At 36.0% G+C, this 72089-nt stretch overlaps 2 protein-coding genes across 4 annotated transcripts; both read left to right on the top strand.

The window, feature by feature from the left end:
- The first annotated feature begins 38187 nt into the window (after positions 1-38187).
- On the top strand, positions 38188-39474 carry LOC114290768 (uncharacterized). Its single transcript, XM_082916086.1, has 3 exons — positions 38188-38870; positions 38976-39072; positions 39124-39474. The coding sequence occupies exons 1-3, from the start codon at positions 38188-38190 to the stop codon at positions 39472-39474; spliced, it is 1131 nt and encodes a 376-aa protein (XP_082772212.1).
- A 904-nt stretch (positions 39475-40378) lies between these two features.
- Positions 40379-71240, top strand: LOC114302261 (uncharacterized). 3 transcript variants are annotated; one of them, XM_082887645.1, is made up of 8 exons: positions 41987-45216; positions 45371-45689; positions 46914-47053; positions 48827-48926; positions 65713-65923; positions 66588-66879; positions 70003-70450; positions 70538-71240. In XM_082887645.1, the coding sequence occupies exons 3-8, from the start codon at positions 46962-46964 to the stop codon at positions 71105-71107; spliced, it is 1713 nt and encodes a 570-aa protein (XP_082743771.1). In that variant the 5' UTR covers positions 41987-45216; positions 45371-45689; positions 46914-46961; the 3' UTR covers positions 71108-71240. The 3 variants fall into 3 exon arrangements, with proteins under 3 accessions (XP_028103054.2, XP_082743771.1, XP_082743767.1); XM_028247253.2 differs by lacking the exons at positions 41987-45216; positions 45371-45689 and adding an exon at positions 40379-40525; XM_082887641.1 differs by lacking the exon at positions 45371-45689 and having other exon boundaries at positions 41987-45370.
- The last annotated feature ends 849 nt before the right edge of the window (positions 71241-72089 follow it).

Raw genomic sequence — 72089 nt, 5'->3', positions numbered from 1 at the left:
GCTTCCATACCGGTGAGATGCTATACTTCTTTTACTGAGTTGGGCCACTCTAAATCCTGAATTGCTTTGATCTGAGAGGGGTCTTCCTCTATACCACAGTTGGTCACCAGGAAGCCTAGGAACTTGCTTGATCCTATGCCGAACGCACAGTTGGAAGCATTAAGGCGCAACTTGTTCTTTTTTAGGATCTGGAACATTTCACCTAGGTCCCTGAGATGGTCCTTTTCATCCTTGCTCTTGACCACCATGTCATCTATGTAAGCCTCCATTGTTCTGCCTAACAATGGCTCAAACATCTTGGTGACCATCCGCTGGAATGTTGCCCCTGTGTTTTTTAGGCCAAAGGGCATGACCTTGTAGTAATACAGTCCTCTTGGCGTTGTAAAGGATGTGACCTCCTGGTCTGGTTCATACATAACGATCTGATGATAACCTCTGTATGCATCAAGAAAGCTAAGTCGGTTGTGTCCTGCCGTTAGGTCTACCAGTTGGTCTATCCGTGGTAGGGGAAAGCTGTCTTTTGGGCACGCCTTGTTGACTGTTTTGTAGTCCACGCAGACACGTCATTTTCCATTCTTCTTTGGCACCACTACTGTATTGGATATCCACTTGGGATAGTGCACTTCTTTGATAGCTCTTGCCTCTAGAAGGTTTCCTATTTCTTCTGCCACTATCTCGGCGTGGTGGAGTGCTGATCTACGAGTGCGCTGTATGATTGGTCTTGCAGTTGGTGGACATTCAATTGGTGACAGATGAAGTTTGGGTCGATGCCAGGCATGTCATACGGTGTCCAGGCAAACACTTAGATGTTAGAGGTCAAGAATTCCATGACCTCTATTCTCTCGGTGCTGGACATAGATGAGCCAAGCAAAAAGAAGTTTTTCGGGTCCTTTTCATCTATTCTTACCTGTAACAAGTCTTCCACTGCCTTCTGTTCAGCGGCTTTGCCAACATTTGCAAACAATTCATTGCTTTCAGGTTTTTCCACCATCTGAACAAACCCTTTGGCAGCTCGACTGCCATTTACTGTGACGAAGCACTGCTTGGACATAATTTGGTCTCCAAAGACCTCTTCAATTACTCCGGTTTCGTTGGGAAACCGCATTACTTGATGGTAGGTTGACGTTACCAATCGCATGGCATGCAGCCATGTCCTCCCCAAGATTATGTTGTAAGTGGAAGGGACTTTCAATACCCAGAATTCCACTTGCTTCGTCATGCTTCCTGCTCTGACTGGGAGGATAATATTGCCAACGGGCCACTCTGGCATTGAGTTGAATCCGATCAGGGGAGATACGGCAGCTGCCAAGTCTTTGTCCTCCAGTTTTAGTTGTTTGAAGGTTTCGTAATACATTATCTCACATGAGCTCCCTTAGTCAATCAAAATTCGCTTGACGTCGTAATCCTTGATGCGGAGAGTGATGACCAGGGCATCATTGTGAGGGCAATATATCCTTGCCAAGTCTCTATCTGAAAACGACATGACGTTCGTGGCCTCTGTTCTCCCTTTTTTAATGGTGGGCTGCGCACTTAATACCTCCCTTAAGTGCTCAGCCTTCTTTATCATTCCCCTGAGCACACATACTCGCTCAAGTTCGAATATCCCATGTATTACGTTTATCACGCCTTGAGGTAAGGCGTCGATCGGCGTTCCGTCTGGGTGATCGTGGTTTTGGGGGGCTGGCTACGTCCCTCCTTCTATGTACTGGTCCAGGTGCCCAGCTACCACTAACTCTTCCAGATGCTGTCTCAACGGCGTGCAATTCTCAGTGCGGTGCCCTTTTTCCTTATGGAAGGTGCACCGGGATCTTTCGTCATAGTCCTTCTGTGCCTCCCCTAGTTTAGCTGGCCATTGGATGAAAGGTTCATCGCATATCTCGCTGAGAATCCGATAGATCGGTTTTTTGAACACCGTGGTAATGGCAGTGCGGACTCTCAACCACCTTTTATCGTGGTCCTCTCCGTTGTCCCGTCTGCCTCGCCTGTTTTTGCTTGGACGTTCTACCGTGTTGACTTTTGCCAAAGTCTTTTTATCTGGTATTGCGATTGTACCAGACTTCGTTTTAGCACGGGGCACCATCCTCCTCCACCCGAATGTGCTGGTGTACCCTCTCCATTAAGGCTTCTATTGTAAGGGGTGGCGTCATGGTGATTGAGTCTCTCAACCTGTTTCCGACTGGAAGACCTCTTTTGTACTGCGCGATGGTGAGATTTGTGGGGCAATCTCCTATCTGGTTGAAGGTCTCCCAATAATGACTGTTGTAGGATCTCAACGTCTCCTTGTCGCCCATGTCAATGGAGAGTAGCTGATCGATCTCTACTGGCATCTTGGTGTTCGTTCTGAACCTGCTAATTGCGGCCAGGAGGCTATGCTGCCTTCTAGTAGCCTTTCGAACCAGGTTAAACCTAGGTCGCCAAGGCTGGATGGGAATAGGATGCACATCAAAGCCTCATTCCGCCGGTATACTGCCATGACTTGGCGAAAGTGGCTTAGGTGCATGTAAGGGTCTGTCTTCCCCTCGTACTTCGTAAACTTAAGCTGGATGAAGCCTGAAGGTAATGGTCCGTTCTCAATCGCCGGAACAAACGGCGAGCTATGTAGCCTTGCGAATTCTTTATCTGTTGGTTCGTAGGCAAGGTGCGGTATTGGCATTCCTACCTTGATGCTTTCATGCGTCCGAGGAGCCAAACGTTGAAGGGCTAAAACTCTGTGCGGGTTGTGTGCCCTGGCATCCTCCTTTCGTCGTGCCCTTTCTTCAAGCACAGTCCGTAAGTCGGACGATCTAGGCAACTCCGTTTGCCTGGATGATGTTTGGTGCGTACGTGAGGGCCGATACGTGCTTCCCTCAGTGTAAGACCTCAATGTTCTCGTTCTCTCAGACCTAGAGTAACGAGTCCTGGAAGTCTTTGATTGAGTGTCACCTGTTCTGAGGCTCCTACTCTCTGCTTGCGACGGCGTGGTATGCCTACCACAATCTTTTGAACGGCGAGGGGGCGTGTTGCTTTTGTGCCCCTCTCCTGTCGCCACCCCCTTCCCTTTTATTTGGCGCTTCATCAATTCCATGTCCGCCGCCATCTTCCTGATTAACTCGTCCTGCTCCTTTACCCAATCCTCCAAAACTTGAGGGTCGATCCTCTGCCTCTGCCTATCGGGACTTGATGAGCGACGGGGGCTGTTACCCCGCCTCCCCCTTGCATCCCTCCGGGGATTCTGTCGCTGGGGCTCTCGATCTGCCATGGAAGGGATGGAAGGCAAACCTTCGGGCCTCCTACCTCCCTCTAGGGTTTTCCCGTCAATGGCGGACTGTAGCAAATCTTCATTGTGCGCCATTGCGTCTAATCTAGCGAGGAAAACTTTGATCAAGAGGTTTTGTTCTTTCTGTGATTCCCGTAGACGGCGCCAATTGTACGAGCAAGAAATAATTTTATTGTATAATCCTATTGATCAAGTCCGCGCTCCTCCAAACGTCGTCGCTTTACTCCCTGAAAACACAAACGTGAGCTAGCCGGTGGGTGTGTGCCAGATACCTCTCCGATGCCTAAGTCAGCAAAATAGACAAATAGACAAAATCTCTGCGTATTCGAGAATCAAAGTTGTGTTACCTCTCCAAAGGTGATGTTGTGAGCTTTTATAGGTTCCGCATGGCACAATCCTTGTAGGACTCTTATTCCTCCATGTAGAGTCCTCCTAGGAATCACACTCCTGAAGGATAATGCTTATCCTTCAACACCCCCGTCACTGCTTAAACCAAGTGAGATGGTTTTACCTCAGTTGGATGTCAATACGACCGAGCTAACATGACCACGCTAAAGCCGCAGACTAGACCGAGCTCCAACTAGCTCAGTTCTTCCTTTCATTGCGTGTGCCTCGGTTTGACATATTCCAACTGGGCTGTTCATTTAATACCGAGCTAACCAAGCTTGGTGCTCCAATGCACAACGCCAAGCTAGCTAGGTTCTCGTGCAGTTGTACCTCGATTGCCTGTTGAAACCATGCTATCCATAGCGTGCCTAGACCGAGCTATTCAACAACAAGGTTTTGAGAAAAGGCCCACAATACCTCAGCTCAGTTTGGTTTGACCGAGCTAACTGTCGCCGCTCTGACCATGCCGACCGAGCTAACTACAAAAAGCTCTTTTGGACCGGGCTAACTTCAAGGCCTTTTTACTCAGTCCTTACTGTGGCCCACAGAATGACCCATTACCCAGCTCGGCCCAATTTACATATAAATTACCCTCTCACATGATAAGAATTTATACAATCAAATGAGGTTTTTGAATTGTTTTGACTCTTGAGCAAAATCTTTACGAGTATATGATTTTGTCTTAACATTAATTGTGACTTTTATGGTCATAATTATTCTGAGTTTTCTCTGGGATTTCTATTTCATAAATTTGATTTAGAATTTTATATTTTGATTTACATCAGAATTGCGAGAGTGTATTAATATTTTCATGTGGTAATATCCTCACAAGAGAAAATTAATTTTCACATTTTCTCTAGAATACTTAAAATGTAAGAGTGCTTGGAGGGTTTTACTAATGTAACGGTTCTGATAGTAGGTTCACAGAGAATCTCAATTCTTTGTCTAGGACAAAGTTAGAGTAGAAATAAAAATGACTTCGTTAACTTCTAAGGAACACCTCTATGTCTATAAATTGAGTTCAGAAATGAGAGAGACATAGAGTACCGGTAAGTCTTGACTTATTTAAAGACTTAATATCGTAAGACATTTGTTATCAGTTGTGAGTATTATTTGAGAACAATATAGTGGATCCACTAACTACTCAATGATATATAAAGAAGAAGGTTAAACGAAAAATAGCGGTTGCTAACTAGAATGTTTGACCAGAGAGCAAATGAGGGAAAGTTCATCGAGGGAAATGTGATAAAAACCTATTAATTTGGGTTGCCAACCTAGTTGATTGGAGATCCCAAGATCTAGGTTCAAAGGGACAACCGAATTATGGATGACTCATCAGAAATCACTAAGGGAGTCTATCTCCTATCCATTCCGATGATGAGAGTGATATTTGTAACATGTGTTGTATGTAGGTGACCTAGGGTAAGTGATGCTTTTACTTATGTCTTGAAAAAACTAGAGGAGTATCTTTAAAGAGGGATTTTTTCAAAATAAGAATCACCTATATGAATGTGAAGGGGCTACTTCAACCTTCTATGAAAATTGATAAGGCTGAATTCTCTAAAGCACTCATGAAAATCAGGAATTGCCCAAGGCCAAAATGGACACAACCATGAGATCTAAGTTGTGTCTTGAGATATTCTGTGTAAATTCTATTGTCTTGGCTTACACAGACAGCTGAACAGTTCAAGGCATTGTTTCCACTGATTAGCTAGTAAGTCCAATAGTCTTTCACTAAGGAAGGTTCAAAGCCAAATGCTACCTATCCCATGCAGGATATTGCCAATTGAATTCTCTTTGAGACTTTTCCTCATTTCATTCATGTGGGAGATTGTTAGAAAAATGGTTTGGAAACCCATTAATAGATAAATGGGAAATTGATTCCAAAGTGCACTATTTGAGAATGGTTTTAAGACAAAATTTATTTAATTTAAAATTTGATTTTATTTAAATAAATTCAATAATTTTTTGGATCAAAATTGAATGGGATTCAATTGAAAATTCGAATTCTTTTGAAAGAACAATCATGTCATTTTTTGTTGCACTTTTTCATGAAAAATAGATGACTCTTTTGAAAAGTCATCATGACCATTCGAAGAGCCACCAATTCACCTCTATGCCCCCATTGCATTCATTGTACATCGAATTCATCTTGTATTTCTTTTTTTTCTGCACTCTGTCTTTTCTGTAAGAGAATTTTGCACAGTACGACCTGCAATGGTAGTGCTACTTCTGCAAGGTTCGATCATTGTATCTTGGGAGATGAATGTCCAATAAAAACTCGTGAGCACCGTAGCGAGAGACGAATTTGTCTTAAGGAAATTGTGTCCAACACAAGTCTCGATCAAACTATTTTTCGTTTTTAGATTTTTACAATCTGTTTTTAAGTTTTTTACTTTTCTGTAAGTATTTTTGATTCTTTGTATATGGTTTGGTTTGGTTTTACCTAAACAATTTACGTTATATTCAACTTATATATTTTTTATTATATATAATTTGGTAATATATTTGGTGCAATTATTACGTATTAATTGTACACATAATAATTATTCCAACAACATCAACCCTCAATCCAATACCAACAATATGAATATCTAAGCATGAGTAAATAATACATATCAATTCTTAATAGAAATTTAATATGCGGTATGTTCAATTCTATTCATTCTCATATAATCTTATTCCTATGTCAATGAAGTACAATACATGAGTTCAACCCACAAAAGTAACAAGTTATGCATTCTCAACAAATAATTGGCACTACAGATGGCCTAAGGCTTTACACAAAAAAGATAGATCAATGGTCTCACATGTTCACAATCTATAGCCACTTCATGACTTCGGATCACCACCAATACTAAAAGTGTTTATTAACAACGGGGTGAGCAAAAATTATAATGGGAGTATGAAACTAGCATGCTAAATATGTAATTCTAAGTCATTTGGTCATGATGTGATACATAGCATTATATATATATACTAGGGATAATCTGTGCCTGAAGGCACTGCCAACAATTGTTTTGGTATCACGTGCTACAAAACTCAAAGGTAATAAATCAATTCAAAATGGTAAAATCACTCTGATTTAAAACTTCACATATGAGAAACTGAAATTGTTTCTACATATTGAATTAGCGAAAGCATTTATAAATTTCAAAATTAAAGTCCAAAAAATAAATTATATATTTGAATGTAGCATAAGCAAAGAATCTAGAAATATTTGCTAAACTTAAAGTCCAAATAGCAAATTTTAGATTTTTATCCACGTCAAAATGACACATCTATACACTATAGCGAGTTAGAATGGGATAACCTTCAATAAAAGAATGCTATTGAATTAGTATCATAACTGGTAACCCTTTCGCTTTATCAGGTTTCAATGCTTTCAAATAAAGGTCAATGAACATTTTGGTACAAAAGAATCATCCTAGCTAAACACCCCCCCCCCCAAAAAAAAAAAAAATTACATGAGAGAGCCAACCAATGACACACCGATAGAAGCAATGTAACCCAAAGTTTCTAATATGGATCAATGACCTGCAACAAAATCACTCGCTTAAATTCGTTTCAAAAAGCCAATAGAAAAATCAAAAGAAACTGTAACATGAAAAATCACATCAAAATACATATGAGAAATAGGAAAATCAATAGCTATGAATTAAGAAGAATTGAACATAACTATTATGGCCAATTGAATTATGTCATTCAATGGCGAAGTAAGAATAGACATATGTATGCATTACTAAAGTAAACAAATGAATAGAAAAGAAAATAATAGTATAGATAGACCAATTGAGAATGTCGATAAATCAAACAAACCTGCAAATAGAATTAAACTCAAATTTTGTAAGGGGAGTAAATAATTTTCTTTATTAAGACTAAGAGAGTCTCGTTATAAGGAAGAATTATTTTTGAAGGCTGTAAAACCAAACAAAATTAAATTTTAAAGCAATTAAAGCTTACCTCGTGAGAAGTATCCATTTTTGGATAATCATGCTCCTTTGAGTTTCCATCCCTGTGATAATACATAACTCATTTTCTAGTTGAAGCATTATGTATAACAATTGGTAGGCAACAAAAAAAGAATCAAACTTGAAATCAATGTTAATGGGCAAATCTAACTAAAATTAAACCCAAGGTACATTAAATAAAATTAACTGTACTATTTTTTTAAACCAAGATTATAACCAAATACTTATAAAAGATACTTACCACAACTGAAAACCGAAAGAGAGAGAATGAAACCAAATTAAACATAATTAAGTAGAGAAATGAAACAGTTAAAAAGAGAATGAGAAAAACATAATTAATACTCCAAATGATATAAACAAAATAGTTACATAGGGGAACTAAATTAAACAAAATAAAGATAAGTTTCCGAAAATCAGTACATGAAAATTGATTTTAGAAACCCATTCAGAAACCCTTTTTAATAATCGTGCTAGTTCATTTATCATTTTAATATTTTTGGAATCAAAACCATTCAGAAATGCATTTAAATCTAACCCATTTTAAAAAATCATTACATGAAGATGGGTTTCTAAAATCTAAACCATTTCAAAAAATCATTACATGAAATTCACGGCTTTTCCTCACCTCAATCCCAACACCACCTTTGCCGCAAACCAATCAATTGACATGCCTACTAAAAAAAAGAAAAAGAAAAAGGGATTAGTTGGTTTGTATGCTTTCTAGGTCATTGATAACATGTTGTATACTCCAAATCAATCACCAAGAATTTGCCCACAACATTAAGAGGGCACTTCACCAACATTGGATTGAAAGTGAAACTACCTTCTTCTTCACTTATGAGGTACCATTATGCATAATCATCCAATTAAAAGTATAAAGTAGGTTTAAACTACTTCAAGCATAAAGTAAGTTTATGCCATCACTCATTACTCCAGGATAACTAACTAATAACATAGATGGTCTACTGAATTAATTTAGTTCCAAGCCCAAGGGTGTGTTTGGTTTGCTTTTGAGAGAGTGATTTTCAAAAAAAAATTTGGGGAGAGAGTTTAGAAATTTTTTTGGTTTGTTTGGTTGTATATTTGAAAGTAGTTCTGGAGTTTGGGAGTTTGGAATAATTTGATATTTTGTTGGAATTGAGTAGATGTGTGTGAGAGAAAAAGTGATTGAGAATGAGAGAGAAGAGAGAAAAAGTGATTGATTGATGTGTAAAAGAGAGAGTGATTTTGAAATTTTTTTGAGAAAAACCACAAACCAAGCAAAATTTTGGAATTTTTTTTCAAAAACAACTCTCCCAAAAGCAAACCAAACAAGCCCCAAATACTTGAAGAAAAAAAGAAACAGCCAATTGGCTTAAAACTGGCTTTTGTTACTCTAGACCTCTTTACTGTTTTTCTTTTACAAATTCTTTTTAGACCTCATTGAGCCAATCTCAGCATTGTTTATAGAGTCTTACAAAATAACTGGCAAATCTGAAAGTACAATTTTTTTTTTTTAATCACAACTTATAATCCTCACTCTGAAAGTAAAATAAAAATTGAGAGGAGAAGAAGAAGAGGAAAAAAAGAAAAAAAAAGTGAAAAATCTAAAATTCCCGGAGATGTATTAATTTTATGCAGTAAACAACAATTCCAATCAAACAATCAAGACAAATCGACACAACGATTTTAACGTGGAAAAACCACAATTGGAGCGTCTCCAATTGTGATAAAAAAAATCACGAGCCAAAGCCACAAAACAATCTACTAAAAAGATACAAAGGAATTACACAAGTATACTCTTAATTACCTAGCGAATCCATGCCCGAATCGAACTGACCCCTATGTGCCTTTTCCAGCCCTGTCTTTACCTTGGAATTATCTTGCGCAATGTTGAATCCACGACGATGAGCTACTCTGAAATCCACCAAAGCTTCAGGCCCAAATTCTACGGAATCCACCGAAGAACAACTCTCTCTTTTTTGAATAAAACAAACTAAGAAACCCTTTGATATAATCTACTCAATTCATAATTAAACTTTCATAGATATCAAAGGAAACAAGCAAAGAAGCTCCAACTTGAGAAGAAGATCTGGAAGCTGTACCCTAAAACCAGACTAAACCGTAACTTTTATAGCAAACAGATCCGCGATCTCCGCTCGAGCGCAAGAATAGCCTCTTGAGCGAAAAAACAACTTCGACTGCAAAGTGCAAAGATGATAGGATTAAGATCACAAACTCCTCTGCATAGGCACAATTCGGGTTGGATTCGCATCTAAATACTCATAGCCTCACTTAAATAAAAGATTGAATAAAATTACAACTGAAAGGAGTTTTGTCAAATGGGATTGCCAATAACAAAAACCTAACAGAACGGAAAGAATAGGCTCACCTCTTGTACAAAATAACAAATGGTTTTCACCCAACGAAACTAAAATATATTGAGTTAAGAGTCAAAGGGGTAAAGGGAAGAAGAAAAAAAAAATTGACTCTAACCCATCCAATCAAAATTTTAATTTATTATAATCATATTTGTTTGTCACATCTATTTTAAAATGAACATACAATTGTGCCTACAGTGTATAAATTTTAAAATGAAAATTTTAACTGAATATAAGCACTGGTAGAGTTATAGGGTGTGGAAAAAGTAATAGGCAAAGTTATTCTATTGAATTAACTTGATCTAAATTTCTCTTCCACCCCCAAAATCACCTATATCAAGAAGAAAAATTCCAATAAAAAGAAACTCAATATATAAACTTCTAGTTCCCCAAACAAAGATATAAAATTGTGAAGAAAAAAAAAGGCTCACTTGTTTAATGGACCATTGTGCCATTGCTCTCCATTTCTTGAAACATTCACTAATAGACCCAAACAACACTTTCATTTATTGTATAACCTGAATTTTTCAAGTTTAATCAAAACAAAGTAAAACAACTTGTTTTTGAAAAATCAAACATAAAGGTATTCTAAAAAATGCTAATTTTTAAAATTATAGTAGAAATTATCACAATGATTATCATCAAAATTGTATGAAATTCAAAAATTAAAATAAAAGACCCAAATTATCACCATAAAAAAATCAAGTACTCGCTCTTCTTGGTTCTACACCTAGCTAATAATCCAGAAGATAGCCAACATGTAAATGAAGCCTAGCTAATAAAAATTAAAGATTCTTAATTTCACAACATGTAAAATGAAGCCAAGTAGAACAATAGATAAGCAACAAATTATTGACAAATCAAAAAGAAAATCCCCGCACCCCCTTGTGGAGCACGGGTTCAGGTTACTTCCTTCCAACTATTATGCTTCTTATTTGCTTTTTTACTCCAGTCCAGGCTATTCATGATCTTCATTCTGTGTTTGCTCACCTTTCAGACAAAAGAAGGCACAGACATCTCTAGAATCTAGTCTGAAGACCAGAGAGAAAAAAAAGAAAGTATAGATCGAGAAAGTAACATTAGCTACACCAGACCAGACACACCTTTTTTTGTTATCCTATTTTTTGACTGACCATGTCACGCCCCACTTTTTATTACTCGAAGTCATTACCAAATTCATTAGCTTAATTCAATTACAAGGATAACATGCGGAAATAAACTCATATATCCAATCTGTAGAAGTGATTAACGATACTCTCATTCGTATGCAAAGTAAATATTACATGAACATACTTAATAAATTGCCCTTGGGCTTACATCACTTAAGGTACAAGAAGAAAGGTGTAACCCTTTTACAACAATGGCATTCTGCCAACATAACTAAGGCCCCGTGGCTAGTAAACAAGTAGATCCTAATCTTGCAGCTCAACCTGCTTAATACCTGAAAAAGATTCAACAACGTGGGATGAACATATAGTCCAGTAGGGAACTCAACATGATCCTCAACAATAACAACTTACAGATAGCTATGATCATGAACACTCATTCTCATTCTCATACTAGAATAGTAATGTAACAGTTTATACAAAATATATATGTATGAACTTTTCTCGAAAACAACCGTTTCATTCAACGCTACAAGTGGTTTGTCTTTCCTTTTTCCTTTCATTAACCCCCATTCCCAATCTTTCATAATATTAACAAATACATAGGAAGTAATCACACTAAGCCCGCTACTCTCTTCCATTTCCTATACATACTCAAATGTACCCTTTTTAAACATGTTTATCTTTGTAAAAATATAAATTTACAATCCACCAACATGTATACAATCAACCAATGGAGTAACTCGGTCCTCCGAACTGTAACCAATCAAAATCCATGATATTATCAGTTACAACGAAACAACAACAACAATCCCATTTCACTCTACTAGCTCTGTGCGTAGTAAGCCAACAATACACCCCACTCAACAACATTAACAATAAGCCAGTTTACCCGGCGCTAGCTGGAGGGGTATGGTACCTTCGATTATTAGCGCAGCAAGCCAGTTTACCAGGTGCTAGCTGGAGGGGTATGGTACCTTCGATTATTAGCGCTGTCAGTTCTCCAGGCGCTAGCTGGAAGGGTATGATACCTTTGATTCTAAGCGCAGGGCATAACACCAACAATCACAGCATATCAAGGCATAACCAACATGTATAATGCATATACATAAACTATCAAGACACCAGCAATGTGTTAAAGCATATGAACACAGGACTATCTCCTTCCGAGCAAATATACATATATATAATGTATCTAGCACTTCATCACATACGATGTTCAATTAATCAATGGCAACATGCATACCCGACAATTCTACACAATCGTGTCATCCTTCACCGATGACCAAGGGCAAGACCTCTAGATGCATATAGTTAGTACATCTATTAAAAGACTCAAATATCATGAATCATAAACTCAACAACAATATTAACATTGATAGTTAAAGATACAACTTCTACATGTGTGTTCAACACTCAAGACACAACAATCCAATTCTCGAACTTATTTCGAAAACACTTCCCTCATTTTCACTTACTGATTCCATTCCTTTTTGTTATCACAAAACCAACTCCACTAATCTTGTTTCCATAAAATCAACTCCAAAGCCATGGATAATCCCTCAGGCATTAACACCCTTACCACACTCATTTTAACAAAAGAGATTTACACACACTAGTCAACAAACCCCCATTATAATTTACCCAACCAAAATATAATTTAGGGCTTTTCTTCTATTAACTACAACATGCTAATCTATATTCTAATTAGCCAAGACAACAATCAATGAAGCCAAAGCCATTCTCCACACAACCAACCCTAGGTTTATTTCATGATTTTCAAACAAATCCAACATGATACAATTTTCATGCAATACAAAAATTACCACATGTCTATCTATAGACGGAGTATTGAAAAAGAACAAGGAGAATCCCTACCTCAAATGGAGAACTAACATGGAGAAGATGACCCGAAATCAAAGTGCTCCAAATCCCAAATTTCTTGGATCAAAACGAAGCCCTCGACGATCAACACACTTCTTACAAAGGCCCAAGGTGAGGAAAACACTCTAGCTAGATCAATCCTAAGAGAGAAGTTAGGTTTTAGAGTGAGGTGCTCTCCAATGGTGGTTTTGAAAAAGTAAGAGAGAGAAAGGAAATCAAAAAGTGAACAAAAAGGTCGGATCTCGGCTTTATATAAAAGTCGCCCCGCTCGAGCGTCGAACTCCCCGCTCGAGCGTCACTCACAGATCCTCGCTCAAGCGTCACTCACAGATCCCCGCTCAAGCGTCCAATCCCCCGCTCGAGCGGCGGATGCACGCTCCCAGAACTTAAACAGACATGATGCCCGCTCGAGCGTCAGACACATACCCCCGCTCGAGCGTCCAATCCCTCGCTCAAGCGTATACCACTGCAGACGAAAAACTGGATGGGTGATTTCCCCGTTCGAGCGCCGAAACCCCTGCTCGAGCGAAGAGGCCAAAAACTGGGCAAAGATTCTAAGTTCTAAAACATCACCAACTTATACCCAACAAGTCCAACACAACCCAAAACTCTAAGATAAAGAGAAAGGGATAGAAAAGAGGATAAGACAACAACAAATCTACGGAACCAAGTCCGGATTACAGTTAAGCAACAACAGGGAATACCGGGATCGCTATAGACCAGATCGATCTCCCCTCAACCAACTAAGACATTTTTGAGCAGTTCCTTTCACCCCCTATCACTTAAAGGCAGAGCTAACCCTAAATTCTATTGCTCTCTAAAAGGCTTGCCTATTCTATTAGTCAAGCTTGGATCAATTGAAGGCAGACCAATTACCTAATCAAACATTGTAGCAAACAAAGCCAACAACTTTTTATGAGCTAATCAAACACTCCTTCAAGCCAAGGCATATGTACCCGAAACAAAAGGAAGAATAGAAAATATAAGTAAGCAAGCTCCATTATCCATTATCCAAAATCAACCCCCTAAAAATTACCCATTGTTTGTTATTAAAAATAAGATCCAATTCCCACTGTTTGATTCACCAATTTGAATATACATGTTTTATAGAGGGGCCAATTTGAGAGAGAATAGAAAAATAAATGCTCTCTATAACTATCAATTAGTAACCAAACAAATGTGACATTTCAATTCACAGATGTGAGTGCTTGTGATAATTGGGTGCGCTACTCGTTTCGTTTTCCCTCATTTAACCTTGGGTTTGTCTTGTTGGGGTGCCGGTTTGACCGGGAGACTGGTTAACGGGTTGGGTTTGTTGTGTTTGGAAGCTTATTCCCAAGTCCTTACTTTTATTTGATTTCCGTGTCAAGTTTTTCGTGTTTCGGGAGGTGCGAGGTTGGATCCGGAGTGTCCAGTGTTGAGTTGGAAATTTTTTAGGCTAAAGGGCAGAGCCGCACATGCGGGGTCTTGGGTTGCACGTGTGGGAGAGGGGTCGCACGTACGGAAGGTGAGGCCATACGTACGGGAAACATGGGAGAACCTGGGCTGCCTATTGCAAAAAAGACAAGTGTGGTTGGTGGTGCGGGGTTACGGCGCCGCACGTGCGGGGGTGGGTGCCGCACGTGCGGGAGTGGGTGCCGCACGTGCGAGACTCGGCTAAGTTCAAAAATTCTGTCTTTTCTCTCTTTTTGGGCTGTGTGTATATCACTTTTTACAGATCTCTCTCTCTAAAAATCATTTCCTTTTCATTCTCTCTACATTTCCTACACCAAACCTCTTAAAACTCTTGATCTCTTTAGATCCATTGCATTTTTAACCCAAACTCCTTCATCAAAGCTGGAGAGCTAATCGAGGGCTTCGTTGTGTGCGGTGAAGATCGTGTTTCAACACCGTCAATTTTAAGGGTTTCATATCATTTTATTCTTCAAGCTTGAGGAAGGGACTTTCCTAGAGTTATATATATATATATTTTTACAAGAATTATTGTTGATTTTCGAATTTCTCTTGTTAATATTGAATGTTGATGGTTGGCTCAACAATGTGGGTGGTTTAGGAGGGGATTTGCTCCTTGTTTCTTATGAAACAATTCTCTTGAGGGTTTTGAAATACTTTGAGTAAGGAGAAATGTTTTTGAAGAAATTCTTTCAAAAGATGTGTGTGTGTGTAGTGTGATGAGGAAAAACCTAGAAATTAGGGGTTTTGAAAGAGTGTTGAGAATACTTGGTTGACCTTGTTGATATATTACTTTGTGTGTCAAAGTGAATAAAGATGGGGAAATTTCTCACTTATATATATAAATGATGAGTTTTATGAAATATGAGAATTGTGATTTTGGTAGTTGTTCAAAATATTGATATAGTCTTGAAATGACGAAATTGTTGAGAATGCTCAAAATGTGGGAAATGTGTTATCCCTTAAATGAATTGAAATAAAAGTACGTTTATTCATCTTGTGAGATTACATTGAAAAGTGGTTTGGGAATTGTGATCACAATGGTAAGATTGTGTGGAAGAATTGAACATGAAAGAAATGTTGCATTGTATTGATAATCATTACATTGTCATATCAATTCATTTGATTATGTTAAACTTCAAAATTTAAAGTTGAAAACTTTTGCATTGAGAAAGGATTGTTGTGGAATAAGTTTTCATGGAATGGTTTGGGGTAAATATAGTGGTAAGTCCGGATAGGCGGTGTAGTTGAGATTGGTTAAGTTGGCCTGAGTGTTTGGGGTGAAAGACCAAAACACGCGCGGAAGATGTACCACTTCCCTTCCAGTTAGCAACCAGTAAAGTGGGGTTTTTGGTAGTGCTAGTTATGCCTACTTACAGACACCAACCTAGGGATTACCTGAATCGTATTTACCGCCCCTTTTGAATTAAATTGTAAATTTTAAATTGTTGAGATTTCAAGTTATCATGGAACATCATAGCTTTCAAAAGATGTAAATGTGATTTTCTTTAAAAAGGCATAGCATGGCACGTACATTTGTATAAAATGTATATACTTTGTTAAATTCTCTACTAGGCTTTAAGCTCACCCCTATGGGATTTTGGTACAGGAAAAGATGTGGTGATTCCGCCGAGTTAAGGGCGTGGACTTATTTTGTGGAGAGCAAATGGCTATTATTTTGTTGTGGTTCATTTTGCTAGCCAAGGGCTATAAGTGTATGGGTTCGTGAAACCATTTTTGTGTAACCGGGCTTAAGTCTTAGAATTTGTAAGCCCTTGAGGGCATTTTATTTACTTTTGAATTTGACGTTCTACAAGCTATAGATTCATGTATGTGATATCATTAAATGTATAATTCGCATGTGGGACTCTTTTGTACAAACCTTATTGATTAATGATGTAAAGGTTGAGGAATTGCATCATTTCTTATAATGAACGTTGATTGTAGTATTTATAAGGTGTTATAAATTTTGGGGCATTACAGTGCCAAAAGGCATGAAAAATCATTTCTATGAACATATAAAGAAGCAAACCAAGCTGAAGGTAGTAAATAGCAATTAAGCACAATCACTGTTTCAACCTTCCGTACTGTGTGGTAGTTTTTGAACATGAAAGATCTATCTCATCTTAGAGCAGAAAAACAAATACAAGTCACCCATTCATCGAAACTCATTTCATTGAAAAAGACTTATGTCATCTCATAGTAACCTATTTCATATTCATATAAATGAAATCAAAACCATAAAGAAACACAAACAATTATGCCGAACTTCTCTGCACTCCTCTTTCAGTTATCCATAAAGAAATTGAAGGGAAAAAAAAATTCAATCAACACTACATAAACAAATTTGCTATAAGAAATGAGTATATATGTTTTATTTCAGTAACTTAGAAATAAAAATATTAAATTTTAAAAAAATTTGTAAACTAAAAACAGATTGAACAATTTAATTCCCAATGGAAGCCAAGCATCCTATTAAAGAATTAGGATACCTTTAAGAGTAATGCTAGAGACCCCAAATGTTTTACCAAATGTCTCCCATGGGTGTGGGACCCACATAAGACTCACATGGTATGGGTCTCATACCCATGTAAGACATTTGGTAGAACATTTGGGGTTCCTAACATTTTTCTACCTTTAATGAGTTAACATGGTGCACTGAAATGCGAAGAGCAACAACTACAAAATAAATAAATAAAACAATCAAATAGCTCAAACCATTCAAATTCACCCATAAGCAAAATATGAAACCAACCTTTTGAATCAATTTAATTTGCTCATGGGAAGCAACCAGCCCATTGCCACAAAAAAAAAAAAAAAAAAAAAAAGATTAAAAAAAAAATTTGATTCCCAGTAGAAGCCATCGAAACCATCACATACTGTCGAAGACACACTCACAGATTCCTGGGCAAAGACACACACACAACATCACATAATTAAAACCAAATAATATTGTCAAATTTTAGGTCTAAAACTGAATCTAAATTCATTAGGTGGACTGCGACCTCTTCCTTGACACAGCTGTTTATTTCAAATCTATTATTGGGGCCTTTTACCTCATGTATTTCGAACCTTCTTGAAGAACAGTTTCGTTGTCGGCAGCGGCGGGGTAGGGCGTTGGCGTTGGCGTTGGCGTTGGTGTTGGCAGGGCGGGACGACGATGTTTCCTCTCACTGAATCGAAGAAAGATTTTTTTTTTTATAATTCGTTCGCCAAAATGACGAAATAGGAGAGGTGGTCATTGGTGTCGCAATGGCGGTGGTTGTCACAAAAGGAGAGAGAGTACGTATGAAAGAGATAGGAGAAACAGAGGAAAGTTTTGAAGAGAGAGAGAGAGAGAGAGAGAGAGAGAGGTGTTTTTGGTGGTTCTGTTCAAGAAGAACAGAGAGGGAGAGAGAGATAAAGAGAGAAGGTGGGGAGGAGACGTGGGTAGGTGGGAAGGCTAAGGGAGAGAAGTGTTTGGGTGAAAATCATCTATTGATTTGAACCATTGATATAAATTTAGCATTCATCTCAGCTGCTATAACCAAATGTATCTCTGATACATTTTAGACATTTTCAAAAACCCTTCTGTCCTGTTATATAGACTAGTGTATGCTCGTGCCTAAAGGCATGATGAAAATAAATTTGAGATTAAAATACAATTAAATGTAATTTAACTAACTTGTTGCAAAAAAAAAAAAATTTGAGGTCAAAAAATATTAATAGATGGTCCGTTTGGTTTGAATTTTCAAATGAATTTTGTAATTATATTTTTGAAAAGAGTTTGTCAAACTTGAAATTTTGATTTCGTTTGGGAAGTGAATTGAGTTTTTAGCTATTTTAATTTGGACTAAAAAGTATCGCTTAAGATGGACTTTTTGATTTTTTTAAACTTTTGTGAGAGAAAAATTGAAAATAATTATAATTTGAATGTGACATTTTGTCTTATTAATTTTTAGTCTATTTTGTCATTTTGTGATTATTTTAGTCCCAGCCTATGATGTCAAACAAAGCCAATTTGATTGTATATTTCGAAAATAATTTTTACAAATTTAAAATTCAAAACATATTTAGTTTTGGTGTGTGCCACACCCTGAGTGGTCCGCGTGGGACAGAACCACTTTTGTGTGTCCATGGTGAATAAATATGTGTATTGGTAGATGTATATATATAATAAAAATTGACATTTTTTTATTTTTTTGACTTTTTTTTATAATAAAAAATGTGATAAATAATGTGACCTAAAATGAGTTAAAAGTTGAAAAGTGACTTTTAACCCATTTCCCAAAATAGGTTAAAAAATTTGTAAACTAAAAAAAATTTCCAACCGCCATACTCACAAGCATCAAAAAAATTCCACCAACATTCGGCACAAGTATCAAAAAAATTTCCACAAACAAACCTAGTACCAGCCAGCACACAAAGGGCTATTTTGGAAAGATGATTAAAAATCATCCTCCAGCTTTTAATTTATTTTAGGTCACATTTTTCAAAAAAGACAAAAAAAAAAAAAAAATCAATAAGTTAGTTTTTAAACAACCCAAAGCAAATGCAATGCCCTTTGCCTCCAAAATATTTTCTTTGATTTTTAATCTATTTAAAAAAATGTGCTAATGTTAAGGCTTTTGACAGATAGCACTCAAATTAAAATTATTGAGTCAGACTTATTAAGATCAAATTCATAATCATTTTTATTCAAATTAATTATCTTCTCAAGTATAATTATTTTAATCTATTAAAATAATTAAAAATTAAAATAATTCCGTTTGACTTTATTATTATTATTATTATTATTTTGAGAGAAAATAATTAGAAAAATGTTATGGATTACTTATGTTCTCAATTATTGAATCTGTCTCATATATCAAGAAGAAGGGAGATAAATGAATCACATATATCAAGAAGAGAGATAAATGAATCACAATTCTGTAGGACTCTTTACATCTATCCACTCACTCTTTCATTTTGACTCTCTCTATCTATTGTCTTCCACTCATTCTCTCTTTCCATCTTCCCTACTCATTCTCTCTCTACCTATTATCTCTATTCTCTCCTCTCTTCCCTCTACCTAGTATCTCTCCCTCTAACGTCTCTAATTATTCTGTCTCTCCAAACCCTTTATTTCCTTTGTTCATTCTTTTGTTAAATAGAATTTTTTTTTTCTTCACTCTATTTTCTAACAAATTTGTGATTTGATTTTGTTAAATCATAGGAAATCAATGCTAATTTTAAAAATTAGCACCCATTTCCATTAAAGAATCAAGCTCATTTCATAAATCAAATTAAAAATAAAAATTCATTTCTGAAAATCAAAATCCATTTAAAAAATAAAACCCATTCATGAAAATCCATAAACATATATACACATTTATTGAGTAAAACCCAAAACCTTTTAAAAAATTAAATCCATTTGAGTTTCTTAATGTTAATATTAAATTAGATAAATCACATTTTAATCCAAAATGATAACATATATACTCATTTAAAAACATAATGCAGTGTTCTTGTGGCGTTTGTAGAGAAGTTTGACTTGCTCTCTGATCACTTCTTCAGCTTGAGGACATGTATCTTTGAAGAAGTTGTTGGATAATCTTCACTGTATTCGAAGAATTAAAGAAATGAGAGAAACTGTTTGATTATAAAAATCAAAACAGCATATAACATAAAATAAAACAATAGATTCTTATTTTGTTACAAAACAAAATAAGAATCTAATAAAAATAAATAAAACAGAAAGTAAATTAATTACTTACCTTATTTAGTTGCCCAACAAATTTTTGATCAAGTCTAGTGTTTAACACTGTGTCCTTAAAGACAGATTCGTCCTCTCCACAGTGCTTTCAGATTGTGGACATCTATCTCTCAGGATAAAATGATCAACAATGAATAGTAGTAACACTACAAACTATTCACACAACAAACACACTTTGTGTTTACACTCTTTCTCACAAGAAAAATTAATGTAGGAAAATGCAGAGAGTAATAGCAGAGGCAAGAACGAATTTTCTGAATGCAAAATCCAAATGAGGGTCTACCTATTTATAGGAGAAATTGTGGTTGTTTAGATACAACAGGTATGGTACCTATTCGGACAATGTTGAACAGATAGAAAATCTATTCAGTTTTGAACTCAACAGGTATGAACCTGTTTGATTTGAATTTAAATAGATATGGGTTTGAACTTGAACCTGTTCGGATAGGTATGCATCTGTATAGAAGGTTTGAAGAGGTGCAAGCAAAATTTGAATTTTTTTAACCAAAATTTGAAATTAAAACTGGACAGATTTTATTTTATCAAAAAATAAAATAAAATTCAAATGTTTTTGGCCCAAAAAGATAAGTATTAAGCCAAACAAGCCCAACCTCACCTCACACCACGCACCCACACCCAAGCCCAGCCTACCTCGCCCGATCGACCGAACGTACGGATGGCGGTCGCGACGCGTGTGCATATTTATTTTGGATCTAATGGGTCTAGCCCACTTTGTCCATAAACTCCCCCTCTACAAAACTTGAGTGCTCCTTGGGGCCTACCACAAGTTCTAAACCTAAGACTTATAAACCCACACAAAGTTTGCCCACCAAACCAATGTGGGACAACCCTTAACTCAAACCTTTATGGAAATTTTACCAAAACATCATTTCCATGGAGCTCACTTTGGCTTTACTTTCCCATTCACCCGATAATGGTTTTGAGCAACCAAATATACTAGGTGAATCACAATACGACATAGAACGCGTTACTACTTAGACCCGCCAACTTTGGTGTATGGGTCCCACCTAAAAATTAGACCAAAGTTAAGGAAAAAATGTTTTTTCCAAAACCATTTCTTACAATCCCCTACATGAATGGAATTCGATGACAACGGAAATGCAACAATGTGCAGAATTTGTCGAAATAGTATAAATCAAAAATATCTTGCATCAGGATAAGTAGCTTTCGGCCTTGAACCTTCCCTCGTGATAACCTATTGGACTTACTAGCTAACCAATGGACGTGATGCCTTGAATTGTTCAACCGTTTGTGTAATCCAAGACAATAGATTTCACACAAAATATCTTCTGACACATCGTGGTTCTTACGGTTGTGTTCATTTTGGTCTTGAATAATCTTGGTTGTTCATGAATACTTCTAGAGAATTTATCCTCTTCATTCTCATAGAACCAGCCTCAATTCAACACTCATATAGGTGATTTTTATTGTAAGTAGCTCTTATACTCGTCTTGATTTTTATGCCTAAATCAAGATATAAATAATCATGAAAAACAAAGCTTATCCTTAAACCCTTGCATACAACACATGTTGCAAATATCACTCTCACTATAGGAATGGGTAGAGAATTTTAATCCCTTGGTGATTTTTGGCGAGCCACACATAACTTAATTGTCCCTTTGAACTTAGTTCTTGGGATCTCCAGTCATTTAAGTAGGGTTACCTTTATGATGACTCTTATGTAATGGGCTTTAATCCCATCCCTTTCGATGAACTATACACTTGCTCTTTTGTCAAACTTTTTGTTAACGGATCCGCAATATTCTTTTTAGATTTTATATAATCTATTGAGATTATTCCATTTGAGAGCAATTACCTTACGGTATTATGTCAACGACGAATATGTCGTGACTTACCATTGTACATATGACTCCGTGCCTTACCTATTGCAGATTAACTATCACAATGAATACAAATAGCTAGCACAGATTTTGGCCATAATGGAATGTCTTCTAAGAAGTGGCAAAGCCATTTTACTTCTTCTCCTGCTTTGTCTAAGGCAATGAACTCAGATTCCATTATGGATCATGCGATGCATGTTTGTTTCGTGGATTTCCAAGAAATAGCAGCGCCTTCAAGAGTGAAGACATATCCACTAGTGGATTTTGAATCTTTAGTATCCGATATCCAATTTGCATCACAATAGTCTTTGAGTACTGCTGGATACCAAGTAAAGTTTAAGCCATGATCACAGGTAAATCTTAGATATCTAAGAACCCGAATGATCATTTTCCAATGGTCTTCTCCGGGGTTACTAGTGTACCTACTCAATTTACTGACAACATAAGCTATATCAGGACGAGTGCAATTCATTAGGTACATTAGGCTTCCAATGATTTGGAGTATTTTAGCTGAGACACTGCATCACCTTTATTTTTTGATAAATAAAGACTAATGTCTACAGGTGTTCTAGCTATGTTCATATTATCCTTGATATATTTACCAGAAATTTTCTCAATATAATGAGATTGAGATAATGCATACCCATCAGATGCTTTAGTAATTTTCATTCCTAATATAACATTGGCGCCCCCCATATCTTTCATATAAAATCTTTTGTTTAGCATTTGTTTAGTTGATTTGATCATGTTTTGATTGCTTCCAATGATAAGCATGTCATCCACATAAAGACAAACGATGACATAACCTTTGTTAGTGTTTTTAACATAGACGCACTTGTCACATTCGTTTATCTTAAACCCATTAGTAAGCATGGCATGATCAATTCTTTCATGCCATTGCTTAGGAGCATGTTTTAATCTATAAAGAGATTTTGAAAGCCGATAAAGTTTCATTTCTTGCCTTGGCACTATAACCCCTTTAGGTTGCTCCATATAGATCTCTTTATTTAGATCATCGTTTAAGAAAGTTGTCTTAACATCCATTTGATGTATTTCTAAATTATACAATGCTGCTATAGCAATAAGCATGTGGATGAATGTTATTCTTGTCACAGGGGAATATGTGTCAAAATAGTCTAAACCTTCCTTTTGTTTATAACCTTTTACCATAAGTCTTGCTTTATACTTGTCTATTGAACTATTTGCTTTCATTTTAGTCTTGAATAGCTATTTATATCCAAGAAGTTTAGAACCAAGTGGAAGATCCACCAATTCCCAAGTATGATTTTTTATAATGGATTTAATTTCATTATTAACAGCCTCTTTCTATAAAGGTGCTTCAGGACCTGTCATTGCTTCCTTAAAGCTTTGAGGTTCATTTTCTAACAGGTACGTCAGAAAATCTAGACCAAAGGATTTTGATGTTCTTGCTCTCTTACTTCGTCTTGGTTCATCATCAATTAAATCCTGTTGGTCGAGACTATTACTAATCTCTTATGTTTGATTGTCATTAGTCTTTTGACTTTGTGTATAATCATAAGTTCTTTTATGTGAACTTAATTCTTGTCCTTTCGTGTAAGGAAAAACATGTTCAAAAAACACAGCATTCCTTGACTTTATAATAGTGTTCACATGTATATCAGGTATTTCTGATTTATAAGTCAGAAACCGATATGCACTACTATTTTGAACATAATCAATAAACACACAATCCACTGTTTTTTTATCCTATCTTAGTCTTTTTTGGAACAGGAACTTCTACCGTTGCCAAACACCCCTACACTTTTAAGTATTTGTTTGAAAATGATCGATTTTTCCACAATTCATAAGGAGTGCTGTTAGTTTTCTTGTGGGGTATTCTGTTAACAATATAACTAGCATACAATATTGCTTCCCCCCATAAGTTCTGCTGTAAGGCTGAACTTAGTAACATGGCATTCATCATTTCTTTAAGGGTTCTATTCTTCCTTTCAGCAATTCCATTTTGCTGTGGAGAATAGGGTGTTGTAGTTTGGTGAATAATGTCATGTTGTGCACAAAATTCATTTAAAAGTGCATCATATTCACCACCCTTATCACCTCTAACAATTTTAATGGTTTTACCAAATTGATTTTCAACTTCAGTTTTGTAGAGTTTAAACATTTCAAAGGCTTCATCTTTACTTGTAAATAAATATACATAACAATATCTTGTGCAATTATCGATAAATGTTATAAAATACTTTTTGCCTCATCTAGTTTGAACAAATTTTAAATCACACACGTTAGTATGAATTAATTCTAGAGGTTTGGTTTTTCTTTTAACTGATTTAAATGGAGCCTTAGTTAGTTTCTCTTCTACACAAATCTCACATTTGTGATTAGGATCAATTTCAAACTTTGGTATATAATCCAAATCAATTAATCTACGCAAAGCATCAAAATTTACATGTCCTAATCTACCATGCCATAAATTTGACTCAAGAATATAAGCAAAAGATGTGTTATTCTTATTAATAGAAAGTTTTGCTACAACAATCATTACATTCAACTTGAAGAGATCATCACTCATGTGTCCCTTACCAATATACATACCACTCTTTGTTAATACAAATTTATCAGACTCAAATACAAGCCTAAAACCATTTTTACTTAACAAAGAGCCATAAACTAAATTCTTTCGGATGTCTAGTACATGCAGCACGTTGCTGAGGGTCAGTTCCTTCTCCGATGTCTTCTTGAAGATTAGTTTCCCTTGGCCAGCTACAACAGAAGTAGATGAATTTTCCATGAATAGTTGCTCCCCATTTGCAATCTTATTATAAGTAGTGAACATCTTTTTGTTCGCGCAAATATGTCGAGTTGCTCCTGTATCAACCCACCATTCCTTGGGATTTCCAACCAAATTAGTCTCAGAAACCACAGCAGAGAGATTGATGTCATTTACCCTGTCAGAGATGTATTCAATATTGGCTTGATTGGTAGTCTTCTTGCTTGTACTTCCGCGATCCTTTTTAGGGTGTCAGCAATCAGAGGCACGATATCCAGTCTTACCACAGTTATAGCATTTACCTTTAAAATTTTTATTACCATTGTTGTCACCTTATTTAGGACCATCTCTAGCAAACTTCCTCTTTTTGTTACGTGGTTTGGGCACATGTTCAACCATATTAGCCTTGGACTCAATGGGATTTTTACCATTCCTCTTTTCAGCCTTACGGTTATCTTTCTTAATTCTTAATCTTACAATAAGTTCATCTATGGTCATCTCTTTGCATTTATGTTTTAAATAATTTTTGAAATCTTTCCAAGTCGGTGGTAATTTTTCCACTAACGCAGCAACTTGGAAAGACTGCTAAGAGACAACCTTCAGTATGAATATCATGCAAAATTAATTGAAAACTTTGAACTTGAGAAATTAATGTTTGGGAGTCTACCATTACAAAATCCATAAATTTACCGACAACAAATTTCTTGGTGTCGGCATCGACTATCTTGTATTTTTTTTTCCAAAGAATCCCACAATTCTTTTGCTGTTTTCAGAGGACTATAAACATTATACAACATGTTGTCAAGGCCATTGATGATGTAGTTTTTGCACAAAAAATCAAAATGTTTCCAAGCGTCTACAGCGGCAACAACTTGCCGATTACTTTCATCTTCTTTAAGTACTGGAGCCTTTTCATGGAGAAACCGGGCTAGATTTAGAGTTGTAAGATAGAACAACATTTTCTGCTGCCATCTCTTAAACTCGGTGCCATTAAATTTTTTCGATTTTTCTCCATGATTTATAGGAATTTGAACATGGTTCTGGATAGGGACTGGAGTCATTGTAACAATCGGATTTGGAGTACTACTTTCAGCAGCCATAATATCTGATTACAAAAAATCAGAAAAAACCAAAACCAAAACACAAATTAATTTTCTAGTTACTCAAACCATAAAATAAATTATAATACAAAATAATTTTACTTTTCTAGTTACTAAAACCAAAAAAATAAAATATCACACAATTATTTTCTGTAACAGTATTATACAAATTAATATTATGAAATTGTTAATGACAAATAATATATTACTACTATTTGTCAAAGAAAATAAACATTATATTACTACTATTTATCAAACAGTGTATGACTACTATTTGTATTTTCCAACCAGAATATCACTTTGTACAAGCATAGAAAATAAATACAACGAAGATGCCAGAAAAAAATTTGTCTTAAGATTGTTGGACAATCTTCACTATATTTGAAGAATTAAAGAAAGGAAAGAAACTGTTTGATTACAAAAATCAAAACAACATATAAAATAAAATAAAACAACAGATTCTTATTTTGTTACAAAAACAAAATTAGAATCTGATAAAAATAAATAAAACAGAAAGTAAATTAATTATTTACCTTATTTATTTGTCAAACAAATTTTTGATCAGGTCCAGTGTCTAACACTGTGTCCTTAAAGAAAGATTCGTCCTCTCCACGGTGCTTTCAGATTGTGGACGTCTATCTCTCAGGATAAAATGATCAACAGTGAATAGTAACAGCACTACAAACTATTCACACAGCAAACACACTTTGTGTTTACACTCTTTTTCATAGGAAAAATTAATGCATCAAAATGCAGAAAGTAATAGCAGAGGCAAGAACGAATTTTCTGAATGCAAAATCCAAATGAGGGTCTATCTATTTATAGGAGAAATTGTGGCTATTCATATTTGAATCCAACAGGTATGGTACCTGTTCGAGCAGTGTTGAATAGATAAAAAATCTGTTCGGTTTTGAACTCAACAGGTATGAACCTGTTTGATTTGAATTTAAACAGATATGGGTTTGAACTTGAACCTGTTCGGACAGGTATGAATCTGTACAGAAGGTTTGAAGAGGTGCAAGCAAAATTTGAATTTTTTTAACTAATAATTGAAATTAAAATTGGACAGATTTTATTTTACCAAAAAATAAAATTAAATTCAAATGTTTTTGGCCAAAAAAGATAAGTATTGGGCCGGACAAGCCCAACCCAACCTCACACCACACACTCGCTCCTAAGCCCAGCTGATCAGATAGACGGCGGCTACGGCGCGCGTACGTGTTTATTTTGGATCGAATGGGTCTTGTTCACTTTGCCCATAACCTCCCTCTCTACAAAACTTGAGTGTCCCTTGGGGCCTATCCCAAGTTCCAAACCCAAGCCTGATAAGCCCACACAAAGTTTGCCTATAAAACCAATGTGGGACAACCCTTAACTCAAACATTTATGGAAATTTCACCAAAACACCATTTCCATGGAGCTCACTTTGACTTCAATTTTCCATTCACCCAATAATGGTTTTGAGCAACCAAATATACTAGGTGAATCACAACGCGTCATAGAACGCGTTACCACTTAGACCCGCTAACTTTGGTGCATGGATCCTAACTAAAAATTAGACCAAAGTTGAGGAAAAAACTATTTTTCCAAAACCTTTTCTTACAGAAGTTCATAACCAAACCAACTTGTTCTTCAGTTTCTTTATTTTTAGCAAAAGCTAGGTTGAAATTGCGAGAAAACAACACTGGGAACGATAAGATTGAAAAGAAGAAAAGAGCTTTGGAACCCATTTCTCTGTCTCTCAACTCATAGAAGCTCATTGGCCTTGCTTTAAAAAAAAATTCGTAAACTAAAAACAAATTGAATAGCAGCTGATTAATAAATAAATAAATAAATCAAATAGCTCAAACTATAGCTCATGCGATACCTTCAATGAAAAAAGAAAAAAAATTGAAGCCATTGGATACAATCATAGCTCATGGGATACCTTTAATAAATAAATAAAAAATCTATTCTTGGGGCTTTTTGCCTCATGTATTTCGAATATGTTGAACCTTCTTGAAGAACAACTTCGGGAAAGGGCGTCAGAGCGGTGACCTGGCGGGGACGGGACCGAGAAACCATTGTCGAGTGGATTGGGCTCCTATAGAATGAAAGAGCATCGAACTGAAACAAAAACACAGCGAGTGAGATGTGTAGAGAGAGAGAGAGGTTGCATTTGTTGTAGCCGCAAAGGTGAGCTTCTGTGTTGTAGAGAGAGGTCTTCACCGAAGAAGAGAAGATGGAGAGATAAAGAGAGTCACTATACGTTCTGGGAAGAAAATGGAAGGGGAGAGAGAGAGAGAGAGAAAGAGATGAGAGAGTAGTGGAATGATGAAAGAGGATAGAAGTGGTGAGAGAAGAGAGAGAACATTTGGGCATATCTGAATTATTAAAACCAAATGTATTTTGGGCATTTTCAAAGACCCTTTTGTCTTACTATATAAATATTTCTAAATTCACATAATTTAATCAAGATACTCTACACAATATTTTCACCAAATTTTTAATATCACAAGCTTAATATAGCATTTCTTACGTTTTCTCAAAACACATAGTATACAATAATAATCAAGTTCTATTGCCAAATTTTGAAATCATGATGGTAGTTTACAATAAAAATTATACAACATTTTTATATTTCAATATACCCAATTTCATAGAACTAAAACTGTGGGTGTTAAAAAAAATCGTTGGAACTAGTAAATCGATCCAATCATCATAGTAGTTTACAATAATAATGTTACTATCACACTACAAGAATGATGTGACAATAGTATTATTATAACTATAATTCATATTTTTGAAAATATTCCATTTTAAAATAAAATATCACCATTAAGTCACATTATTATGTATAAAAATTTCGTATGAATTTTTTATTTATATATAATCAATCTTAATTTTATCAACTCTTATAAACAAAAACGAGTTTGCCGTGTAGATTGTGGGGTTGAATCAATAATTACGGATTTTGATGCTTGTCTTATGTGCTTTTGCTTCAACTTATAAATGGTTGTTAATGTACTTATTAGTTTCACTCTAAGGGGTTGTTTGGGATGACCTAAATAAGTGTACTTTTTGTCTTTCTATAAAAAGATGTGCAGAAAAGTAGAGAGGTGATTGATGGAAAAAAGATAAAAAGATAAAAAGATGGATTATTTTGTGTATGCCAAACTTGGCCTAAGTCAATCGCCTAATAAAATGACATACATTTTTCAAGTTGTTGAGCAAATTTTGGAGTTTCTTTGAATTTTTTAAAGAAAATTTAGAATTGAAAAGTCCTGTTGGGACTAAATATTTTATTTAAAAAGTCAAAAAATTATTATAAATTATCACATTATTCTTTTTATTTTTTTACATATCGTTTTATAAAAAATTAAAAAATTATTAAAATAGTATATTAAAAAACGAGTCATGATATTTGAATTTAGATTTTTAATTGCATTTAAATCCTTTTAACACATTTCTTTTAAAATTTGGTGGTACTATATGCATCAACTAATGCACACACTAATATTATAGTCTTATTATTGAGCACATTTATTATACAAGTTACAAATAACCAAAACTATACAAATGATATTAGAGCATCTCCAACCACACTCTTTATTTTTCACTAGCTAAAGTATAAAAAAATGACACTCTTTATTTTACCTAATTAGTTTAGCTATTGTGTGTTCCAACCATACTCTTTATTTTAGCTAGTCATTCAAACTAATTTAACCAATTTTCAAAACAAAAAATGCTACATATATATATATATATATATTACTCTTTTTCATAGAATACCACATATGCACCTACTTTCTAATATGGTTGCCAATGTGACATTTGCGATAATATTTTAAAAAATAATATTTTTTAATATTAGTTTTAAAAATATTATAAAAAATAATTTTAAGTAATATTTAATTTTTTTATTATAAAATTTATAGTATGTGAATACATTTCAACATATGAATTTGGTGGAACCATCTTGAAAGGAATGGAGGGGAAGAATAAAAGAAAACAATAAAGAATTTTTTTTAAAAAATAACAATACAAAGGAAGTTCTTCAATAATTATAGTTTATAAAATTAAGAACCGAAAGAACACAAATTAACTAATTAAAAACCTTACAAAGGTCAATGAATAAATAAGAAAAAAAATCATAAATAGCAAAGTTAGGAATAAAATTCAAAATAAATAAACTATTTCTAACACTAATTGTTACAAATCTCCATGTAGATGCCACAAATGCTCAACTAGGTCTGCTTGGAGTTTAGAATGAGTTTGTCTATCTCTGATGCGATGATGATTTTGAATGAAGTCATAAAGTTCGGGTGTACGCTCGTGTGACACTGCTGGAGGGAGAGTTTCATCGATTGCATCATAATTACAGTCTATATTTTGTTCATTTCGCTCATCCTCAACAATCATGTTATGCAATATTATACATGCCTTCATAATAACTTTAAGGGTTTCAACTTTCCAAAAACGTGCAGGTCCTCGCACAATTGAGAAACGTGCTTGGAGCACTCCAAATGCTCGTTCGACATCCTTCCTTGCTGACTCTTGAGCCTTAGCAAAATGTATTTGCTTATTGCCTCGTGGAGATGGAATTGTTTTGACGAATGTTGACCATTGAGGATATATACCATCAGCGAGATAATATCCCATTGTATAGTCATTTCCATTGATTGAGTAATCAACTTGGGGAGCACGCCCTTCAGTAAGGAGAGAAAATACAGAAGAACGTTCTAACACATTGATGTCGTTATGAGATCCCGGTAATCCAAAAAATGCATGCCATATCCATAGATCATAGGAAGCCACCGCTTCTAAAATAATAGTTGGTTCATGGATATGACCACAATACATACCTTTCCATGCAGTAGGACAATTCTTCCACTTCCAATGCATACAATCAATGCTCCCCAACATTCCAGGAAACCCACGATTTTTTCCCACCTCTAGTAATTTAGCAATGTCATCTTTGTTTGGTGCCCTCAAGTACACATCTGAAAAAATTGCAACCACTGCCTGAACAAACCTTTGTAGACTTTCTATTGCAGTGCTTTCTCCAATCCTCACATAATCATCTACAGAATCGGCCGCTACTCCATAAGCGAGCATCCTCATAGCCGCTGTCATCTTTTGAAGGGAAGACAGACCAAGAACTCCAATAGCATCTTTCTTCTGGACAAAATAAGGATCATATGCTTCCACCATAGATAAAATACGAAGAAAGAGATATCGACTCATCCGAAACCTCCTCCTAAATAAATTGGGCGGATATATAGGCGTTTCAGAGAAGTAATCTTGATAAAGTCTCTTGTGGCCTTGAATTCGATTACGATAAATAACTGTATGACCTTGAATAGAACCACGACGTAATCCCAATTGCCTCTCATTATTTAGCCGCTCTTCTTCTAAAGCAGCTATTGCAAATATCTCCAATTCATTATCAGAATCAGAGTCATCAATAATCATCTTCATTACACTATTGCGAGCCATGGAAATTAAAAGAAGAATGAAGCTGAGTAATAAGCAATTGAAAATAAATATTAGGTTGTGTTTTGCTTCTTAAGCTTTGCAAGTTTCTGCCTAACAACTTCAATTTTCTGCAAAGTCAAATTTATAAAACATATCAAACAACTTCCAAAATCAAAACACCAGCAACTTACATAATCTGTATTTAATTGATCAACAAATAGGAATGTCCTGTAAATAAGAAGCACTCCAATCCAACATACAATAAGAATTATATTTAGCCATGGAGTACTTCAGCAAGCATTCAACGAGAATTCCACTCAGTAATTAAATTACTACTACTTCAACCATTCAACAATAGGTAGTTCCAAAAAAATTTTAACATATAATAAATAATTCCAACATAAATTGCATAAAAAGCATAGTTCTGCCTACAATGGAGAATCAAATCCAACAATAAATAAAGTGAAAAACATAGTTCCAACAACTAAATTTTTTTTGGGTAGTTCCAACAACTAAATCTTTTTTTTGGAGAATTTCCATTTGGCGGCGATGAAGGTATTCTGCTTGCAATGAAGGCAGACCACTTGTATCTATTGACATTATTCGCTCTTCCTCCTTCAATTGTTCCATTCGTATCTTTTCTTTCTCATTATCAACCTTTTCTTGTTCCGCTTGCGTCCTCTTTTTCTCATTATCAATCTTTTCTTGCTCTTGAAGATACGACCTTTCATACATCTCTATTTTCTTGTCATTCATTTTCTTTCTATCTTCCTTTAAATCCTCTAATAATATTAAAATAGGTGACCCTCCTTCATTTCCACGGTCTTTATTCTTTCGTTTATTCAAACGTTCCTTTTCAGCTTTCCTACCCGGTGGTCTTTCCAAGTCTACATTGTCATTATGTGAAACATCATGGTCCTCTAAATTGATTGAATCCGGTGCACTAGGAGAACAAACACCGGGAGTTGCCACTTTTTTTGGTTTTTGTTTCTTCATGCTATATTCCTCTCGCCATTTTGGTTGATCTCTTAACTCACGCCAACAATGTTCAAATGGAAATGACGATTTGTACAACTCTTTGTATAATTTCTTCGCATCAAGAATCTGAATAATAGATAAAAAAACACTAATTATCATGAGATTAGACAATTCCAATGATAATAAGTATAAAAAACTCAGTGGCATTAATACCTTATCTTTGTCAGTCTTTCCACTTTGATTCAACCTTTGGATTTAGGCGAAGCACCCACTGAACTTATTTGTGGCAAGTTGAATTGCTGACCAACGATTCATTAAAGAAGTTTGACTACGATCAGATGAAAAAGTTTTGTACTGGTGGAAATACTCCCACACTCTTAGCCAATAAGCCTTTGATTTTTGTTCATTCCCTTGCACTGGATCTAAGCTAATGTTAAGCCACGCCGATATGAGCATACTGTCTTCTTCTGTAGTGAAGTTGCCACCTCGTTGTGGTTTCTTGGTGGTTTCTATTTGAGGAGAGATTGGGGAAGACTGATCCCCTTGGTCAAGAGGTTCATCCATAAATTCATAATCAGTCCTATCATTCATCAAGTTGGTGAAATATGCATCATTTTGTTGCTGACTCATCTATAGACAAGGTAAAGAAAATTATGGCAACATATATTGGGTTGGAGAAATAACTAAGATTCCCAATTGGGAGCAAATTAATTAATAATTGGAGATCATGTAAATTAAAACACTAGTTGTTTTGTTGAAAATGATTCAATGATAATTTTAGATAAATAAATGGAGATCGTGTAAATTCAATGAAAAAGAATTCAATGATAGTTGCAACCAACTCTCTATCATTAATAGACAACTTAGGTATTGGGAATATTATTTGAGTTAAGAAGTTTAAGATTCATTTTTTTTCTTGTGCTTGGCATTTCTTTTATTTAATTCTATTTTGGTTACTTTTTTCTTGTCAAACATTCGGCATAAGAATTTGTAAATACAGTCCATTTTTTTTCTTGTGCAATAGTTTCTCTCTTTGCCTCTGCTTCTTCAACTGATTTTTGTACTCCAAATCTTTTATCTTCAAGCTTTTGGACATGCTTTCTGAGATTTTCAATGTTTCTTTCATAGAAAATTAAATAACCAAACTGACGGCAGACTGGGGTAACCAGACATTTTACAATCTCTGTTACAATGGGAAGAGCAATGTTCACAGCCATTTCTCGCGTGTTTCTTCTGAGGATAGTGAAACTTAAAATGTAAAAGACTAGAACACAAGAAGGGGATTTCTACAACAGGCGAAATGGAAATGAGGAATCTGAGCTTTGCAAATCGAAATAGAACAAAGAGAGGAATACTATTTTGCAGAGGATATGAAGACAAGAAAGAAACAGTTAGATGAAACTTCACACAATCAAAACGGAATACATTTTTTGTTTTTGACAAGCAGGGTTGAATATGGAGAATTATATTGCAATATAATGGAACTAGAAAGAGGAGCTTTTGTACTATAACACCAAGAAAGGGAGCTTTGTAAAATGAAAACAAAACTCACAACTGAATATTATTCTGATAATTGTTCAACAAGAGTTCTAATAGAGTTGAAGTGGAGGAGATAACAAAGCTCTCTAAAATCAAAAAGGGATACAGAGTTTTTTTTTTTTTTTTCTGGTAAGTAACACTTGAACACAGAATAAATATTCCTCAACTTAATGTTTAAAATTTGTTATAAATTTGACTAAATTAACATAAAATTAAAAAGAATTAAGAATAAAATTAATGCAATTAGAATTATTATAACAATTCAATTGACATGAGATGAATTACATATATATATCCACATAAGAGCATATATTTATCGGATTTTCTGTTATGATCATGATCGTACACCAAGGATTTCAAATATTTGGTTGCATGACACAGTTAGAAGAACAATTGGGACACGAGACGGTGAATTTGGTGAACAGAGAATCACTGATAATATAGATATATATATATATATATATAGCTAAGTATATATAGAGTGCAAAACACATCATCGTTGTTATTGTTCTTGGGGGTTGTTTGATCTCAAGTATGCTGTGTGCTACCAGTTTTCTGACCCATTTTCATACAGCTTATTGTTCAGTATTACCTGCCAAAAGAAATTCCGAAACTTGCTAAAAAAGATATTGGATTACAGTATGGTATGCAGATGAGTTAGAATTTGGTTTTAAATGATTAGCTGTTTTACATTATATTTTTTTACATACAGCTGATATGAGCATATGAAAAACACTTGATTGAAGAAATCCCGTATACCATCTCTTACTCACTTGACTATACGTCTTTTTGGGCCTTCTTGTGGGACTACCCCCTATATATATATCTCCCTCCTCTTCCCTTGCCTCTCCACAAATATTCACTCACTCACTCCCTCCCTTCTTTCTCTTTCATTTCTTTCAAACTGATCATATAGAGTAGTGTCTCTCTGTTTCTTCAATGGCGGACACTACTAACTCAGCCTCTACTACTATTAAAATAATGGGTTGTTCGATCCCCGAAAGGCTCCAACTGCACATGTCCATGTTGGCCTTGCAGTTTGGGTATGCCGGTTTCCATGTAGTCTCCAGAGCTGCCCTTAACATGGGCACCAGCAAGATTGTCTATCCCGTCTACCGCAACGTTCTCGCTCTTCTTCTCCTCTTGCCTTTTGCTTATTTTCTTGAAAAGTGCGTTTTTAATCCAACCCATTAATCAAATTAAATTAATTCTCTAGTCCATTATGATTTCTTATTCAAATTAACAAGTATTAATAACAAGATGCTCTTTTTGTTCTTTCTTTTGAATATATCAGGAAGGAGAGACCACCACTCACTCTTTCTTTACTTGTCCAGTTTTTCCTCCTTGCAGTTATTGGGTATGATCAATGAATTTCTCATGTACACATACTTAGCTATATATATATATATATCTATATTATCAGTGATTCTCTGTTCACCAAATTCACCGTCTCGTGTCCCAATTGTTCTTCTAACTGTGTCATGCAACCAAATATTTGAAATCCTTGGTGTACGATCATGATCATAACAGAAAATCCGATAAATATATGCTCTTATGTGGATATATATATGTAATTCATCTCATGTCAATTGAATTGTTATAATAATTCTAATTGCATTAATTTTATTCTTAATTCTTTTTAATTTTATGTTAATTTAGTCAAATTTATAACAAATTTTAAACATTAAGTTGAGGAATATTTATTCTGTGTTCAAGTGTTACTTACCAGAAAAAAAAAAAAAAAAACTCTGTATCCCTTTTTGATTTTAGAGAGCTTTGTTATCTCCTCCACTTCAACTCTATTAGAACTCTTGTTGAACAATTATCAGAATAATATTCAGTTGTGAGTTCTGTTTTCATTTTACAAAGCTCCCTTTCTTGGTGTTATAGTACAAAAGCTCCTCTTTCTAGTTCCATTATATTGCAATATAATTCTCCATATTCAACCCTGCTTGTCAAAAACAAAAAATGTATTCCGTTTTGATTGTGTGAAGTTTCATCTAACTGTTTCTTTCTTGTCTTCATATCCTCTGCAAAATAGTATTCCTCTCTTTGTTCTATTTCGATTTGCAAAGCTCAGATTCCTCATTTCCATTTCGCCTGTTGTAGAAATCCCCTTCTTGTGTTCTAGTCTTTTACATTTTAAGTTTCACTATCCTCAGAAGAAACACGCGAGAAATGGCTGTGAACATTGCTCTTCCCATTGTAACAGAGATTGTAAAATGTCTGGTTACCCCAGTCTGCCGTCAGTTTGGTTATTTAATTTTCTATGAAAGAAACATTGAAAATCTCAGAAAGCATGTCCAAAAGCTTGAAGATAAAAGATTTGGAGTACAAAAATCAGTTGAAGAAGCAGAGGCAAAGAGAGAAACTATTGCACAAGAAAAAAAATGGACTGTATTTACAAATTCTTATGCCGAATGTTTGACAAGAAAAAAGTAACCAAAATAGAATTAAATAAAAGAAATGCCAAGCACAAGAAAAAAAATGAATCTTAAACTTCTTAACTCAAATAATATTCCCAATACCTAAGTTGTCTATTAATGATAGAGAGTTGGTTGCAACTATCATTGAATTCTTTTTCATTGAATTTACACGATCTCCATTTATTTATCTAAAATTATCATTGAATCATTTTCAACAAAACAACTAGTGTTTTAATTTACATGATCTCCAATTATTAATTAATTTGCTCCCAATTGGGAATCTTAGTTATTTCTCCAACCCAATATATGTTGCCATAATTTTCTTTACCTTGTCTATAGATGAGTCAGCAACAAAATGATGCATATTTCACCAACTTGATGAATGATGGGACTGATTATGAATTTATGGATGAACCTCTTGACCAAGGGGATCAGTCTTCCCCAATCTCTCCTCAAATAGAAACCACCAAGAAACCACAACGAGGTGGCAACTTCACTACAGAAGAAGACAGTATGCTCATATCGGCGTGGCTTAACATTAGCTTAGATCCAGTGCAAGGGAATGAACAAAAATCAAAGGCTTATTGGCTAAGAGTGTGGGAGTATTTCCACCAGTACAAAACTTTTTCATCTGATCGTAGTCAAACTTCTTTAATGAATCGTTGGTCAGCAATTCAACTTGCCACAAATAAGTTCAGTGGGTGCTTCGCCTAAATCCAAAGGTTGAATCAAAGTGGAAAGACTGACAAAGATAAGGTATTAATGCCACTGAGTTTTTTATACTTATTATCATTGGAATTGTCTAATCTCATGATAATTAGTGTTTTTTTATCTATTATTCAGATTCTTGATGCGAAGAAATTATACAAAGAGTTGTACAAATCGTCATTTCCATTTGAACATTGTTGGCGTGAGTTAAGAGATCAACCAAAATGGCGAGAGGAATATAGCATGAAGAAACAAAAACCAAAAAAAGTGGCAACTCCCGGTGTTTGTTCTCCTAGTGCACCGGATTCAATCAATTTAGAGGACCATGATGTTTCACATAATGACAATGTAGACTTGGAAAGACCACCGGGTAGGAAAGCTGAAAAGGAACGTTTGAATAAACGAAAGAATAAAGACCGTGGAAATGAAGGAGGGCCACCTATTTTAATATTATTAGAGGATTTAAAGGAAGATAGAAAGAAAATGAATGACAAGAAAATAGAGATGTATGAAAGGTCGTATCTTCAAGAGCAAGAAAAGATTGATAATGAGAAAAAGAGGATGCAAACGAAACAAGAAAAGGTTGATAATGAGAAAGAAAAGATACGAATGGAACAATTGAAGGAGGAAGAGCGAATAATGTCAATAGATACAAGTGGTCTGCCTTCATTGCAGGCAGAATACCTTCATCGCCGCCAAATGGAAATTCTCCAAAAAAAAGATTTAGTTGTTGGAACTACCCAAAAAAAATTTAGTTGTTGGAACTATGTTTTTCACTTTATTTATTGTTGGATTTGATTCTCCATTGTAGGCAGAACTATGCTTTTTATGCAGTTTATGTTGGAATTATTTATTATATGTTAAAATTTTTTTGGAACTACCTATTGTTGAATGGTTGAAGTAGTAGTAATTTAATTATTGAGTGGAATTCTCGTTGAATGCTTGCTGAAGTACTCCATGGCTAAATATAATTCTTATTGTATGTTGGATTGGAGTGCTTCTTATTTACAGGACATTCCTATTTGTTGATCAATTAAATACAGATTATGTAAGTTGCTGGTGTTTTGATTTTGGAAGTTGTTTGATATGTTTTATAAATTTGACTTTGCAGAAAATTGAAGTTGTTAGGCAGAAACTTGCAAAGCTTAAGAAGCAAAACACAACCTAATATTTATTTTCAATTGCTTATTACTCAGCTTCATTCTTCTTTTAATTTCCATGGCTCGCAATAGTGTAATGAAGATGATTATTGATGACTCTTATTCTGATAATGAATTGGAGATATTTGCAATAGCTGCTTTAGAAGAAGAGCGGCTAAATAATGAGAGGCAATTGGGATTACGTCGTGGTTCTATTCAAGGTCATACAGTTATTTATCGTAATCGAATTCAAGGCCACAAGAGACTTTATCAAGATTACTTCTCTGAAACGCCTATATATCCGCCCAATTTATTTAGGAGGAGGTTTCGGATGAGTCGATATCTCTTTCTTCGTATTTTATCTATGGTGGAAGCATATGATCCTTATTTTGTCCAGAAGAAAGATGCTATTGGAGTTCTTGGTCTGTCTTCCCTTCAAAAGATGACAGCGGCTATGAGGATGCTCGCTTATGGAGTAGCGGCCGATTCTGTAGATGATTATGTGAGGATTGGAGAAAGCACTGCAATAGAAAGTCTACAAAGGTTTGTTCAGGCAGTGGTTGCAATTTTTTCAGATGTGTACTTGAGGGCACCAAGCAAAGATGACATTGCTAAATTACTAGAGGTGGGAAAAAATCGTGGGTTTCCTGGAATGTTGGGGAGCATTGATTGTATGCATTGGAAGTGGAAGAATTGTCCTACTGCATGGAAAGGTATGTATTGTGGTCATATCCATGAACCAACTATTATTTTAGAAGAGGTGGCTTCCTATGATCTATGGATATGGCATGCATTTTTTGGATTACCGGGATCTCATAACGACATCAATGTGTTAGAACGTTCTTCTGTATTTTCTCGCTTTACTGAAGGGCGTGCTCCCCAAGTTGATTACTCAATCAATGGAAATGACTATACAATGGGATATTATCTCGCTGATGGTATATATCCTCAATGGTCAACATTCGTCAAAACAATTCCATCTCCACGAGGCAATAAGCAAATACATTTTGCTAAGGCTCAAGAGTTAGCAAGGAAGGATGTCGAACGAGCATTTGGAGTGCTCCAAGCACGTTTCTCAATTGTGCGAGGACCTGCACGTTTTTGGAAAGTTGAAACCCTTAAAGTTATTATGAAGGCATGTATAATATTGCATAACATGATTGTTGAGGATGAGCGAAATGAACAAAATATAGACTGTAATTATGATGCAATCGATGAAACTCTCCCTCCAGCAGTGTCACACGAGCGTACACCCGAACTTTATGACTTCATTCAAAATCATCATCGCATCAGAGATAGACAAACTCATTCTAAACTCCAAGCAGACCTAGTTGAGCATTTGTGGCATCTACATGGAGATTTGTAACAATTAGTGTTAGAAATAGTTTATTTATTTTGAATTTTATTCCTAACTTTGCTATTTATGATTTTTTTTCTTATTTATTCATTGACCTTTGTAAGGTTTTTAATTAGTTAATTTGTGTTCTTTCGGTTCTTAATTTTATAAACTATAATTATTGAAGAACTTCCTTTGTATTGTTATTTTTTAAAAAAAATTCTTTATTGTTTTCTTTTATTCTTCCCCTCCATTCCTTTCAAGATGGTTCCACCAAATTCATATGTTGAAATGTATTCACATACTATAAATTTTATAATAAAAAAATTAAATATTACTTAAAATTATTTTTTATAATATTTTTAAAACTAATATTAAAAAATATTATTTTTTAAAATATTATCGCAAATGTCACATTGGCAGCCATATTAGAAAGTAGGTGCATATGTGGTATTCTATGAAAAAGAGTAATATATATATATATATGTAGCATTTTTTGTTTTGAAAATTGATTAAATTAGTTTGAATGACTAGCTAAAATAAAGAGTATGGTTGGAACATACAATAGCTAAACTAATTAGGTAAAATAAAGAGTGTCATTTTTTTATACTTTAGCTAGTGAAAAATAAAGAGTGTGGTTGGAGATGCTCTTAGTATATTAGTATGTACATTAATTGATACATAGTATAACTATTTAAAATTTTATGTTTCCTTCTTTCTTTCTTTATTATTTTTATAATTAGGATTGATATACCCAAGGCCATTTAGAAGAATAACAAAAAAAAATAAAAATAAAAATTCAGGTAAATAATTTCAAAGTAAAACATTTTAAAATAATGATCGAGATACCAAAGTTTTAATCAAATAAATAATTAAATATCTTAAAATAAGTCCACCAAAATATAGAATTCATACTTATATAAAATATTTGATCATGATAAATTTTTTTAGCCTTATAGCATTTTCTAACATTTTATGTTGAGACAAACCTGGCCTTAATTTAAATTTTCAATCAAAGTTTGGAAAGCGTGATTGTCTTGGGGTCTCTCGCTCTCCCCTCTACCTCGCGGTCTCTAGGAAGGTACTTCTCTATCTCTCTCTCTCGCTCGCTTGATTGAATCGACCTGTTATTGCTACTACATTCAGATTCTATTGATCATTCACCAAGGGCTTTCCATTGACCTCTCTAATCGCCACCAGTTTGTTATTTGTTTATCATATATTGTGTAATGGCTAGAAATGGAAGAAGAAGAAATATAGGAGGAAAAGAGTTTATTGGTGCTCTTATTCCAACCCAACTACTGGTTACAAAACAATACAATGAATGAATTGGGCCATGTATTCCCTCCTATATTTATACACATAACCACTCCTAACCTAACAGAATCAGTAATTATAACCTAACAGATTCAACAATTGGAATTACAAGAATAGCCTCAGAAATGTAGGTAGAATTACAAGAATAGCCTTCCCAATTAACTTGTTCATAACATTCCCTCCTTCAAAAAGCCTTGTCTCAAGGCTGAAAATCTGGAAATTGTGAGTGGAAGTCTTCATAGTCCGTCCAGGTAGCATCTTCAGGAAATGTTCTTGACCACTGAACCAACCAGTGCACTACTGCCTTGTTGTTTCGTTTGACCATCTGCCTTTCTAACACAGCCACAGGCTCCATTTGCAGCATTCCTGCATCACTGACGGGAGGGAGAGTTGAAATAGGAATGACTTGCTGTCCCAACTTTTTCTTTAACAATGAAACATTAAAACAGGATGTAATTTGGCTGAGTTAGGCAAATCCAGCTTGTAGGCTACCGTTCCCAACCTTGCAATGACTTGGAAAGGTCCATAGAAACGTGGAGATAGCTTCATATTTCTCTGCAAAGCCAAGGAAGATTGTTTGTAGGGCTGCAATCTCAAATACACCCAATCACCAACTGCAAATTCTCTCACTCCTTAGTTTGTCTGCATAATGTTTCATCCTGTTCTGTGCTTGCTACAAGTTCTCTTTAAGCATTCTCAGAATGGAAGTCCTTTCCCTTGCCCAATTTTCCACTGCTGCTACTTGTGACCCTCCGATGTTCATGAAGTTGTGATCTGGTTGTGGCTGTCCATAAACTGCATAGAAGGGAGTTGTTTTGATTGAGGTGTGATAAGAAGAGTTATACCACCATTCAGCCAAGGATAGCCAAGTTGACCACTGTCTAGGGCAATCACCACACATGCACATGCTGTGCTGAGGCACTGTCTAGGGCAATCACCACACATGCACTGCAAATAATTTTCCAAACACTAGCTCACTATTTCAGTCTGCCCATCTGACTGTGGATGGTATGCTGTGCTGAGGCATTGCTCAATTCCCAAAACTCTTAAGTAATTCTTGCCAAAACAGACTTGTAAACACCTCTCTATCGGAAACTATGGTGCTTGGAAGGCCATGAAGTTTGTAGACGTTGTCTAGGAATAATTGTGCCACATCCTTAGCAGTATAAGGGTGAGATAGTGACATAAAATGGGCATATTTGGTTACCTATCTACCACCACAAAGATGATAGTGGTCTTTCCATGTGATTGAGGAAGACCCTCAATGAAATCCATAGAGATATCACTCCATACCTTCTCAGGAATTGGCAAGGGTTGGAGTAACCCAGGTGGGTGAACATTTTCCCCTTTGAACCACTGACAAACTAAGCATTTAGAGATGAAAAGCTGAACATCCTTCTTCAATCCCTTCCAATAAAAGGTCCTTTTGATCCGTCTAGTTGTTTTGTCTATACCCGATTGGCCCCCCATAGATGAGCTGTGATAAGCTGCCATGAGTTGCTTCCTGAGATCCGATGAATTCCCACCACCAGACCTCCTTTGTAAGTTAGTGTACCATTTGCCCAAGAAAAACCTTGATGAGAGCTGGGGTCCTGCGCTAACTCTGTTATAAGCTGTTGTAATGCCAAGTCAGTTTGCCAACTGAGTTTGACTGTGGGAAGCCAAGTAGAAGCTATGGCAAGCAAGGAATTTACAGTGGCATGTTCAAAAAATAAATCTTCCCTCCGTGATAATGCATCAACCACCTTGTTTTATGTACCATGCTTGTAGGTGATCTCATAATCATAGCCAAACAGTTTGGCAATCCATTTCTGCTAGAAGGGGGTTGCAACTCTTTGCTCCAGTAGGTACTTCAAACTTTGGTGGTCTGTCTTGATAATGAAATGCCTCCCAAGCAAGTAATGCCGCCATTTTAGGATTGCTAAGACTACAACCATTAGCTCTTTTTCATAGGTGGATAAAGTCAAATATTTCCCTGACAATCCTTTACTCCAAAATGCAATTGGATGCCCCTCTCCTGCATTAGTACTACTCCTAACCCTTTATCTGAAGCATCTGTTTCAATAATGAATTCTTTGGTGTAATTAGGGAGAGCTAGGACTGGTAAGGTCATCATAACAGCCCTAAGAGCATGAAAAACTGATGTTGATTCATCAGTCCAATGAAAAGACTCTTTCTTCAACAAATTGTTCAATGGAGCTGAGATCTGCCTATAATTCCTCACAAATCTTCTATAATATCCAGTTAGACCAAGGAATCCTCATAACTGTTTGAGGGTTGTAGGAATTGGCCAGTTAGCCATGGCCTCAAGTTTGTTAGCATCCGCAGAAACACCCTTGTCGGAGACCAAGTGGCCAACGTACTCAACTTCTTGTTTGGCGAAGACACACTTAGACCTTTTAGCAAACAAGTTGTGCTTCTGTAAGAGTTGCAAGGTCAACTTTAAATGAGATAAATGCTCATTCAAGGTTTTGCTAAAAATCAGTATATCATCAAAGAAAACCAAGATAAACTTCCTCAAATTTTCCTTAAAGACCTCATTCATGAGACTTTGAAAAGTTGAGGGTCCATTTGCCAGCCCAAAAGGCATGACGAGGAACTCATAGTGCCCGTCATGAGTCCTAAAAGCTGTTTTTGGTATGTCGCATGCACTCTAACTTGGTGATATCCAGCCCTCAAATCAAGCTTAGAAAAGAAAGAAGCACCATAGAGCTTATCTAATAACTCATCAATTGCAGGTATTGGAAACTTATCCTTCACAGTAATGGTATTTAAAGCCCAGTAGTCAACACACATACGCCAAGTTCCTTCTTTCTTTTTATCTAACAAAACAGGTGCTGAGTAAGGATTGACACTTGGTTGAATGACCTTGGAATGAAGCATCTCTTTAACTTGTTTTTCTATCTCATTTTTTTGAAAATGCGGATACCTATAAGGTCGTATGTTTGGAGGTTCTGCACTTGGTTTTAGGGGAATGTGGTGGTCCTGGCTTCTTGCTGGAGGCAAGCTTTTGGGTTCTTGGAATACTGTTGCAAATTGGGACAACAATTGCTCCACTTCAAGTACATCAGATTCTGCTGGAGAAGCGTCTTGTGTAGCATAAATGTGAGCCACAAACCCGTGAGGTTTCTTCTGCAGTAATTTCTTCATGCGTTCAGCATCCACCAACTTGGATTCCCCTTGCTTTCCACCCCTCAGAACATGCCTCCTATTGTTGAGAGTGAAATCCATACTGAGATTTTTGAAATCCCATTACATAGGACCCAGTGTAGCCAACCATTGAATCCCAAGCACCATATCACACCCTTTGAGTTCCAAAACCCTCATGTCTGTTTGGAAGACCACCCCTTGCATCTCCCATTTGCAACAAACTTTGTTGCAAGCTCATGTCTGTTTGCAAGCTACACCGCTGATCATCTTTGTTTCATTAGCAACAAACATTGTTAAAGGGTCAATGTCAATAGTCTCCACACCTGCTCTCTTAACCACTTCTTGGTTCAAAAAGTTATGGGTACTACCAGTATCAATCGAGATCACCACTCTTTGTTTCTTGACCAACCCATGTACCCTCATGTTCTGTAAGAGATTGAACCAGTGATTGCATTAATAGAAATCTGTAAATCACCTTCTTGTTCCAGGACTTCCTCACTTTCCTCCTCCTGTGTAGGTCCTTGATCTGAGTCCTCTTGGTCCCCATCCAAAACGTACAACTGCTTTTGCTTGCATTGATGCCCCCTTGTGAATTTCTCGTTACACTTCAAACACAAACCTTTTGCCTTCTTTTCCTCTAACTCTTTTGGTAACTCTCTTCAAATGGCAGGAAAAGAATTAGGTCTGGACTGCCCATACGAAAATTTTTCTCCAGTTGTTAGTGGCAGCCTAGTTTTCTGGGCAACTGCCTCAATACTGAGTTCCTGTAACTTGGTTAAACCAATGGCTTGCATGGTAGTTGTAGGTTTAAACATCAATATATTGGCCCGTATCTCCTTTAACCTACTAACGAAACAACTAGTAAAGAAATGTTTAGGTAAGCCTAGGGTTTTGTTAACAAGAATGTCGAACTGTTCCTGATAATCCCTGACAGATGTTGTTTGCTTTAATTTGGTTAATTCACCCATAGCATCCTCATATGCATCAGAACCAAAACGAGAAATCAACCCATTTTTAAACAGATTCCAATTTACCAAAGTGTGTGTTTTCTCAAACCATTGATACCTTGCAAAGCACTATCTTCCAAATGCAAGATTGCCAATTTCACCTTATTATTATCTTCAACACAGTTATACTCAAAAAATCTCTCGCATTTGTAAACCCAACCTAACGGATTATCACCAATGAATTTAGAGAAGTCAATCTTGGCGTACCTAGTTCCAAACCCAAGAAAAGGTTGAGATTGGGAAGAAGACTCTGCTTTGAATGGATTGGAACTCACCCCTAGATTTTCGGGACCCCCAGGTACAGATTCTCGTTGCTTTCCATACACATGAGCCGCCACCTGATCATACTTGAAAGTCACTGCTGCCATGGATTCCTTGATTTCTACTAGAGTGTTCTTGATTTCCTCCGCTTCTTTTGCTGAATTGACTTCTTGTTCTTTCAAAATTTGAAGGTAATCTTCGAGTTTCTTGAGATCTTGACTCCTAGTCCCATCTGCCATTGCAAATTGATCGCTTCACAAGCCGAGAAAGGTCGGCTCTGATACCAAAGTAATGATTAGAAATGGAAGAAGAAGAAATATAGAAGGAAAAGAATTTATTGGTGCTCCTATTCCAACCCAACGACTGGTTACAAAGCAATACAATGAATGAATTGGGCAATGTATTCCCTCCTATATTTATACACAAAACCACTCCTAACCTAACAGATTCAATAATTGTAACCTAACAGATTCAACAATTGGAATTACAAGAATAGCCTCAGAAATATAGGTAGAATTACAAGAATAGCCTTCCCAATTAACTTGTTCATAACATATTGTATTTTATACTGGGTTTTGTTTCCTGTATAATTTTAAACCCATTTTACTTCTACTATTTTCCTTTTGGCCATGTCTGATTGATTACCAGGATTAATAATAGTGAGGGGATTAACAATCCGTGGGATTAGTGTAGGATTGTTTATCCCTCTTATCCAAGTTTGTTTTGCTGTAACTATGGACGTACATAATTTCAATTATAAATTTGTCTTGAATTATTAGTTATAGTAGTGTTAAAAAATTTGTCAATTTTGTTGGATAGAATGTTCATTAAATCTAATCCAGATAGCAAAAATTGCAACCAAACAATAGAATGTGAGTCTAATGGATTAATAATCCCAATCCTATGCTATAATCCGGCCAATCAAACATAGTCTTCTTTTTCTGGTCTTTATATGTAAAATTTGTGGCAAGTTTCAAATCAGTCAGGATATGTTTGTTTTCAATTGAGATAGCAGGGGAATTTAAAATTCTGGTTTCATGAATGTGTGGGAGTGGCGTTGCTGGTTGAGCATTTTTTCTAGTATCTGTTGTTCAAAAGCCCTGTAGAACTATCAGAATTGGGTGAACTGGCTCTTTGGAACTCTCACATAGCATTAAGTTAGTTAGATATCGCCTCTTGGCTTTTCATGCCATTGTTCAAAACTCAATTCACTCAGGATTTTCTGTTGCTAAATCGAGCTACCTAACCCTAGTTTTGCTTTTGCACTTGGAAAGAACATGTGATTTCATGCAGCCGAGAGAAAGTCTGTCTTGTCATTTCTCTTTCTCTTTTTATTTGCTTCCATATTGTTTTTTCGTTTGATGGCAAGACCCATTTTGTGAACTAGGTTAAAATCGGTCAGATGGAACTGGAGTTTGGTACTGTTTATTATTGGCTTATCCATTTCCTACAGATAATATATTTATGTAAATGTAGAAGAATAGCTGTGAGTTTGTTCTTATGAGGTAGGGAATTATATGGTTTTTGACTCAAGCTACATATATATATATATATATTAAAACAAAGATGTATAATTCTGGAGTTCTGTGACTTACAAGACAAACCTGAGTTCTGTATCTTCATTACCGGCCTGTTTCTTGTATGACAATAACTAATTTTTTCTCAATAGTTTTCTTCAAAATGCACAGAGGGTTCAGTTCACATACTGAATAGAAGAATATTGCTTGGTTTCAGGTTGAGGTAAACTATATATATCTTTCTTGTGAAGAACAAGGCCTTGTAATGGATGATGCTCAAGTGAGAAAGAAGGCCTTGTATCGTGCTAAATTGAATGCCAATAAGCTGGAGAAGTGCATAGAATCTCCTCTTGTGAGGTAATTTGCTTTATCCTTAACTCCTTTTGGTTATTGCCTGTGCCACAATGTCAATGCATTAAAACCACATAAAACCTTGACTTCATGTGTCTATTTGTATGAGCTTGTAACTTACACCTCGTAGCTAAATTCTTTAAGTGAGTGGCAAATTGAAAAGGAAAATAAAATAAAAATGAATAACTGATCTTATCCCTCTATGTGGTCTAAGGTGGAGTTTGGCAATTGTTTTTTAGTAGATTTTTTTTTTTGTACTTTCATGTACTTTTTTTAAAACATTTTTAAAAAGCTTTACACTTGTAAGTTATACTTGACTTGCTAGACTTGAGAAGTAAAAAAAGGAAAAAAAGAAAAGAAAAGTCCAATATGAAAAAAAAAAAAAGGCTAAAAAAGTAAACCTTTTCTTTTTGGGTCTTCAGTTAATTTTTTTAGATTTTTTAAACTAGATGGACATGAAAAGTAATTTTTGTTGACACATATCTAAAAAGAAAAAAAAAAAATCACGATATACAAATCAGTGTGTTTGATTTCAATTTTTTGAATTCAATTTTCTAGAAATTGAGTTTTTTTTGTTTTTCGTGTTTTTTTGTTTTTAGTGAATATTTTTTTGTTTTTAGTGAATATTTTTAAAATTTTAAGCAATTTTTTTTTTTTTTTTTTACTTTTTTAGATGCACCTTACTTAGATGTATTTAAAAAGTAAAATATTTGTAAAAAAATATTTAAAAAAAATAATAAATATACAATAATACAAAAAATGTACTGAATTTTTGTATTTTTTTTTCTTTGTATTTTTGGTATTTAGTGATTTTTTTAAAGATTGCTTTCACAAATATTATACTTTTTAAGTGTATTTACATTAGATGTATCTTAAAATTAAAAATATTGCTTAAAATATTAAAAAAATTCAGTAAAAACAAAAAAATACGGAAAACAAAAAACTTCAATTTTCTAAAAAGTGAATCCTGAAAATCATAACAAACAGAGTGAACAAGTTTGAAAAAAAAGTGGTTTTTTATGTTTATATTGCCTTGGCCTGGCTTATAAGTCTAAATTTTATATTTTTGTATGTGAAAAGGAGTATAAATATCTCCATATACCAAGTGCTTGCTAATGAGTACTGCATCTCCTGAGTTGTAACCTTCCCATGGCATATATGTGCAACAATATAAACTACTAGTAAATTTTTGTAGTATAATTAGCATTCTAGTAGTTGTACTAAAGCATGCATAGGTGTTGAAGTCAATGATCACATAGTTTGAAGAGTTGGGAAAGCTCAGGTGAGAGGCGGAAGTTCACATCTGAAATTAAAAGCTAAATTTATATAGCATGAGAAGATGCATAACTGTGCCATGAAAATGGGATGCATTTATTAAAGTTTTATAGTTTTGAGATAAAAGGGCATTATAAAAACTAAAGTGGCTTCGCTGAAAATATATATGTGATGTTCTCAATGGTACCAAATAAAAGACAATTGAATTCATGGAAATTAACAATATTGTGACAATGATTACATTAACTTGCTTCAATTTATATGTAAAAAAGATTACATTGGCTTGCTTTCATATACGGCCTAAAAAACAACATATAACCTTGATTTTCTTCCCTTTTTTTCTTGGTATTTTTTTATTAACTTTTACATTTTTTTACCTTTCTAATGTATTATTTTTTCAAATGCTATGTTGTCACAATGGGATGATTACTCTAACCAAATTGAAATGATTTATGATTATGTTTCAGGTTACATCTTGTTTACTTTTCCTTTTTGTGCACGTAGGTACAATGAATTTGATCAACATGTCAGTAGGGTTTGTGATGTCGTTTTTAGATCTGAGTCGCTTTGGTCTGCACACCAAGCTTCTCATAAACATCATGAGGTGAACTTTACTATTCCTTCTCGATGATATATAAAGTTTTGACATGGGTGTGTGTGTCGATTATCTTGCAAAAATGGTAGCACACAGAACTTGAAGATGACAATGTCCTAATTTTATTGCATTATGAATAAAATTATAAAAGTAAACTGTGCATATCTACTCAAAGTTTAGCACATGTAACATAGTGTGATAAACTTAGTCATCTATGAGGTACTGAATTTTTTTTTTTTTTTTTTTTAATTTGTTGTTAGGTAGTATAGCAGGTACAAATGAACACTACAATACTAGATAGGCTGTGGAGTTGAATTTGTGACTCAAGGTTGGTTCAGAAAATGTGTTTTTATTAGTTTTTTTTTTTCAAAAAAACTTTCTTACCTTTTTAGGATAAAGTTGACGCCAAAAAAGTTGATGCATTTGGCAAATGTAAAAAAAGTTGCTTTTTGTAATTGGGAAATTCTAGGTGGGGTTTGAAATCTTTTTTTGTCATTGGTGAACATGTTTTGAATTTTTGATTATTATTATTTTTTTTTAACATTTTAGATCCTTTGAGGCTAGAAAAGACTTGAGAAGTAAAAGAATTTAATAATTTTTTTTAAAAAAATTTACTCAAGACAAAAAAATTTACTCAAGACAAAAGGGTTTAGAAAAAGTGTTCTCCCCCCCCCCCCCCCCCCCCCCCTCAATTGTTAGCTAAACAAGCTGAAACCAAACAACCAAAATGTTTTATTTGTTTGGTGAAGCTTTTTTTTAGCTAAAAGTAGATAATCAGAAAGCAGAAGTTAGCACCCCTTCCCCAATTTCTAAATAATCATTTTTTTTCAGCTTATTTAAGTTATTTCTGCCTAATAAGTTATAAGTAGAAGTTGACCCAAAATTGGCTTTTTTAGCTGAAACCAAACGGAGCCTCAAAAAATGAAAAAGTTAAAACCTTTATATTTCCTTAACTAATTTGCCAATTGAAGTTGGCTGTTAATTGCTGAGAAGCACGGACATGAACACATGACATGATATGAACATGTCGACGCGTAAATTTTCAAAACATGTAGGGCATGATACGTGGGGGACAAAAAAAAATATAAATCTTATCTATTTATTTATATAATATCTATTATTAGAATCGTACGATTTGCGATTCGAATCATAAGATTCGATTCGATTCGATTCAGTGGGTAATCAATACAAACAGGTTGTATGACTTGCAAATAGCTATGAATCGTAGGTGAATCGGTGAACCGAATCGGTGAATCGTGAATTGAGAATCGATTCAATTCACTAAAATCGACGTTTGCCTTTCTTTTTTGGTTTTTTATTGTTGGAAAAGGGTTCACACAACCTTTTTAAGGTCTTTAGGATTACTATATGCCATCTTTTGACTCTCTCTCCCTATTTACTCTTAAATACTCAAACCTTAGCCGAAAAAAATAAACTCTCTCTCTACAATATTCTAGGCTTACATATTCAATTTTATCTAAGTATTTACATTTACAAAATGAATTTTTGAAGGCATCAAGTGATATTTTTGAAAAAGTTTGAGGATTTTGGTTTTTTAACCTTGTAAAAAGTTAAAACAATTGTTGTTAAGTGATTGTTACTTGAAAGTTGAAAGTTTGTCTTTGTTTGCTTTCTTTATTAAGAATAGTTGATAAGAAATAGTATCTAAAAGGAAAAAGGTGAAGTAGTAAACATGGGAACCTGCATTAACTTCTTACCAAGACCACAAGATCATCATTTAAAACAATATTTTCATTGATTTAAGTTTAAATATTTAATATTTATTAGATATATTTAATATCAAGTGTGTAGATATATTTTTCTATGTAATTTAAAAAAAGTGACCGAATCTTTACGATTCACGATTCGGTAGAATACCATATCGATTCGCGATTCGAACCCCGGTTCGACAACTATTATCTTATATAAGGCCTCGTTTGGGAATAGGCTATTTTAGTAACTTTTTGGTTTTTTACGAAAATATGTGCACACGAGTAGAGAAAGTGATGTGACAACTTATAATAACTTTTTGGCTAAAACTGAAGGTTGCCAAACGAGGCCTAAGGATGAGCATTTATTGTATGTCATGTATAATGCTATGTAAGTAACACTAATTTCTAAACTTTAGAGGAGGAAAATAGATATAAATGTACATTGTTTTTCTTTTATTGTTGGATGTTAAGTTATTTTATTCAAACATGTAGTGTCTAAAGCATGCCTTAGTCTAGAAAATTTTAAAAAATAGTGGGACATATTTTGAGGTGTGTTTGACAAGGATCGAGGAGTGTCGCATGGCTGTCATGTCATGTTGGTGTTGGACATGGCATGCTACCTACCTAGAAGTGTCCATGTTTCTTAATAATAAAAGATATGAATATATTTAACTTAATTGAGCACATTACCCTTAAAGTGGAATGGAAAAAAAAAGATTCAAGTAGCAGAAGCTCTTGGAATGCTTGTGTGTGTTACATGGTCTTTGGGTAGAACTTCCCTTAAAAGCTAGTTATTAAGATGAGGGTGCCCTCATGCTTATATGCTTAATATTACTTTAGTACTCAGGCAATGTGGGACTTCGCTTCACACCCTTCCTAATGCCCAACGTGCTCACTCGGTAGCACCTGTGGCGTGCAAGCCAGGGACATGCACCCTACCCATCTCTAAGTATTTTGGCTTTGATACCATGTTACACGGTCTCGGGTAGAATTCACCCCAAAAGCTATCTATTAAGGTGAGGGTGCTCTCATACTTATATGCTTAATATTACTTTAGTACTCTGGCGATGTGGGACTTCGCTTCACAGACTTCCTGACGCCCAGCGTGCTCACTCAGCGACACCTGCGGTGTGCAGGCCAAGGACATGCACCCTACCTGTCCTCGAGTACTTCGGCTCTGATACCATGTTACACGCGGTTTTGGGTAGAACTTACCCCAAAAGTTAGCTATTAAGGTGAACGTGCCCTTACGCTTATATGCTTAATATTACTTTAGTACTCAGGTGATGTGGGACTTCGCTTCTTAGTGCGCCCCTTGAAGTAAATGCGTTTCTATAGTCCTTGGTTCATAATAAGATTAATATCAATGATTTGTTTCAAGGAAAGAGATGTAATTATCTTGGCTCACAGAGTCACAATCGTGCACTTTGTGTAGAAGGGATAAAGAAAAATTGACCACTTAATTTTTTGGCATCGTCTTGTGGCTTTATCATTTTGGTGTAATTTGTTTTATATGGTGAATGTTGAGTGGGCGGCTCCTCTTTCTAAGGGATTTGGAACTAATAAGAAAGCTCAAGGTTCTTGGGATTGTAACCTTTGTTATAGTTTGGGAGAGTAGGTTAGAAAGGAATGTAACGATTTTGAAAACTAGTTTGGAGATATAAAGGGGATATGAGGTAAGATTTCTCATGTGTCTTCCATTTAGGGCTTCTGTCTCTTGTCCTTTTGCTACCATTGCTAACCTTGTGCTCTAACCTGGTTTTCATAGTAGTTGTTGGGAATAAACCCACCCAAGCAATGGAAGCAAATAAAAATAAAATAGACACAGAAAATAGGAGAATATATAATTTATGTGGTTTGGCAAAAATGCCTATATTCACAAACACGATAGACCAATTCACTAATAGTAGAACATTACAAATGGTGAGACAAATACACTCCCTAATATTTTTTCCACTTGCCCTCACTATTGTTACTTTTAACCTCACGCCCCACTGTTACACACTGTTATCAATCACAAACATTTTCTTTTTTATATCCTACACACATCACGTCTGGTGACATATATGCACATGATAAATGAAGAATAAAGATTGCACATTTTGATCTATTCAAGGTTTGTAGGATAACAAGATCTTTCATGTTTGGCAAACTCACAAGCATAACAACGAAAACTACTCCTATAACAATTCTTCACTAAAGTAGGAAAAAGCTTTTCCAAAACAAAAATAGTGAGATGCCATAAACACTTATCACTGTTGTAAATGATGAAGGGAAGAATTTTTAGTAGTTTGAAGAGCTTGACGAGTGAACAATGATGAAAAGGAAGTTCCAACATCCAGAAAGTACAATTCCCCATGTGCTTTACCACTGCTAATCATATCTCTTCGTACCCAATTTTTGAAATGCAATGTGGATGATAAAAGTTTATGTAACAGTTCAAGAAATTGGTAAGACTACTAACAAAAAGTAAGTTAGTAGAAAATTTTGGAACATTGAGAACAAATGAGAGTAATTTGGGTTGGGGTGGGGCTAGGGGTTTGGATAGAACATTTCCCTATCATAGAGGATATAGAACCATCAACTACTCTTACTTTATCCATACTACAACAACGAGAGTCCAAACCAAACTAAACCAAGCCTCAAGTCCCTTCAAATGGGGTCGGCTATATGAATCCTTCTTCTCCAGTCGACTCTATCTAAGGCCATTTTGTTAGTCAAATTAAAGAGATTCATATCTCTATTTACTGCACTAATTTACATCAATCTACGTCTGCCCCTTCCCCTAACACTTCCATCTACTGTCACTGTATCGCATCTCTTCACCATTGCCTCTATTGGTCTCCGTTGCATATGACCATACCATCTCAATCTATTTTCTCTCAACTTATCTTTTAGCGGTACTACTCCTACCCATTTTTGAATATACTCATTCATAATTCTGTCATTTCTAGTCTTGCCACACGTCTACTTCAGCATCCTCATTTCAACAACACTCATCTTATCTACATATTGTTTCTTAGTTGCCCAACATTTCGTCTCATACAACATCGCTGGTCTAATAGCCGTTCTATAGAACTTCCCTTTTAGTCTAGCGGGTACTTGTTTATCACACTGTACCCTAGACGTACTCCTCCACTTAAGCTACCCTACTTTAATTCTATGGACCACATCTGTTCCAATCTCCCCAGCCATTGTGATAATTGATCCTAAATAACGAAAATGTTCACTCTTAGGTAGTTCTTGGTTCTCAATCTTTGCTTCTCCTCTGCTTCCAATGTTACTACTACTAAAATTACACTCTATGTATGTACTCTGTCTTAGTTCTGCTTCTTCTAAATTATTTAGATTCAAGTGCTTCTTTTCAAATCTCTAACTTAGTGTTAACTCCTTCTCTAATCTCATCCACTAACACGATATCATCGGCAAAAAGCATACACCATGGCACATCATTCTGAATATTTCTCGTCAACTCATACATAACTAAAGCAAAAAGATAAGGACTTAAGGTTGATCCTATACTACAACAAAGAGAGTAAAAGTAAAAGAGATTTGACAAGCCTGTCATATGATCAGTAGCACCAGAGTTAATAATCCAAGAAGATGAAGAAGAGCCACTTAGTGCACTTATAGGAATGCATGTGTGAGGAAAGTTGGAACATGAAGTAGGATCACAAGCAACGGTAGGGGAAGTATCAAGTCGAGCCATTAGATATCTGAGAGTGTTTGCATAGGAAAGATAAGTAGTGTATGTGAAGTGCTCGCAAAAGACTCAAGCATATTAGCATGAGAATGGACATTGCCACTTCAGCCACTAGTACGACTCATAGTTTTAATAATGGGTTGCAATTGTTATATACCACCTTGGTTTTTTGATTGGCTGACGTAATGTCGTTACGTAACAATTTCGGTGGTTACTACCACATGTTACAGTTGCTATAGCAATGTGATTGAAATTCACTATCTTTATGGCCACGATTGTTACATAAAGATTATAATGGCCGTTATAGCATTATTACAATGGGGTTGTTTGGTGCAGTTTATCTGAGTTGCTTATAGCTTTTTTATTCAAGGAGTCTTTGCTAGATTGTTTGGTTCAACTTCTGCTTATATTATATCAAGCATATTAGGTAGAAGTAACTTAAATAAACTGATTTCTAAAAGTTGGGTGAGGGGTGCTTTTGGATTATTAGCTTTTAATTTACAATAAATTGCACCAAACATTACCAATTCTCTTACCCAACCTCTGCACTTATGTTTTTAACAGATTTTGTTTATATGGCCACCTTTTCTCTTTTCTTTTTTCAAGTTGTTAAAATCATAGAAAAGGCACATAAAACTTATGCGAAAATCTTATATCTTCGTGCTTGGAGTGTCCAATCTTTAAGTTCTAGAAGATTTGAGTCACTATCAAAGTTACCTAAGCTTAGTTCTCTCTCTCTCTCATTCATTATTTGTCTTCTTTGATTAACAAACTTTCATTATTTTCTCACTTGAATTTAGGTTAGTTTTGTTAAACAAAACTTGGATGTCATGTATTTACTTTTGCATTAGTATGGTGACATTTTGTATTATGAACATATCATGAGACTATCATTTTTAATATTAAACAACCTTATGAAAAAAATAAAAATTCCATGACAAGGGGGACATTATCCATAAGTACAATTAATAACTTATCTCTATAATGACTTAGAAGTAGTGTAAAAATTAATACATATATTGGGTCATGTTTAAAAACTAAGCAAAACCCACAAAAAACTTTTTGGAACTGCGCTAAATTTGGCTCAAGTAAAAATATGAGTATCAGTAAGTTTTTCCAAATTTACGTGAAGAAATAAAAAATTCATGGCTCCAGTTGTTGCCATTGTTACACTATAGCCATTACAACCTGCAATCTCGTTAGCGCCATGATTACCATTAAGGCCGTTGCCATCGGTTAAAATCACCATGGCCACCACCTGCCCTCAAGTAGGGTGACCATGTAATTTCCAACCATGCTCTTGATCATGTCGATCTTTCTCATAGTAATCATATGTAATCTGACCTTGATCATTATTGTTACCTTTACCCCCATATTTGGACTAGTTAGATTTTTCAACAAACTTCGGCCTAGAATTTGAACCCGAATATGATCATACTCTCAGTTCAGGCTAGCAAGGACCTGTTTTTTCTCCATCATTTGGTGAAATGTAGTTGCATCCTAGAACAAACAGCTTGAAAATTTTGATAATAAGTAGGTCCTCTCCAGAAACTACTTAACTCAGCATAGTTCTCGACAAGAGATTTTATCCTTTTGATCAAGCTCTCAAATCTTCTTCCTCAATTCATGAGCATGCGCATCAATACCCCTTTGGGAAACATCTATGCGACTGCAATCCAAATTTCATGTGCAATATCCATCAACACGAATGTGCAACCAATAATGGGATGTATAAAATTTTTGAACCAAGTCGTTGCAAGAGCATTCTCTTTGCACCATTTCTCACTTGCTGCCCATCCAACTTTGGATCCTTATTAGCTCCTATAATATAACTGTGAGTTTTGAGAAGAGAAAAGTTAAGGTATGAGTGGTATCTCATGCCCTTTTATATTAAATCATAAACATAATTATAGGAGTGAGTTATGGCCTAAATAAAAGCCCATTACAGCAAATAAAAATACTGAATAAGAAGAAAATAGGAAATATCCTAACACATTCTAACACTCTCGCTCAAGCTGGTGCAAAGATATCTCTTATGCCCAGCTTGTTGAGAATGTCACGGAATGGTTTAGTCCCTAATCTTTTGGTGAGAACATCAACCAGTCGACCCCCAGACCGCACGAATGACGTACATATAGTGCCACTAGTAAGCTTTTCCTTGATAAAATGCTGATTAATCTCCACATGCTTAGTCCTATCATGCTGAACCGGACTGTGGGCTATATTGATGGCGGCCTTATTGTCACAATATAGCCTCATAGAATCTGTCTGATGAATCCCCAAATCTCGCAAGAATAATCTAATCCATAAAAGCTCACACACACCTTGAGCCATAGCTCTGAATTCGGCCTCTGCACTAGACCTCGCAACAACATTTTGTTTCTTGCTTCTCCAAGTAACTATATTTCCTCCGACAAAGGTACAATAGCTAGAGGTGGATCTTCTATCAATTACTGATCCAGCCAAATCAGCATCTGTATATGCCTCCACACTAAGATGACCATGCTTTGAGAAAGAGACCCTTTCTCGGAGACGAATTCAAGTACCTCAGAATCCATATAACCGCCTCTAAGTGAGTTGCACGTGGAGCATGCATAAACTGACTAACCATACTCATTGCAATAGCAATATCAGGACACGAATGGGATAAGTAAATAAGCTTACCCACTAGTCTTTGGTATCTTCCTCTGTCTACAGGTTCGCCTCCTTGATCCTCACTAAGCTTTAGTCCGGGCTCTAGTGGTGTATCACATGCCTTACTTCCAAGCATTCCCGTTTCTTTTGGCAAATCAAGCACATACTTTCGTTGACCTATGAAGATGTAATCTTTGGACCGAGCAACCTCAATGCCTAGAAAGTACTTCAAGCTGCCTAAGTCTTTGATTTCAAACTTATTAGTTAAATTCTCCTTTAACCGAGGAACCTCCTCAACATCATCCCCTATGAGTACAATATCTTCCACATAGCTAACAAGAGCTGTCGTCTTACCATGTGAGGAGTGTTTCACAAACAAAGTATGATCAGTTTGACTCTATTTGAAACCATATCTCAGCATGACTTGAGTAAACCTCTCAAACCAAGCCCTAGGAGACTGCTTAAGGCCATAATGTGACTTGCGTAGTCAGCACACCTTTCCTTTGGTTTTAGCATCCTCAAAGCCTGAGGGAATGTCCATGTACACTTCTTCTTCCAGATCTCCATGAAGAAAAGCATTTTTCGCATCAAATTGTTGGAGAGGCCAGTCAAGATTAGAGGCAAGAGAGAGAAAGACTCTGACAGAGTTCATCTTAGCAACAGGTGCAAATGTCTCCTGGTAATCTACTCCATAAGTCTGAGTAAAGCCTTTAGCCACCAATCTAGCCTTGTAACGTTCAATTGAACCATCGGCTTTGTGGTTCACGGTGTACACCCACTTACATCCAACAGTCGTTTGTCCTTAGATAACGCAGCCAATTCTCAAGTGCCATTTTTAGCAAGGGCTCTCATCTCCTCCATCATGGCATGCTTCCACTTAGGCGTAGAAAGAGCATCCTAAAAATTAGAAGGAAGACTCACAGAAGAAACTTTATAGGAAGAAGACAAATTAGTATAGGAGACAAAATGAGAAATAGGATGTTGAGTACAAGACCTAACCCCCTTCCTTTTAGCAATAGGAACATCTAGATCAGAAAATTAAAAAAGGATTGAGTTACCTAGAGGTTCATCAAAAGGAGAGGATTCTGGACACTCATCAGAAGTAGAAGATAGCACTGGAGAATCTGAATTGGTCTCTTGTACCCAAGTAACTTTCTGTCTATCTTTGTCCCTGACATACACTTTGCCGTCTTTCACTGCGGATTGAGAGTCCTCAATAGTTGGGTCACCAATGATAATACTCTCAACATTCTCAATGGCTGATGGTAGTGATACAGGAGTCTCACTAGCTAATGGTAGTGATACAGGAGTCTCACTAGCTGATACAGGAGTCGTATCACACTAAGGCTTCCCCTGAAGAGATGACTAAGACACTGGGGAGGACAGGAAGTAGGATTGAGATTCAAAGAAAGACACATCCATAAAGACAAACCATTTCTGAAAGGGAGGAAGATAACACTTGTAGCCGTTTTGGGTGGCGGAGTAACCCAAGAAAACACACCGAAGAGACCGAGGATCCAACCTATCACAGGTAGGAAAATGGTTATGAACAAAGCACACACACCCAAAGGTTTTGGAAGGAATGGAAAAGATAGGAGATTGGAACCCGAACAAAACCTGACGAGGAGTTTGTTTGTGAAGAACCTGGGTAGAAAGACGATTGATGAGGAAGGTGTCAGTAAGGACCGCTTCCCCCCAATATGATCGAGGAACCCGCATTTCAAAGGACATAACGCGCAATATCAAGAAGATGCTAGTTTTTACGCTCAGCAATACCATTCTGCTAAGAGGTATTGGTACAAGAAGTTTGGTGAATAATATCATGAGTGGCAAAATAGCTAGCAAGGCCAGAGTCAATGTATTCCTCCCCATTATCAGAATGCAAAATTTTGACAACTGTCCCAAACTGAGTGCAAATCATTTTATGGAAATTTTGAAACACAGAAAAAACCTTACATTTGTCCTTCATAAGACACACCCAGGTGGTCCTAGAACAATCATCAATTAAGGTAACAAACCATCTTCGACCCTTTAAAGACACAAAACGAGAGGGACCCCATACATTAGAATGAATCAAAGAAAAAAGAACTAAAGTTTTATCAATAGAAGGAGCAAAAGAAACTGTGTTGTTTGCCAAGTTGACACGACTCACAGTGAAACTCAAAAACATTATTTTTCAAAAAAACAGAGGGAAAAAGATGCTTAAGTAACAAAAAAGATGGATGCCCAAGACGCGGTGCCACAGCCAAATGTCTTCTTTTGTAGATGGGAACTAAATGGATGAATGAGCCAGCTTGTTTGCTTGATCTAGGATATAGAGACCATTCTCGTTTCTACCACTGCTAATCATTTTTCTCGTGATAAGGTCTTGAAATAGACAATGATCAGGAAAAAAGGTCATACTACAATTTAAATCCCGAGTAATACGACTCAAAGATAAAAGATTAACACCAAAATTGGGAACATGTAGTACATAAGACAAAGGAAGAGAAGCAGTGGCATGAATTAAACCTTTCCCAGACACAGAAGAAATGGTACCATCAGCAATTTTAACTTTATCCTATCTTGAATAAGCGGTATATGCGGAGAACAAATCAGAAGACCCAAACATATGGTCAGAAGCACCAGAATTGATAATCCAAGGCAGCGTTTGATGAGAGAGGAAAGCACTTGTAGAATAAGCTAAGTTACCTAAATGGGCAATGTTACCTGAAGATGAACTAGATGCCCTAGCAAGTGGCGAAGAGCAACCTCCAACTCAGAAGTAAAAAACCCAGAGATATCAGCATATGGAACAACTGGAGTTGTGGACTGTGGCTCAACTGTATCAAAATGATGGGCTCGGGCATTGGGCCCTCGGCCTCGAGACTGACCGGAGTGACCCCCTCGAGAACTAGAACGGTCTCCACGACCCCTAGATGGCTGCCCATGCAACTTCCAACAAGTCTCACAGGTGTGGTGATGGCGACGACAAAAATCACAGAAAAGGGTATCCTTCTCAAAAGGAAGACGGGAACCATGATCCCCATCTATAGAGAGGGCAGAAACTAGGGCAGATTGATTAGAAGAGGCAGCCGGAAGCATAGCAGAACGACGACTCTCTTCATTCTGTACATAAGCAAACACTTCTTGGAGAGAAAGAAACACATCCATACCAAACACACGATTTCAAACAAGATCAAACTCCACATTCAAACCTTCCAAAAACTTGAAGACCCGCACTCGTTCAACAAATTTCTGGTAACCAGCAGAATTAGTGGGACAGATAGGCTTATAGTCCTGAAGATGATCAACTCTCTTCCAACCATTGCTAAGGAAAGTAAAATACTGGAGGATAGTTATCTCACCCTGAACGGACCGGTCAATGGAGTGTCGTAACTCAAACGTTTGTGAGAAATTGCCTTTGCGGTAATATAATATCCTGTGCTGTGTCCATAGACAAGTATCCCTCACCAATATTCGGAACCATGGAGTGTATCAACTAGCCCATGATAAGAGAATTGGTAATCTCCCACTGATCATTGTTAGAATTTCCCATCTTTACCTTCACCTACTCCACTACACACTCCACTTCACCTACCTCCACTTCACCACACACTCCACTTCACCTAACCCACTATCACCTCCACTACACCTACTACCACATTTTCTTCTATATATAGATCGTATAGGAATTGTAATTAATAAATCAATATACAATCAATCAATAATACATCAATTTTTAACATGGTATCAGAGCAAGGTTAAGACCTTCGTATTTCTCGCTTCACCGGCGGGCGGCAACCTTGCCTTGGCCGCCCGCCGGACCTCAACTTATTCCGCTTATTTTCTACACATACCTTCCCATCATTGCCCAAATCCACCACATGTACTCATCTTCCCCTATATACACCGCCAGATTCCTTTAATTTTGCCTGGAGAAAGTTCCAAGTTCCATGTATCTATACCTCTCTGTGTGTTTTGTCTCTGTGCCATTTTGTAGAATTTGGCTGTGTACTCTGGGCTTTGTTGGTTCTGTTGATTCAGATAGATTCATAGAGAGTTTATGAGATGAGTTTTCTCTCCAAAAAAAAAAAAAAAAAAAAAAAAAAAAAAAAAAAAAAAATACCAGGGCAGCTCATGAGGCTGTCGTCGTCCTTTAGTGGCACATCAGAAGTAGAATCAGCAGCAACACTACTTCTTGGTTTCAAATATTTTTTCGCTAGAACTGCTGATCTTGTTGACGTTGGTGTGAGCAATTCCAGATGGTCCAACCCACTAGTAATATTATCTTGCTTGTAGCAGGTTGTGGGCTTGGTTTTGTCTCTGACATTAATGTTGGCCTAGGAGGTGTTGGAAGACAGCTCTTCGTGGTTTGGGTATTACTATTATTATTTACACACGCTGTTCTCTCTCTCTTTTTTCACTTTTCAACCCATGTGCACTTGTTTTTATTCTACTTTTTGACAGGTTAATGGATTGACCCTATCAACCCATGTGCGCTTGTTTTTATTCTACATTTTATTATTATTATTATTATTATTATTATTATTATTATTCTTATTAAAAAAAAAAAAAAAAAAAAAAAAAAAAAAAAAAAACCACACCCAGCAGAGGCAACATAAAATAAACTAAAAACATATCAACACACTGCTGCAGCAGTAGAGAAAAAAGGGCAACACACATTACACTTGCTTTATTTATTTATTTATTTCTTTCTTTATTTATTTCTCTCTTTCTTTCTTTATTTATTTATTTCTTTTCATTCCTTTATTTATTTATTTGTTTGTTCATCCACCGCCCACATCCCTCACTTTATTTAAACCTCCTTTTATTTTAGTATCTACTCCACATACTCATCATTCTTTTCCCCACTACAAAATATTATACTAGCCTTCATGGATTCCCCTGGCTTCCACCACTTTATTTTATTTTTTATTATTATTATTATTTTCAAAAAAAAAAAAAAACACACAAAAACAACCACACCCACAGTGGGATTTTTCTTTTCCCTTCTCTACTCTACTGCAGGTCTCTTCTTCTTATTTTTCTCTTGGGTGTCCCGTGCCAGTCCAGCCTCCGTGCTTCCTAGACCACCAAGCAAGTTGCCTCCTCCCTGCTCCTCCACTGTAGCATATGGTGGCCCTCCAAATCGGAACATCACGGTGGCCTTCCGCTTCAGCTCCTTGTTTTCTGCCCTTAGCATGCTTATCTCTGCTCGCGCATCCTTATACATGCGTTGGAGCAGAGCCAGCTGGGAGTTTAACTGCTGCACCTCATTTGCCCTACTCTGCAGCCGGTTCGACAGGTTTGTGACCGCCGTCATGCTTTCCACACATACCTTCAACGTATACTGATTGGCCTCCACATCCGACAGCACTGCCATTCTTTGCTCCACAGACCGCATCGGAAAGTTCAACGGAGTATACCCAGCGGTGTTTGGTTGAGGTTCCAGTGCCACCGCACCAGTTCTCTCTCTCGTTGACTCGTTGAGGTCGGGAAAGAGGGTGAGCAGTCCACGGGAAGACGAGGTCGAGGCCATTTTTCTGGGCAATAGAGTGTTACAGCGTATTACAGAGTTTCTCTCTCAGCACAACAGTGTTACAGCCTCTCTCTCTCAGCACAACGAAGAGTTTTACAGAGGATTTCGCAGTTTTTTTTCTGCCTTGGCCTCAGGCTCTGTCATGGTTAAATAGCCGAGGCAGCCACGCGCATCGCGCGCCTCTTGACGCCCGACAAACTGGCACGCCTTTTCATGGCACATCTTTTGATAAAGTGGACACGCCTTTTGATGGCACGTCTTTTGATGGCACGCCTTTTGATGGCACGCCTTTTTATGAATTGGGCACACCTTTTGAGGGTGCGACTTTTTAAGGGTCCGACAAGACTCTGTAAACTGTCCCGACATTGATTCCGGTTAACTCCTTTATGGGTCCGACAAGACTCTGTAAACTGTCCCGACATTGATTCCGGTTAGCTCCTTTATGGGTCCGACAAGACTCTGTAAACTGTCCCGACATTGATTCCGGTTAGTTTCTACAAGGGTCCAGCAAGACTCCGTAAACTGTCACAACATTGTCTTCTACAACGGTCCGACATGACCCCATAAACTGTCTTCTACAACGGTCCGACATGACCCCATAAACTGTCTTCTACATCGGTCTGACACCACCATACAGTGTCCTCTACAACGTTATGACACCCCATACAGTGTCTTCACCAACGGTCTGACACGACCATACAGTGTCTCCTATCCTTTTTTATTTTTATGTATTTTCTTGTTTTGTTACTCTCTCCAAACTCAAGTTGGTTAGTTTCTCTCCTCCTTGAGTTTGCGGGGGGCTGTTAGAATTTCCCATCTTTACCTTCACCTACTCCACTACACACTCCACTTCACCTACCTCCACTTCACCACACACTCCACTTCACCTAACCCACTATCACCTCCACTACACCTACTACCACATTTTCTTCTATATATAGATCGTATAGGAATTGTAATTAATAAATCAATATACAATCAATCAATAATACATCAATTTTTAACAATCATAACCCCGCATTGGTGATACTGGGAGCCTGAACACGCCCATTAACATATCCCATCTTCCCTTTGCTCTTCAAAAATATAGTCAAACTCTGCGACCACGCTATATAGTTCTGACTATTAAAGAGAGGTGGTGATTTTTTGGCCAGGATTGAGGGAGTCGGTCATAGTAGTAGTCAAAACAGGACTTGTGCCTTGAGTAGTAGGCTGCGAAGTAGTAGACTCACTAGTCAATCCCGCCATGAGGACTCTACTACGGAACCCTCACAAACAAACCCTGGGTGAATCACAAACCTGGAAGATGGGAGAACATAACAATGAATTTAAAACGAATTTAAGAGAACATTTTTTTTTTCTTTTTTGTATTATGAAGACAGACAGAGAGAGATTAAGAAGAAAGAGTTACATGAAGATGTATTACGAAGACAGACAGAGATGAAGAAGAAAGAGTTACATAAAGATGTTAACGAAGACAGACAGGATTACGTCAGTGCATACCCTGGGTCTCCAAGCTAGCCGACATATCAGGGTTGGAGAAAGAAGGCTCTGACGAACCCTAGGGTGTTGTTGAAGCCCTAGGGGCTGCGCCTAGGACTGTCGGAGCCCTAGGTGGCTTCCATTGGGGCTGTCGAAGCCCTTGGAAGGGGCGCCTGGTGCTGGCGGGGCCCTAGGGGAGGGGGTTGTGGCTAGGGTGGTGGTGCAGTGGTGGTACTGTAGGCTTGTGGCTAGGTTTTTTTTTTTCTTTATTTTTAGAGTGGCTCTGATACCATGTGAGTTTTGAGAAGAGAAAAGTTAAGGTATGAGTGGTATCCCATATACTTTTATATTAAATCATAAACATAATTATAGGAGTGAGTTACGGCCTAAATAAAGGCCCATTACAGCAAATAATGATACTGAATAAGAATAAAATAGGAAATATCCTAACACATTCTAACAATAACCAGTCATGCCATAAGTAGTAATGACCAAATGAAAGGAATGCTACGAAACCAAATAATTGGTTCCATCCAACTTCACATAATTAATTTGAAGAGGGGAGCTATAACTCTTTGCCGAGGGCTTGTGCACCCTTGGGGATTAGTCAGTCTTTGATTCAGACACCCCAATGCCAATTAAAAAAAAGAAAAGAAAAGAAAAGGGGGAAGTTATATCTAAGAGTCCCCCCATGACTTAACCCAGAGGATTATCATAGGGATCTTACCATCGTCCACCATACATACAAAGTTGAATAATACACCACCACAATGAACTGGTTCAAGAGCCTACAAACTCAACAATCAGAATGAATCTTTGCAAAAGAATGACAATACCCAGCATACATAGCCTTAGAGCACAAAAACATCCAAGAGGGTTCGAAATCAAGAAGAAATATAGAGTGTCCGTTGAATCAAAATCCAACAAGAACCAAAAACCGAAGCCAATGAGTGACTAGAAACACCAAGTTGGTATGCATAGAGGCTGACCCAAGTTTGGAACCGATCAAAGCAGGTCTGGATCAATAGATCGAAAAAAAAGGCTACTTCTCTCTCTCTCTCTCTCTCTCCTGAGAAATAGGAAAATAAGACTAAGAAAACTCAAAAAAAATGAGATTTTTTTTGAATTTTTTTTTGAGATTACCCTAGTAGATCATACTGGTAGTTTTTTTTTTTATTTAAATAATTCTTAGTATTATTTTTTTATATCTTCGGATGGAAGAAAAAAAAACGAAAAAGAAGAACAAGAAGTGTTCTTGGTTCTGATACCAAAGTTAGAATTGTATGGTGAGGATAATAGCAAAGAGAAAAAGAAAAGAAGAGTGACATGGAGAGAATAATCTGCAGAAAAGAGCGGCACCCATCAAAATTAAGGTTATCCTTTCTTATGACATATATTCATACTACTGAGAAGATGAATACAAGAATACCCTCAACTCAACTTAACAAATTTTAAGAATTTCAAACTTGTTATTTGGAACAATATATAATATTGGGAAGATCATAAGAAGAGGAAGTTTCACAATATTTTTATACAGTTACTTTCTTCAAATTTTTATTTATTTTTTTTAAATTTTATCTCCACTTTGTGCTTTGACAGTGTAGAATTTGTACTTGCGAAAGTTTGAAAACTGCTTTGAATGTTTCAGTATTTCATGGAAAGATTTATGCCACAAATATGTACAACCCTCTTTGTTTGGTCTAAGTGACTATTAACTTTTTTCTGATGCTTATACTTGGACAGGTTATTAATAATGACAAAGCTAATGCTGCTGGACTAACACTAGTTAACAGTGTAAAAGCTGATTCCCCTGTAGAGTTGCCCAAACCTAAACCCGAACCTCAAAAGTTGCGTGGTTCTAACCCTGAAGCCTCTACAGAATTGCCCAAAGTAGGTTCATCTGTGGTTCCACCAGGTTTTTTTGACAATAACGAGCCAAAGAGGCAAAAAACTGGTAAGAATTTATCAGGCGGTTAATCCTTTCTTTTCTTCAGGCCAAATCTCTGTAGACAACAAAAGGATGCCTCTAGCCATTTTAGTGATATGCTTGTGGAACTATACAAGATAGGTCAGATTGACTTTTGAAAAGTACTGCATTTGCCAAGAACAAATATTACTATGTTTCTCCAAACAGAATACAATCAGATCCAGATGAGACATACAGCCTGTACTTGAAGATGTCAGCTGTAACTTCATACGATGTGATTTGATGGCATATAACACATAGCAAAGTGGGGTTTTCTACTCTTTCTAATCGGTAATTGTGCAAAAATCATTATCTACTCAAGGGTAGCATGGTGATGCAAGATTGCATGAATTGGAGAGTGTTTAAAAATTCAAAATTTTTACTGAGATAACGGATGAGAGTTGTGGTTTTCTATAAAATTTAATAATTTTATTAGTTTGCAAAATAAGAGGCACTTGTTGTCTCTCAGGATTATTGTGTATTATGAGTTCAACACTGCTTCTGCCATCCTGCAACTTATTTGAATGAGCTTCAACTATTGAGCTCTGTGTTGTAGCAAAAAATCTATTGAGTATGAGTTTTGGGGTTTACAGTTAGGCTAAATCTGTGAATAATGTTTTTGGGGTATTATTTAACTTAATGGTGTTTCTAGGTATGAATGTGGCCAAATTGGGGAATCCTAATTCATACAATAAGCCAGGTGGTTCTGCTCAAACTCAAGTGGCAGAACCATTCAACTCAGAGAGTAAGATAGATACACTTTCCGGTGCCAAGGTTGTAGAGGGAAAAACGAATGAAATTCTGCCTGACAGGGAGTGTACACAGATATCAAAAATTATTGCTGGTTCAGAAACCAAGCAAGCGAAGGGACCTCTCCCTGAAGGATTCTTCGATGACGAAGATGCTGATCTACGTGCACATGCACCTGTAAAGCTAGATGTCAAGTAAGTACTTCTGTTTAGACATTCATCTTGATTAATCTTATTCTTTTGATTTATGGTGTGATATTTCCTTTTTATCGATGCAATATTACATTAGTTGGATCATGATGATCTTTAATGCTTTGGACAAGTTGCCATGTCATTCTTTTCAATGTTTCCCACTTTCAATTTCTTTTCTAGATGATTATATCAACTAGAGAATCAAGGCTTGAAGTTGTGTGAGGTGAAGGTGTTGTAAGAAACTTCTATATGCCCTCACTTCTCCGTCCCCGCCCCTGCCCCCGCCCCCGTCCCCGTCCCCGCTTTGTGCAACTAAGAGTTGGACATGAAATACACTCTTGGAGAACTACAAAAGAAACAATAGTTAGAAAACCAATGTTGCATGTGCTGTGCTGATGCAGAGTTGGTAGACCATTTGTTTCTTCATTGTTTCGTAGTGGTTTGCTCTCTGTTCGGGATCGTTTGGGTGCAGCCTAAGGGGGTGCTAGAGATGTTGTGGAGTTGGCAAGGGGCTTGGGTTGGTCAGCGACGGCGATGGCGACGGCGACGGGTGTGGCTGTTGGTGCTTTTTGTTTGATGTGGCTGGTTTGGTTAGAGCGGAATCGTTGTACGTTTCAAGAGAGTTCTCATTTAGTGGTGTGGCTTGAAAATAGATTGCTCGTTACCTTGTATAGTTGGTTGGAGAGAAGGGTGGATCCGGATTTATTTGTCTTCTTAGATATTTTGGATGGTGTTATTGGTTAGGAGCTTTTAGTTGCATTTCTCGATGCTTTGTAATCTTTGTATCATCTTGATACTTTTTTAATAAAATCTTATTTATTTATCAAAAGAAAAAAAAAAAAAAAAAGTTCAGAAACATGAGCAAGCACTAAGAGGGGGGGGGGGGGGGGCGCAGATAAGAAGAGTATCTGGTACACAATACCTTGTACAAGCAAGAAGGGTGTGGCCTCTACACGTAGTTCCGTCTCAGATTGGAAACAATGTAGAATGAAGGTCCCCAATATTAGGTCTTTACAAATATTTTATATAATTAAAGAGAAACACTAAAATCTAGCCTAATAAGAAAAGGAAACTTCTAACTTAAAACACAAGTAATTAAACTATACACGACTTTCGGGGATACTGTGTGCGCTGGAGCTGCTGCTTCCTTGCTGTTTGATGCTCTTTTTTTCTTTGGTCATTCATGCTGACATGTAACAAAATTCAATTAATTGTCTAATTTAGTGCAGCTCATTGTGCCAAAGGAGAGCCCACCTCTAGCTTCCTATAGCTTTGTCATTCACTGTACACTCGCACAATTTCCTAGCTTCTTTGCTTCAATCCATTTTAGGTGGTGGAGCTTATTCATTGATATTTCATTCACTACATAAACTTTCATTTGATACTACCTGCAGCTGGGCCCACCTATAGAATGTAATGAAAACCTTTTCTTCACCTTTTGCTCTACAATTGTCAAGTTTGTCTACAAAAGTAAAATTAATCCATTAAATTCACAATTGAACATAAATTGAGAGAATTAATATGAAAAAAGTGCATTAATGATAAAAACAATAACAGACTATATAATTTAAATATTCATCGACTGACCTTCTATAAATCACTGGAAGTACTCATTTACATTGTAAGTCTTCGATTTATCATCTTCTAAGAGGTCTTCCCAAGTTCTGTATTTGAATCTCTAGTACTTCTCTCTCTCTCTTGGATAGACTACATCTCTCCATAGTCATCCTCTAGACCTTCAGTGTCTAGCGTGTTTTGCCACTCTTTGATGAACCTCTTACCCTAGGTCAGTTTCTCCCTTTTAGGCTACAGGTAGTCCTTGTGGTTATGCATTGGGTATCAACATAAGAAATTAATGCTCGTGGTGCATAACCGAACACACATGATTGTTTTCTTGCCTTCTTGCTTTTTTGGTTTTTTTTTTCCCCCCCGATTAGTTCCTTTTGATGGCTGAACATCCAAAAAGAAGAAGAATAAATTGGGTACTTACTACCAAGTTCTTATTTAAAACAACTTGAGCATTAAAATTATGGTTGTGTGAGGCAGTCAAGGCTCATTGTTTTTGTGGGACAACATGAGAAAAGAAAAAAAAATGCAAGAAATTAGATTATGTGAAAGGTAGAGACGATTGAATCCCACTAGCCATAAATTATCACATGAGAAGATATTAGAATTTGGAAGTGATAAATCTAGCTAGCTTCAGAATATTCAACACAAAGGATTCCAGAGCCAATTAGTGACAAGAAATGATCACATATAGAGCATTATGGTAATCATAAGGGAATAGAGAGAGAGGAGGATAGAGGGAGGATTCTCATGAAGAAACTAAATGCCTCGTATGAGATGTTCGAAAATAACTCCTACCTCTTTCCAGGTTTGGCATCAACTCACTCTCCTCCACTCACTTCTTTTGTGATTAAGACCATCTTATCGGTTATGCTGGCCTTAATGACATGTCAAATCTGTAACCATTTTCCAACATTTTCGATGGACAGATAAATTGTCCACCTCTCTTGGTTTTGTATTATTTTAGATGACCTCCAATTCCCTCACTACAGCCAAGGGAGTATTGTAGTGTGCGTCTTCATTTTTGACAATTGATAATGATACATGATCTCTCTTTTTACTAAGAAGCACGTAGTATTGTGTTGAACGCCACATTTGGTCTCAATTTTTGTTTAGCAAGGATCTTAAAACTTTTTTGGCATGATTTGGTTGTTGAATGGCGTTAGACGATATCTGAAGTTAGGAATTTGGTTTGATTGGGTAGTGAGATTTTAGCTGCTTGTATGGTGTTTGTTAAATTGCTGCAATGAATATGCTGCTATGTACAATTTGAGGGCAAAGCTTTATACAGATGGCCCTGTACAAGTTTTGGATAAGCAAAGCTTTTGGATAATCTTGCTAATGCACTGTTGTTCAGAATGCTAATGCACTGGAGTAATTTTGTTGCTTGTGAAACTAACTGAGATTTGCTTGGAAACTAGTTACTGCAAATGCTCATTTTAAAACCTACTGGATGCAAATTTAGAAATGATGTTTGCTACAAGAAGACATAGTTAATTGCTGAATTACTTGCGCTTATCAAAACTTGTTCTCTGACTTTCCTTTATATTTTTCTTTAAGGATGGATTTGCAAACACAAGGAGACGTGTACACCAATCTGTTACAAGGGGGATCCAACCTTTCAGATGAATTTATGATGGAATCGTCTACTCATTTCAATGAACATGCTCAAGTGGCTGCCCAAGAATCTCAATTCTCACCCCAAATCGAACCTACTGCTAAGAAATCACAACGTGGTAGCAACTTCACTATGGAAGAAGACAATCTCCTTATATTGGCGTGGCTCAATACAAGCCTCGATGCAATGCTTGGAAATGAGCTAAAGCACAAGACATATTGGAGTAGAATTTGGGAGTATTTCCACAAGTACAGGACCTTTAATTCTAACCGTAATCAAAATTCTCTAATGAATCGGTGGTCAACGATTCAACTTGGTACCTATAAGTTTTGTGGGTACTTTGCCCAGATTGAATCAACTCATCAAAGTGGAGTGACTGAGCTAGAAAAGGTATTTAATTATATTGAAATCTATACTGGATGCAATTATCATTATGTTTCGACATACTAATTATTTTTTACTCATTTTTTTTTCCAGATTTATAAGGCGAGACTTATGTACCAGGAATTCCAAAAAACCTCATTTCAATTTGAACATTGTTGGAATGTGTTGAGGTGCGAACCAAAATGGTTAGAGGAATGTGAGAAGAAAAAACCGAAAAGAAGTAAAGCTTCAACATCTTCCCCTTCTACTCCAGAGTCGATACATCTAGGGGAAGATGATATCTCACATGATACCTTTGTAGAATTGGAGAGACCACTAGGCACGAAGGCTGAAAAGGAACAACTGAATAAACAACAGATCAAAAACTGTGCAAGTTCAAATTTTGTGGGGTTACTGAATAAGATAATGGAAGAGAAAAAAAAAGTAAATGAGAAGGAAATGGAAATCCTTGAGCAAGCATGTCTTCAAGAGCAAGAGCAAAATCATATTAAGCACGAGATCGAGCAAAAGCGACTTTGTATTGAGCAAGAAAAGCTTCAAATGGAACGATTGAAAGAGGAGGAGAGAATTATAATGATGGATACAAGTGGCTTGTCTCCAATGCAGAAAGAATATTATCATTACCGCCAAATGGAAATCCTTGAAAGTCGAAAGAGGAAATAGTAATTATTGTTGGAATGTATTTCTTTAAGCAATCTTATCATGTTTATATTGAACAATGTTGTTTAGCATTAGTTTCTTGTAAACCATTAGTTTTGTTAATCCCAAGATTTCATGATTTTGATGGTAACAAAAATAGATGAAGGGTTCAATGAGTATACCATATTTATCTGACAAAAGAAGAGCCTAAGCCTTTAAATGTTTTATATAACTCTTATAATGATTCAGATTAAAAAATCTTAAAAAACAAGGCATTTGATGATTATTTTGTGCTTAAATTTTCTTTTTCTAACTTATTTAATCCATATGGAGGGGATTCACTAACTGTAATTCAGGTAGTAAATGCACACTCCCCTCTCCAACATTTTTATTGATATATCGAGGCTCTTCAAGTGAAAGCTTCAAGGTTTGGATTTCAAGGTTTGGATTGAAGAGTGATACTAATTATTCAATAATTTTAATGTACAAACTCAACACACTACTATGATATTTCTGAATCAATAAGAATTGTAGTCCCAAGCAACCTTATCAATCTTGTCTGAGATATACCTTCCTTTTTTCTTTTGTCTTTTTTTTTGAAATACAAATTGCAATAGTTTAAGTATCGCTTAAGTTTTCAGGCTGTTCCAGAAATATTTAAAAAAATTTGGACTTTTTTGCTCACACCCTTGGGAGTAAACTCATAAATTGTACTCATAATTTTATCTAGATTTATCAATGTGTGACTATTTAGCATTAACTCGTTCTCTATTTATGACGTGTCTTTTTGTAATAAAGTTGTCACAACATAGGCCTAAAATAAAATTTGACATTAAAAAGTTACTTGATGATTTTGGAGTACTTGAATCTCATCATTTGAATCAATAAAACTCAAATTAAATCTCCCATATACTTGTCTAAGAAGCACTAAATAACTTTGGAAAATGTTATGGCATCATATTTCACTTTGTTATATATATTTTTTTTGGGGTTGCGTAGTAATATT

This window comes from Camellia sinensis, chromosome 1 (genome assembly GCF_055761805.1).
Source record: "Camellia sinensis isolate YWXY chromosome 1, ASM5576180v1, whole genome shotgun sequence".
Lineage (NCBI taxonomy): Eukaryota > Viridiplantae > Streptophyta > Magnoliopsida > Ericales > Theaceae > Camellia > Camellia sinensis.
This window is presented reverse-complemented; position numbering and strand designations above follow the sequence as displayed.

Coding starts and splice junctions, on each gene's coding strand:
- LOC114290768 (XM_082916086.1), top strand. CDS start 38,188: ATGGCTCGCAATAGTGTAATGAAGATGATTATTGATGACTCTTATTCT. Junction 38,871..38,975: donor ACTATTATTTTAGAAGAGGT/GGCTTCCTATGA, acceptor TCGCTTTACTGA/AGGGCGTGCTCCCCAAGTTG. Junction 39,073..39,123: donor ATCCTCAATGGTCAACATTC/GTCAAAACAATT, acceptor CATTTTGCTAAG/GCTCAAGAGTTAGCAAGGAA.
- LOC114302261 (XM_028247253.2), top strand. CDS start 46,962: ATGGATGATGCTCAAGTGAGAAAGAAGGCCTTGTATCGTGCTAAATTG. Junction 48,927..65,712: donor CTTCTCATAAACATCATGAG/GTGAACTTTACT, acceptor ATACTTGGACAG/GTTATTAATAATGACAAAGC. Junction 66,880..70,002: donor CCTGTAAAGCTAGATGTCAA/GTAAGTACTTCT, acceptor TTTTTCTTTAAG/GATGGATTTGCAAACACAAG.